This window comes from Hermetia illucens, chromosome 2 (assembly GCF_905115235.1).
Source record: "Hermetia illucens chromosome 2, iHerIll2.2.curated.20191125, whole genome shotgun sequence".
In the NCBI taxonomy this organism is placed as follows: domain Eukaryota; kingdom Metazoa; phylum Arthropoda; class Insecta; order Diptera; family Stratiomyidae; genus Hermetia; species Hermetia illucens.
In genome coordinates, this window is record NC_051850.1 from 21,058,643 (window position 1) to 21,118,444 (window position 59,802).

The 59,802-nt window shown below is 42.1% G+C and overlaps 2 protein-coding genes across 2 annotated transcripts; both read right to left on the reverse strand.

Moving 5' to 3' along the window:
• Positions 1-1,394: 1,394 nt before the first annotated feature.
• Positions 1,395-20,705, reverse strand: LOC119650158 (probable medium-chain specific acyl-CoA dehydrogenase, mitochondrial). Its single transcript, XM_038052705.1, has 4 exons — positions 20,541-20,705; positions 7,645-7,995; positions 6,928-7,579; positions 1,395-1,843 (listed from the first exon to the last, which is right to left on the reverse strand). The coding sequence occupies exons 1-4, from the start codon at positions 20,556-20,558 to the stop codon at positions 1,608-1,610; spliced, it is 1,257 nt and encodes a 418-aa protein (XP_037908633.1). The 5' UTR covers positions 20,559-20,705; the 3' UTR covers positions 1,395-1,607.
• Positions 20,706-31,203: 10,498 nt separating this feature from the next.
• On the reverse strand, positions 31,204-40,656 carry LOC119650159 (probable medium-chain specific acyl-CoA dehydrogenase, mitochondrial). The gene is made up of 4 exons (XM_038052706.1): positions 40,340-40,656; positions 32,400-32,744; positions 31,680-32,331; positions 31,204-31,613 (listed from the first exon to the last, which is right to left on the reverse strand). Exons 1-4 carry the CDS (start codon positions 40,352-40,354, stop codon positions 31,375-31,377), a joined length of 1,251 nt encoding a protein of 416 aa, XP_037908634.1. The 5' UTR covers positions 40,355-40,656; the 3' UTR covers positions 31,204-31,374.
• Positions 40,657-59,802: the final 19,146 nt, after the last annotated feature.

The window sequence follows — 59,802 nt, forward strand, 5'->3', positions numbered from 1 at the left end:
GGTTGCCGCCCCATCTTCCTCACCGCCACCCCTGAGCACCAGCCAATTGAGCAGGTGTAACTACCCAAAAGGTAAATCAATGCAGAAGAGCAGAGGTTTATTTTCAAAGGCGAGGGGTCTTTTCAATTGATTTCTACGGCGGTTCGACACATAGCAATAATGTAATTAATAGTTGGTATAACTCAAAGCTACCGCTACTAGAGGACAGCTGGGTTTTCGAGACCCGATCGAAAAATAACAGCTGAAGACCAACATTGAAAGGGCTGCTACATTTTCTTTAGGAGCTTACCTTCGATAGCTTTATCTTCGTTGAAGTCAGTTACTGGAGTTGGAGCATTACAGCGATAATCGGTATTTTTGCTGACTGACTTGTATTTAACAATGTAGTCAAGCTATTCGATTTTGGCCCGGATGAATGCGAATTTCGATTGGAGTGGAGATCATGATTGTTCCTTTTGTTTCACTAGGAACGATAATTTAATAAAGATATATTGTTTAGTTTTCTTTTGCCTTCGTCTTCTTTTTTCCACTGGAGCAGCAGCGTATAACATGTCTCCTAATAGGTGGACAATTTTGCTTTTCTTGGCTTTACACCTAGTTTGAGTTGAAGTATGACCTCACACGTTCAATTTTTGGTTGGAAATTGAACAACAATTTTCTAGAATTTCCTTAAACGAATTGGTGCGAGATAGTTGGCGGATTGGTGGTTAATGATTCAAATTAACTTGCTTTAGTCCAATCATAAGTTCTCTGATACATTCAGAGTTAACCTTTTGTTTGGATTATGGCAGAGTACGTAGCTAGAAAGACTGATTCATCGTTGTTGCAGGTAGCAGCAGATAGCTTAACACATTCATGGTCGAAATCTTCACTTGAACCTCCAAATCGGGTGGTTGACGGACAACCATCTGGTCATACTATCGTAGTTGTATGGGAAGAGAGGTAGATAGGTAGGTTCTTAATTTTATTTAGGAAGTGAGGGAGTCCTGACTGGGCCATCCAGTTGATAATGAGCCGGACCGATTGGGATGAAACTTTCCCTCACTGTTTTTGGTTCACGAATCTCTCCACTTTGGGCTAATATCCAACCGGCTTGCGGTTTCGCCCATTAATTTCCAAAACAGTGGGAGAAAGGAAAGCAGATCCATGATTCGCTCAATTCAGAAACGAAATTTGGACTTGATTTGGCCGACTGAGGCCTGATTTTACTAGGAAGTTTTACATATTTTATATAAGGAAGCAACTACCACCTTGTAACAGCCTACTAAAAACCATCCTATAAACTTAGAAAAATACTTTATTTCCTTCCGCATAGAGGACACTTAAAAATTAATGATTTTCACTCGAAAACTGACTAATCATGCGCATTCTGAAGTAATATTAACTATTACAAGTCCTTTCAACTAAAAAAAATTGATAATTAAAGTAAATAAAAATCTGTCTTTACAAATTGAGCCTGTCGTATTAACATCAATAAATTATTTGCATTTTATAAAATCCTGATTGTTACTTGAGGCGATATGGATTAAAATAGGCGCAAGTTGAAGACAAGGGTAATGGTACGTATCAAATACATTGTTCAAAATTAAAATCAAATCGAAATTTGTCTAGTTGCCTCCTTGTTTTGCCATGTCAAGGAGTTGTCTTGAAATGATCATGCGTTGAATTTGCGATGTTCCTTCGTAGATTTGGTAAATCTTAGCGTCACGCATTAATTTCTCAACTGGATATTCAGAGTTGAATCCATTTCCACCGAAAATTTGGACAGCATCTGAAGCAATTTTGTTAGCAATATCAGCTGCATAGCATTTTGCAATTGAGGCGTATAAGGAGTTGCGTCGTCCTGAAAGTAAAAAATAAATGATTTTATTAATGGTATGAATTAGATTGCTTGGTAAACATGATTTTATTTCTTATGATTTACATACATTCATATTATAACTAATTTACTAATGAAAACGTGAGAATGGTCTTATCAATTATTGTTAATTCGAAAATGATCGAGAACCCATTGTTTCCCAAGAAATTTCTGCTGTATACGACCTATTCGATTCTGTCGACTAAAGTTACCTTTTGGTTTCTATCTGTACGTCAATGCTCCTGAGCGTTTGAAATTATATGGAGCAAAACAATCGACAGATTACTGTATGATCATCAGATATCACTCACTCGAATAGAGGGATGAGACCCGAGTCTGCAAGAGACTTACCTAAACTACCTTTTGATATGAAGCCTCGCCGCGTTCTTATCTGGTACCAAGGGAATCGGGATGGCCATCTGATCATGTGAACATATGTTCTAGGAGAATTCCTGGAGGATTTGCTCTCGGTGCGGTTATTTACGAATCGTCTTCTTGTGGCACTTTCATGGTGTGGTGGCCCATGCCGTTGGGAGACCTCCTTAAGCACCTTATGCTTAGAGTTGTGCTTTTTTATAAACTATGACCTATCCACTGACACTTTTACCACAGATGTCATCGGCGCGACAAGATACAATCCGAAAGGACTCCGCTTTAGGCTTCAAATTATTCTGAGATTTTACCTTGATGGAGTACGTGAGATTTTGCGCCTAAATATGCCACTCTGATAATTTTTCCCGAATGCTCCTCTTGTATAAAGTATTTCTGGTCCACTCCCAGTCGACGCTATCGAAAGTCTTCTCGAAATCGATGACGAGCCGGTGAAGCGAAGATCTGAACTCGGCACCCTGCTCCAAAATGATCCGGAAGCTGTTGATGTGTTGAGCAACCTCTCTCTATCTCTCAATCTCGCTTTGGAGATGCGTTCCAGGATTATTCTAGCTATTACTTTTGCGACGCAGCCAGGAAACAAATATCCCTCCAATTAGCGTTCTCAAGACGGGTTCCCTTCTTCGGAACCTTAATGCTCATTTCCTTCTTCCACTCATTGGAAAATATCTCAGATTGCCAAGATTTACGGACGCTTAGTTCGTTTGTGATGCGGTATAAAAAAAAATATTTTTTGTTATGGCGTACGCTTCGCTGCACTTCCCGAGCTTTGCCGCGGTACCGCAGCTCAAGTGCGTCACATATGCTTTCATTGGCCACGGCAATAAGAGCCTTCTGTTCCCTTCCCACCTTATTCCGCTTCAAAGTGCTGGCAGTTAGCAAAATCTTATGGCCCCCCTTTGGGTCGTGGCAACAACCTCATTTGCACCGGAAAATGAATACTTGTGGTAGCTGCCCAGTGCTTATCAATATTCTTCGGTGAGTTATTCAAAATGTCTGCCGCTCTGTCAGCAAGCTAGTTTCCCCATTGCTAAGAACAACTAAGGGGCACAATAGTTCTTTAAGGACGCGGTGAGACTTTCCCTTAACAGAATAATAAGGACAACTGCGCTCCTGAAGCGAACCGTATTGAGCTTCAGGGGTCAAACTTTCCCACCTCCGCGAGAAGATGCGGACGCAACCATCGAACGATAGAAGCCGATGTCAGCGCCTTTCTTGTTTCGCACATTCAGAAGACAACTTCTAAAACTACTGCTGACTGCGGTATGGTGGATCTAGTTGCGTATACGTTGCCCTTGTGTTGAAACCCAACTAACTTGATGGCAGGCTCTGTGTTGGGACAATATGCCACCAATGACGAGGCGGTGGGGGCTGCAAAAATTCACAAACCTGCCACCATTATCACAACGGAAGCTTAGTCTGTGTTTCACATGTTCGAATAAAGTGTTTATTATCAGAGCCCACCCTGGCATCGCAAGCGTCGGCAATCGAACCGAAACGTAAGTGGAACGAAAATGATAGATGGACCAAGGTCGTTAACAAAAAGGAGAAGAAGAAGGCGCAAGTGCGAATTCGTCTAGGAACAATTGTTATCCCTCGCAAAGGGCAATCTTTCCTATGGGCAGATACTAGAAAAGGTCAAAGCTGGCCCCGACCCGAAATATCGAGGCAAAAATGTCAGTAAAATCCAGAGGACCCAGGAAGGCGATCTCATGTTCGGGTTGAAAAAATTCAGCTTGGGCGAAATTGATAGCATTCGTAATCAAGTTAAGAACTCACTTGAGGAGAATGTCACAGCAAAGGCCCAAAAACATGAAATCTACATAGAGCGCAGGGATTTCGACGAAGCAGCATTCGGGAGGAGAAATTTGCACTGGATTGAAAGATTAATTTAGGTTGAAGGAACTCGAATAACAATCCGTTGTGAGTTTGAGAAAAGCCTACAGACACTACTCACACGACCACAGCGCGATTACCAATGGAGGCAGCGCAGACCGGAAAACTTCAAATAGAATGGGTTGTCTGGCATCTGAGAGAGTAGATTTCATTAAGAGGTGCTTCACGTGCCTCATGTTTGGACACTTCGCGAAAGCATGCACAAATGACACTGATCCATTGATCCAGAGGTCGTGGTGACAAGGGCCACACTACGAAGGAGTGCCTATTGCCTAAGAATTTGAGATGAAAGTTGCCATCATAAGTCAACTCCTCAGAAACAGTGACGGTGGCGGATAGATCACAGATTCGACCGATGAAGCAGCGATACGGGTGCACGTTTGCTAAACTATACAATGCACCATGAGTCAGTCGGCCAGTGGCTTGGTTTGGGCGAAAATGAACGCTGTGTACGTGTACAGTTGCTACGCCTCACTCAGTCTCACATTGCCTCAGTTTGAAGACATGTAAGACAGCCTTGTTTTAAAGCAAGGGGATGAATTCCAAAAGTTGTTTCTGGTGAATTTAATGCGTGACCCTCCGTGACCCCCCGAATGGCGAAGCAAAGAAAACAACGCAAAGAGTTGAAATCTATGAGACTTTGGCGCAGTTATATGTAGTTCTAGCCAATGACACCTTTCGGAAAGGGGAGAGCTGCCTCAATATCAGACCTAACCTGTATGCCCTGGCACGGTAACGGGGACTGCACCCATAGCGATCATCTGGTAATTACCTTCGAACTATGAAGAGAGCAACACGGCATGAAAACAGCATATCCAAAGCCGAAAAAGCCATCAGGCTAGTCTACAGAAACATTGGTAGAGCAAACCTTCATAAAAGGATGGCTAGACCAAGCTACTAAGGCTGGCGGCTCCACAGAAAAGCTCCCCATGTGACACAGTGCATCGACATGGCATGTGACACGTCCTCGCCAAGGAGATGCACATTTCTCAATAGAAGACCCAACTACTGGTGAAGTAGTGAACCGACCAGTCTTCGATCAGCCTGCGACCGAGTCAGAGAAACTGCTTAGAGGGGTAAGATCGATTAGGTGCAAAAAGGACATGCATATAAGGAAACTCACGAAAACCTCAAGCTGACTATCCATCGGAGCAAGAGGAAATGTTTTAAGGAGCTCTGCTCGGAGACAGATGTATACCCATGGGACACCGCCTATAGAATTGTGATGGGATGATCCAGAGGTCGCTCATCTCAGCAGATCACGTGGTTACAGATCGCTTGCGGAGGTAAAAAAACGGAAGCGATCCTTATCACCAAGTGCCGTAACAAAAATAACGCTCGCATTAGAATTGGTAGTCGCTTCCAAGCCAGCTATCAAATATTTGGGAGTGATGATAGATGCAAAGCTCAATTTTTAGATGCACCTACTTGCGAAAAAGTACGTATTTGTGAAGAAGCATCCACCGCGAGTATGGGTCTAGTAAGTATGATGAGAGTGAGAATGATACCAAGTGTAGAAGGCCGCGGTAAATTTGGAGACTGCTTAAAGCCAGGGTAGTGATTTCATCTTGCTGTTTGCAGTCACAGTTTGGGGAACAGTGTTGCATATTTTGTCTAACGTAGATAAACTGAGTTCGGTCTACAGAAGAACCATCCTAATGGTATGTTCTGCCTTCACGACTGTCTTAGATGATGTGGCGTTTGTCATCTCTGGAAAGTTACCGATGGAAGAGATGTTGAACATATATAACAACAAGACCACCTCTGCTTTATCAGGAAGTAACGATCTATAAAAAGATACCAACAGCGATGGGACCTCTGAAAAAAATGGGGTTGGATACATGGGTTGATACTTACTATCGAGGAGTGGGAAGAAAAAGCGTGGGAAGATCAATTATAATCTCACCCAGTTTCTCACGAGCCATGAACGATACCGACAATGCCTGTATATATTTAAATTGGACGCCTCACCTGGTTATCCAAGCTGCGATGTGGTCGCGGAGGACCCAGTGCATATATTCTTGCAATGCACAAGGTTCATGGAAGAAAGGAGGAACTTGTGAAATCCTTTCATCGGAAAATTTTGCGCAGATGATGGTACCATCTTTGGAGAATTGGGACGTGATCATCTGCATGATCGCAATGATTAGTAATTGATGGGTAAATTACGAAAAGCAGAAGAAGCCAGGAGGGCACGATTACGAACGCCACGCATAGAAGAAAAGAGACTTAGCTAAACCTTAGCCAACTCCGCCTCGTTATTTAATACCTCATGTTAGTTCCATGGGGCAGAGGAGAATTCGGGAGTGATTTTAGTAAGTAAAAATCCCACACACTGATCCGTCCGGGCTGGAGCCTTGAAGATTTACACTTGCCCAAAAAAAATATCTATTACAATCGCAGTGTCACCTTTCAGGTATAAGTATTCTATCTGATATCAGTTCCCAAAATATAAGGGCCGCCTTATGGATCGGATACACATTAAACGACCATAGATTTACGATCATTTTCAACAGGTTTGCCAGGACCCAGTAACACATGGGCGCAAGAGGGAGAGGAGGAAGCAACCATTCTGGGCAGGCTCGATATCGTGGTCGCAGAGTGATCTCATACTCCAGGAATCCATTGTAAACCGTTGACGAAAGCAAAAGGTCATCTGGGTTTAGAGGGATGTTATGGGGAAGCTCGTAGTGATTAACGAAATGACAACCAAAAGATTAAAGACCATGAAAAAGAATTCACCTGGTCTGAATGAATACTAACTAACTATTAAAAATCCCTACCTTGATCGACTTCCCATGCAGCTCTGTAGTACGCCAACCGTGATGTCTCTACACCAATCGCCATATCAGCCAACATAAAAGCAACAGCCTGATGATAAGCAATTGGAACTCCAAAGGCTTTCCTTTCAAGAGAATATTTTGTTGCCTCATCTAAGCACCTCTGTGCCAAACCAACAGCACCAGCTGCTACAGGTGGTCGAGTCTTGTCGAATGTTCCCATAGCAATTTTGAAACCTGCTCCTTCAGCAATCAATACATTTTCTTTTGGCACACGAACATCCTCGAATGTGATTCCTCTTGTATCTGATGCCCTTTGACCCATATTCAGTTCTTTACGACCGGGAGTTACTCCAGGTGTTTCCCGTTCAACAATAAATCCTGTGAAGGCTTTGCTTGCAGGTGCTTTTGGATCTGGATTTGTACGGGCCAGAAGGAAATACCAGTTAGCAACGCCTCCATTGGTGATCCACATTTTTTGGCCGTTGATAATATATTCATCGCCCTTCTTTTCAGCTCGTGTCCTAATACCGTTCACATCTGATCCAGCTCCTGGTTCAGTCACACAATAGGCCGCAACTAGAGGTTCTTCTAATAGACGTCCCAAATACTTTTTCTTTTGTGCTTCATTGCCAGAAAGAATAACTGGGGTTTGCTGAAAGATAAATTGATGGTAAATTTCTTCACGAGATCCAGGATATTCATGCGAAAATAACTTACCCCTAACCCACTAGCTTCGATAGCAGTCATGATTCCTGTACATCCATATGCCAATTCTTCAGCAACAATACACGATGTCAAAACGTCCAATTCCACACCACCGATTTCGGCGGGAATGTGATTGTTCAATAGACCGACTTCCCATGCTTTCTTGATAATTTCCCAAGGATATTCGCCGGTTTTATCGTGGTGAGCAGCTCTGGGTAGAATTTCTTCGCGTGCAAACTTTCTAGCCACATCTTGCATTTCACGTTGTTCATCTGACAAACTGAAGCATGGCGATCCTGGTGCTGAGGCAGCTGCTGATGAAAAGCATCTTAAGGAATTTCGACGGAAGGCACCACGTAATACCTGGAATGAAGTATTGTAATATTTCGTTTAAGAATGTTTAATTGAAAATAATAGTAGAACATATCAAAGGGATCTTACGTTACTCAGAGGAGGATTTGATAAAACTCAATTCATTTTCTTGGTTATGGAGGAGATAGAAAAGACAATCAGGTTTACGAACGTTGCATGAACGGGAACTATTTCACCTTTAGAAGGAAGTGCTACCGGAAGAGATCAGGAGCGCCAGGGAAATCCTTTCCTATCGTTCATATGTGAAGTTCTTCTTATGGAACACATTGAAAAGTGACTTGAGGGGAAAGATTACCTCCCAACACTAGAAGGACTCAATCAAATATTGCACAGGTAGAACTTGCCACATAAAAATTATACCTTCAACATGGATGAAGGGTGTGGTAAACAATTCCCCTTCCTAAATCTCACTATGATTAACAATGAAAACTCTTTGGAATTTAATGACTATGAAAGACCCCACACTCCCGGATAACCATCCTAGGTGGCTTGAACCATCTTGAACCGCTCACAAAATGGCATCCCATTCCATGCTAACTAGAATGCTTTCCCATCCATCTATACCATCAGGAGCTGAATTACTGCTGGTTTAAAAAGAAATGGACAATTTTCAGCGAATCACCTTAAAAATACGTTACGGACAAGTGGTATTGGTGTGTCGATGTTGCCTAGACGGTTTTCTTGTGTGTGTTCCTTCATTTTATCTCAAATATTGATTTTGGTTGCATCTACTTATTCCCTCCTCACTTCCTAGGAGAGCAGACATGGATCTATTGCCGAGAATGTTGCGCGTTTTCTTTAAGCAAGCGTCCCATAGAGGAATTTTGTAGCATCAGTCGCTCAATCATTCCATTAAGATTCGTTACATTAACCCGAAATGAAACTTTGAAGAAGCTCTGCCTTTGGTTTCCGGAGGGATGTACGAAGCAATATCTATGTTCATGATAGATGCTGACGCATGCTCGCAATCACGGGGGCACACAGCAATGCGCTGCATTACATACAAGGCACTAACACCAGCCCTTATGCGCCCTTTAGCTCGCGCAACTCCCGTCGCGATCGAACGTGCGCAAGACTTTTCCGTCTCCATAAAATTTCAAAAAATGTCCTGGGAGTTGAATCTCCTGTGTAAAGTCTCCATGTAACATGGTTATGATATCTGATCGCATGATTGAAATTTTTAGATGATGTAAAACCGGCCAAAATATTTTTGCCAGAACTAGCAGTAATTTTCTGATCTAACATTATATTTCCGATCAAAATGCTGTACAAATCTGTTCAGCTAGCGGTTGCGATAATATGAGGATCCACAGACTTTCGACTTTAGGCCTATGATTGGGGTTTTTACATTGTTTCTTTGTGAAAATTCGTGTTGTTTTCATCATCATTAAATATATTTTCAAGCATAAATAACTTCTTTATCACATAACCATTTCACGATGCTTATTTCTGTTGTGCTCATACCACTCAAAGGTTATCGCATTTATTGCAACAACGAAAGACAGAATTAATTAACCCGCTTAAAGTAACTTTGATTCACCGTTACGTCTCCAACCATGGTATCGCCTTTATAGAATGTGAATGTCGTTTGATTGACACCTCTGAACGCGTGCTCAGAGCGTTATTCACTTTTGAACTTCGTCTAACATACTGAATCCAGATGGTTTCTACTACCAATTTTGTTCGAAACGAATGTCAGTGTCGTTAATTTGGAACTTTTTTTCGTTCAGGTTGAACTTGCTTCTTGTCCGATAAAACGATTTAAACGAGAAATGTGTAACTTACTGTACATACCATAGTCTTCCCACGTACTCGAGGAGGGTAATATGGATGAGGACTGCAAGGAATCCATCTGAAGTGACTTTTGCCACGAAGCCTCACCGAGGGTTATCTGGTACCATGTGAACCGGAATGGCCCTCTGAAAGCATATGTTATTTGCGGTTGGCCCCTTTGCCGGAGTTTCATGGTCGTTGCGGTTATGCCTACATCGCGGGCAGAGTTATTTGGAGTTCAAGAGTGGAGTTGCGCTGTACAACTCGGTTGCCGTACCCCTTAGTTGCGGCAGAGGTGTTAGATAGACCTTGCATCCACTGATATGAATGCTAAGCCTGTACTAAGTATAAACCAGTACCACTGTGCCAGTCATGGCGGAGCTCTGATTGTGGTCTCCAAATCAATCCATGTTCGAAGGGGACTGTGGGGTTATACCTACACGGCAGGTACTCATGTTAAACCCCCAGGATCATCAACTCACTGAGACCTTCACATTAAGTCCGCAGCAGAGTTGAGGAATGGCTCCTGATCATAAGACTTCAACAGAGACGCTTCATTTGCCTTGCGAACAGCATACTTGCGGTAATGCATTAAAAGGCCGCTTCACTGTAGGCAATATGTCTACCAGAAAGGTAAATCCGCGAAAAGAGCACTCCTCGTATCTGAAAAGGAATACGCCTTGAGTGCATTTGTTAACATCGAAGGTGCCTTCAATTATGATTCTTTCGCCGCGATCTGTGATGCAACAAGACAGTATGGAATCGATATATTCACTTGGATTCTTCGCATGCTGAATTGGAGAAAGATCCATATATTGGTCGGACGAAGGGAGAGGTTCTGGCTCCTGAAGGACAAAATCATATTTGGCCAAGCTTTTGCTGACGTCCTAGTTTTAATAATTATCGGCAAGTTTCCGGAAAAAGTATGTGATCGTTTGAATGTAACTCTGCAGATAATCCACAGTTGATGCTTTCGTAGCGGACTCAAGGTGAAGGCTAGGAAGACTGAACAAGGTATGTTCACTAGTAACATTAGGCGGGCCAATTGCACGCTACTCACCTTATTGGAGTGGAAATCTAACTTTCGCAAAAAGCTAATATTTAGGAGTGCATTTCGACTTCAAACAATGCAGATTACTCGGGGGCTGTAAGACTGCGTTATCCAAGACCTGGGGGTTTCACCACAACACACATCCATAAAAAATTCCATTTTGGTAAATGCATGCATCGTCTGGTGACCGAGACTGAACACCGGGAAGCTGTCGGCACAGACTGAAAGGCTCGGTTGCCTAAGTAGTACTGGGCAATTAGTACTGCGCCGACCAACGGCCTTAAAGCTATCTTAAATCTACCCTCATTCATTTGAAAGTGTAACGGAAAGCAATTAACGACGTATACAGGTCGTATACCACCAGTGGGAAGGCGAGCAATTGAACGGTCCTACATCTATCTGGCAGTCTCTGATGCCTGACGATAATATGGCTTGAGAAAAAATATTCTGTCGTAATCACCAAAAGAGAAGAATGATCGATAAATGGCCATCCATTTTTTGGTTTTTGCAGATTTAAGAATCTTCGTCGTGGGTCAGCCATGGAAGACGGATCGGATATAGGGGAGTTCTCCCAAAATCCGATTATGGAACTGATTCCATCTTTCGGCAAAATGATAGCCATATTTCAGGTATTTTACAGACAGCAGATGAACGTTTACGAAAAAAGTGGCACCATTCGAATTTATTTCGTCAGTGGGGCTATGTTATTTGCACTCAATAGCAAAACTATATTGAGCCAGTCGGTGTGGAGTTGCCACCAATTGCTGCTGAAACTTGGCTGACTTAACGAAACATTCCTAATAGGGATTGCAGGGCACTCCAATATCGCTGGCAATGAGAAAACTGATAAGGCTGGCTCGAAAGTTCTTTCGTCAACAAGGGGGGGGGGGGGGGATACAGCTTCCCTACTGTATCTCTGCTGGAGGGACATATGGGACATTTAGCGTATTCTCAACCCGAGGTTCAGCTATCGTGCCGATCGTCGTCGATTTTATTAGCCAGACTAACAGACTATCAAATGGTAGCGATATTTTGCAGTGCGCTGCGGGATTATTGTCGTCCTAAGCCTGCTTGAACTCTAAAAATGTTTGGTAGACATTAACATTATGCTCCCAGCATTTCTCGAAAACCTTCTGCTTCGTAAGTTCGTTATAGATTACGATCCTTAAGGCCACCTTGGCATTAAGTTGCTCGAAGATAGCTCCCATTGCGTAGTCAGAATCAGTGCAACCGTCTTCATGTTGTAATTGGAAAAGGGCAAAAAGACTGTTATTCTGCTGCGATTGGAATTTTTTTAAATGCGCAGTGCGAATTGAAAAATTTGATCCTTCGCAGAGTGGCTGAAACTTTACGGTGCTGTGGGACATTGTGGCGGACTGAGATAGTGACAGCATTGAGATTCGGTCAAAATGTCCATTTGCTTTTTATGCTAAATATGATGCGCTGCACCAAGGAACACTCAAACTTTGTGCAGGTCTATCCGCCGCTTTGCGACATGTAAAACATTTCATTCGCCTTGTCCAGTGATAATATGACGAGAGATGCATTCCCAAATATGCCATATTTCTTCTTTTGCTTCCCTTAGCTATCCTTACACTCCTTCCAGTAGCCAGTATTTGGTTGAAGGCGAAAACCTTTGTGGAAGAACTCAAGGCCTCTAGAGCGGTATTTTCACTGTCCCTTAAGAAGTGGAATATGAACACCTTGGGCCCCCCCCATTCAAATTTAGACAATATTTTGCATAGTGCCTGTTTGAAATCATCGAAAATTTAATGGACATGAACGACTTAACTTTGTAACAGCAGAGTTTGCCAATTTTATAAATAATAAATAACGTTTTATGTCAATCTTGGCCATAACATAGTGTTTATGAGCTCATGAAGTGTGTTCGCCATCCCCATACTTCTAGTCTTTAATGGTTCCACATGTGGTTTTATGTTTGATTGTTTGTTAGCTTTTAAGTGGATTCTTGACTTATTCGAGGGTAGGTGGTGTGGCAGGACCATAGGCGCCTCTGCTTCTTTGATGTGCAAAAATGAGGTGATAGCATTGAGTATCCTTTTAAAATGTTTGATTCATTGACTTTTAATATGCTCCATGTATCCAATAAGATTCCCCGCTGTAAATATGGTTCTGGGCTGGAATTCTGCTGCCAGTCTTTACGTCAATTAATATTATATTATGCCTATTAAAATTTGCCCCTCTGCCTTGAGTTTAAGAGGCGTCCTAATACATGCAAAAGGGGGGCTCTAAAATTTTGTTTCATCGAACATATGTAGTCATGTGGGGTAATAAGTGAAAGGTCTCGATTTTCACATATTTGATGCAAAGGGGGGAGGGCAAACACTTGAAAGGGATCATTTTTTACGGACAAGAAGACAGCTGCCAAAATGCGGTTCATAAGAGGCACCATCCTCTTCGAGTCCACCCAACTACTGGGCTACGCTCACGATATTGACATGGGAAGAACAACCCGAGATGTACAGTCTACCTTCATACAAATCGAGCAGGGGGCTATCATCGCGAGATCTTGGGCTGTACATTAATGAGACGAAGTACATGGTGGCAACGTCAGCGCCAAAACAAAACCGAAGTAACGAACAACATCGAATCGCGCTGGTCAAACAAAAACAATGAAGATAGGAGACTAGAACTTTAAGGCCGTTGAAAATTGCTCCTAGCAATGACGATGAAATCCGCTCACGGTTGTTGGCTGCCAACAAAGCCTATTTCAGCTTGACCGTCTGATTGTAGGTAAAATCTGGCTCAACCTGTTTGCGGTTGATGGGTCACCTAATCCGTATGGAGGAAAGTCTATAAGGGCAATATCTATGGTAGAAAAAGAAGACGAGGCAAATAATAATAATAATAATCGTTGGCACAACAATCCATATTGGATCAGGGCCTTGAAGTGTGTTAGAGCACTTCATTCAAGACCGTAACGGTACACTAGGAGGCAATGTGGTCAGCATTGCGCTCGCCCGAGATTATTACCCTGATTTGACTCAGGTACTCATTCACAGCTGAGTCAACTGGTATCCGACGTCAAATCACGATGCAAATTCCACTGCCACCAGTGAGATTTGAACCGCGACCTTCCGTATGACAGCCTAGTGCTCTAACCACTGAGCTATCCGGACAGCAGGAGGCAAACCTTCCCCGAAATGGATCGATGGCGTAGGTCAGGACGGCACACAGCTTTTAGAGATACCAAATTGGTTGACCTCGGCGCAAAACCGGGGTGTCTGGAGTTCCTTACTAAAGCAGGCTAGACCGGATATCGATTGTTGCGCCGTTGATGATGACTCGCTTTCAATTCCAGTATGCCCATAATTTTTTTATTAAATTGGCTTAGAAACAAAACGATTGCATACAGTTAACTTTATTTAACACAGTTATTTAGAGGTCTAGGCTATGTATGCTTTCAGGAATACTCAATTCTCAACATTGAAGACTTTTAATTTTATTTTCTCAAATCTACAATTTTGCGAATTCACGGCCGTGGTGAATATGTTACGCATTCAGAAGGGCGGGTTTTCTATACAACGGGAGCTACTTTACCCGGATGGCTGACATTGAGGAGTGCAAGCTTTGCAGAAGGTAATGGGCGACCGGGGCATATTCCTGGGAGCTGACGAGAAGTCTAAAACTGAAAATTAAACGCTTCAAGTATGAAACGTTTTCTTCTTTTTCTTCAGCCTTTGTTCCGTTCATAAGCGGGGTCGGCTCGTCGTAATCGGTTTCATCATTTAGCTCTATCGAATGCCTGATCTGGATGCAATATCGAGGCTTTTAAATCCCCATCCAGCGTATCAAGCCACCGTTGTTTCGGCCTGCCTTTTGGTGGTTTACCATCGATTTCGATGTTCGGAACAATCTTGGCAAATGAATTCTCATTAGCGCGAATTACGTGACCATACCATCGAAGACGCTTCTCTCGCAATTTTTCCACAATCGGTGCAACCCCATAACGATAGCGGAAATCCTAATTTCGGGTGTGTTAAAAACGTGTCACGCCACTAGTCCAACGCAATATCTTCGCCTCCATTAGCGCAAGACGCCGTTCATTGTCTTTCATAGTCGGCCAACACTCAGAACCATAGAGGGCGATAGGACGCGTTTTCTGATAAAATTCGAAAATATTGTGAAGTATTATTGCTAACTTCGTTTGAATAGTTGAGCGGTTTGAGATGTGCTTTCTATCGTTTTATAGTACACACGGGAACTGTTGTGGGATTTCATAGTGCATATGTCCACCAAATTTCGGTTTTAATAAAGTTTGTTCTTAACATAAAACCATAAAGATGGCATTTGGATTGTCACAAAGTAGTATTTACATAAGCGTCCGTCGAGAATACAGCTGCATTCTGTATCATCTTCGACCCTGAGACTCATGAACCCAGAAGCTAACGTCTTGGCGGTCTTTTTGAAAAATCGATACAAGAAGATACGGGCAAATCAGGTGATGGTGCAATGGTTGAACAGATTGAGCGTCAGTCTCTCAAAGAGATGGGGGCTTTATTTTTCACAGGGAGGTCAGCAGATGACATGTTAGGCATCGAAATTGACTATTGCCAATGACGTGAGGGGAACCAGCCATCAGTGGGGCTCCTTTCGCATTTCCTAGTGTTAATATATGAGAGGTGGGACTTTTCAAAATGTAGTGGTTAGATGGGTTATTTTTCAATTAGAATGAATTTTTCGATTGTTTCGCAGGTTGATAAGTGATATTGCTCTTGTAGATAAGAAACCCGAACATAGGAAGCTTTGTGAATTAATATCCTTCTTTCTCCACAAGTGCAGTCGGCTGAACAAACGCAAGAAATGTCTCTGCAGCGTTTGGGAGACTTTTCAAGAACCTCAAGCATAATCCTGAATAATAAGGTAGCCGATGATTTGCGTTATGAACTTGGCATGCAGGTCAATTGCTATCGCAGTGAACAAGTGAATCTTCACCGGAAAGGAAGTAGATGCCTCACTGTCAATCAAGCCCCGAAGGTGCTGTCATATATTTTCATGGCCCACACATAGTATGTTGAACCTCGCTAAACAAACAAACAAACAAGAGTAAGACGCAGCCCTATTGAGCCGCTGTTCCAGACCATTCAATAGACTTCATCAAATCGAACCGACTGTGAATGTTGCAGACTTTTTACATACTTTTGGTATGAATGTGCTTGATACCCAGACCTTGATGACGAAATTAATGAAATGGCATGTTTCGGGAAGGAGTAGCCTTGAAACAACTCCGTGATACTGCATTAGCTGCTTGGCATTGGCTCGAATGAGGACAGTGTTAATTGTGTTTAGATGTTATTCACAATGGCGAATGCCTATGAGAGAGCTATGTCCTCCTAGTTGGTGGATGGATGCCAACATTTATACAGGCTTTGGAGCAGGTGAGTTTATAATTCGCCCATGATAGACTTTGGTAAATATATTTATTTTACTTTTATAGGACGTTGGAATATTTCCTGAGGCTTCACGCAGTTCACGCAGGATCATGTCGCATCTAACAAGGCGAGAGAATGTACACGGGTGCTTTACGCCGCGGTGAGTTTATTTAGTTAGTTTAGGGGGAGCCGCAGTCCCAAGCACTCATACCTGTGTAAAGCCCATTGTTCTATACCTGGAGATTGCCTATTCATCGGCCTCTCGCCTACGGCGTTCGGAGGCTTTGGCGAATCTGAGAAAATTCTTCAGAGACAGAAAAGGTGCAGACTCTGCGTTGAAGAGAACCTTGCAAAAGATTGTCGTCTGAGGTCTGAGGAGGCCGGGTAGCTGCATATGAAATACAGGGCCGTCTCTTCCTCCTCTTTTCATTAGCTGCATATGGCCGAGACCACCACTCCGATTTTTTTCTGTATTGTACTTTAAGGAGCAGTGTACCGTTAAAAGCTCTACTAGGGTTTTCAGGTCCCACTTCTTAAGGGACAACAAAAATGCCGCCGGGCCACGGGTTCCTTCACAAAGATTTTCATTTGCCGGCAGAAGTTGAAATTTCTCCATTCGATTTCCCCCTTCGAAGTAGACTTGCCAGTAGATGCCTGGATGCTAAAAGCTGGTTCTAGCGTCACTATTGGGGATCTAGAACCTTTTCAAACCAGTCTGTCAGCTTCCTCATTACCAGCAATATTTGAGTGCCCTGGCGCACACATCAGGAATGTTTCGTTTAGTCGGCCATGTTTCAGCAGCACCTGATGACAACTCCATACCATGATAAGGTTGTCGGAGCGATTCGAATGGTGCGAATCGTCCATTTTCGTGGTTATTCTGCTACCAATAAAATGGCATAAATCTCCGCCTGGGATATGGACATCATTTTTTTGAGAGGTCGAGCCAGTTCCACGATCGGATTTGCCAAGAACACCCCTGCGCCGGGTGAGTTTCTTAATTAGCTTCCCATTTGTATCCTGAAGTGTGTTTACCTAAGCATAAGTGTCTCGCGGCATCCCTACGGCTGTTGCTGTGGCGGACATAATAGAATAGAAACTCACAAACTGGGAATAGTGTTTAATTTTAATTCAGAACTGAAAATTGAAGGAAGCAAACATTCATAATAATCGTAGAATATTGCTAGTTAACCGCGAGAACATTTTGTAAGTTTCTCATTATCTGAAGGATTTAATTTCCTGCTGGCACTGTATTTGCTGTAGCAATAAGGGTGGGAACAGAAAGTGAGGCGCGAAAGGAAATTACAAAACCTCTATATAATAGGGTAACATTCTGAGAACATCATCACACAAAAAATTTCTCATCGAATATAGTCATGTGGAGTGTCAAATTAAAGGTCTCAATTAGTACTTCCCAAGTTTGATATTAGTTTTGACGTGAATTGCAAAGCGCGCGAGTAAGGAGTCAAACTGTACACAATTAAAGTGAGACAGGACTCATTTTTAGAAACTACCCAATCCTAAAATCCGAAAAAAAAATCAAGAAGGTGCGCTTAGATGAGATTTAGGCCTCTAAATATGTTCCATTTCGATATCGGACCAGCATAAAGGGCAATATTTTGCATACACATGCCAAATTTCATGGAAATGTCGCCATTAACGCCAAAGTTATAGTAGTTCAAACTTAGCAATTCCGCGCGAATTTGCTGCTTCCAAAGCCACGTAAATAAGATGCTGACCTTATAATTAGCGAAAATAATTGACATTCGCGTAAAATATTAAAGTCGCATTTATGAAGAATCTACTTATTTGCAACCCTTTTTAAGGTTTTTTGTAAAACACTTATGTCAAGTCTTTAGATGTGTCTCATTCCGACCCCCATTACCCATTACTAATAGTATATTACCAACTTTTAGAAATTGACTGAAAAACTCCCCTTAAGTTCATCCTAGGTGTACTAAATTTTGCACCGACATAGAGGACAGTCTCGTATACAATGCCAAGTTCCATGAAAATCCAACTATTTAGTCAAAGTTATAGCAGTTTAAACTTATCAATTTCGTGCGAATTAATCGCATTCTAAGCCTTACAAATAAGATAAGGAGCAATGCAACGCTCCTCACATCTTCTTCTTTTTCTTCTCATTTTGTCCCGTTCACAAGCGAGGTTGGTTTGTCGTGATCGGTTTTTATTTTATTTTAGCAAATGCCTGATCTGCATGTAATCGCGAGGCTTTTAAGTCCCCATCCGTATCAAATCACCATTGTTTCGGCCGGCCTTTTGGTCGTTTACTTTTGACTTCGATATTCAAACCAATATTTGCAAGTGAATCCTCGTTAGCGCGAATTAAGTGACCATACCATCGAAAACGCCGGACGTGCATTTCAGATGTGATCAAAACGTGTCACGCTAGGAGTCCGATGCAACATCTTCGTCTCCATTACCGCAAGATGTCGTTCATTGTCTTTTATATTCGGCCAGTACTCAGAACTATAGAGAGCGGCAGACAGACGACATGGCGGTAAATTTTAAATTTGAGATGTTCGCTGATACGTCGATCACAAAGTACACCAGTTGTGGAATACCACTTCATCCAGGTTGCGTTAATGCGTGAAGCGATTTCATTACGCAGTTCTCTATTGGCAGATAGCATTGGTCCGAAATATTTAAATCGCTCAGTTCTGGGCTGGTTACTGCGTTAAGCTCCTCACATAGGGAAACACAAAACCTTTTATACCTGAAGCGTCAAGCTTCTGGCTTCCCGCCTTATTTTATAATAATATAGAATAAAAAACATAACATCCCCTTCATCGAATACTCCGTGATTTGAAGTAGTTCCTGTTTAGTTCTGCCTCTGGGATTGTAACAGTGAATTGAATAATGCTTATTTTTTAGTGAATAACTAACAATGAAAAGGACTTTCGCACAGAACTATTATAAACGATGTGGTTCATTTCACTGAACTGCTAATAAAAAATATCATAAGTTCTACACCAAAGTCAGTTACTTCACGGTTGGAAAGTAGCAGTAAAATTATGAAATGAAATATATATGGATAGAGTAATCAAACCCTGTTTCCTTGAATAAAATAAAACTTGGAGAATAAGCGAACTGTAATAAAAAATGGCCTATGTTAATTGCTCATAGAATGGCATTTACCACTATTGATGTTACCAAATGAAGTCACAATCTAGCCACCATCCTAGTTACAATATTATAATCAATAATTTGATAAACGTGATTTCGTTATCATTAAAATAAATCGACTTTGACCACTTATCGCATCGACGTAATATAATGAATTCAAAGTTCTCCCTGTGGGGTTAGATGTGTACATTTGGACGGTCGATATATCACGGAGTTCCGATGCAGTGAAAGTTATTTTCTGGCCTTTTATCGAATAAAACACTTTTTTTATCTGAAATACTTTTTAGAGATTTGATATTTTTTTGATATGAGCCATTCTTAAGTCGAGGAGGAAATTATCTGCTTAAAGTCCCCCCACATTTCGATTTCTGATGCCGCTTCAATGCGATAAGAATTCATTGCATTAAGTGCTTCACATATGCTAAATACTATGCAGTAAATAGTAATTGATTAGTATGTTGTACACCAGAAGTCAATTATACTACCATGCACTTATCATGTTAAATTATTCTCGCTATTCATTGCTCCTTGTTCAGTGTTTACAAATTGTCGCATATTTACTGCTGATAACTCATGCAATAGTTCTAAATTAGCTTCCTAATTTAATCTTAGCGTCCTTGACTAAATATACTGTGGACCACACCTGCCCACTTCAAAGTCTAACCTAATAATGGAATGCATTATTTTTTTTTAATTCAAATTTTGGTGAATTCAATCGAATACTTAAAGAGCTGCGTGTGACGTTGATCCGGTCTTATTTTTAGATCGTAGGGCTCGAAAAATGTCCAAGTTTATATAATAATTCCATTGCATTGGAAGTGAAAGATTGATATAAATGCGTATAAACGTGATCTGTCCAATAGTATCTTTCTGCTTTAGATGCACCATTGTCGATAGATTCAATTCAGATGCAATTACCTCCTACCATAGATTTTCACATTTTATAAGACATATAACAGGTATATGAATGCAAGAATCTAGTTTTTCACCAATTTTTCGATTATACACGCAGAGAATCTGTCTAATCACTAAAATGTTATCAAAAGCACTTTTCAGTTAAAAATAAATAAGATTATGGTTTTGATGGACTTTGCATTAATGGGCCAAAGTCCACGTATTCATGACCTACAATTTGTACGCCCAAATAATTTCACCTTTTAAATTAAACTCACCTGATTTATTAGAGCCATTGCGTTTATAACTGTTGTCTTAAATTTCTAAAATTAATAAAAAAAACTTTCAACTTAGAAATAAAATTCCGGAAATTATATTAAAAACGAGCTAATTCAAGAAGAGCGACAGGCCCACTGCTAGCTGACAGCTCTGTGGCTCTATTGATGTATTCACAGCGCTATCCTCCCCTTTCTATACAGACACGAATGTTTTGAACACACACAGTTACGGTTTTATACCATTCAAAGAGAAAGTTGAAGGCGGGGAATAAGAAGTCGCAGTCGTAGAAGATAGTATGGTATCTTCATCTGGTTTGTGTTTTCGATGATACCGGCGTCAGTGAGTCGAATTTAGGGGAAAAACTCATACCAGCGCGGTTTATTTTGAACAAGAGTGAAACTTCATGAAAAACACTCATTGTATACAGTTACTTTCCCATGGAAGCCATTTCATTTTGAAGAAAAAGTCATTCAAGAATTTTCGAACAGAAACAGTTGACGACGCTTATGTTTATCAGTTTATTTTAAGGTAGCAAACACGTGTTTCCTCCTCTGCCAGAGTCAATCAAAAGAGTGGAGAAAACACTAAGGAAATGTGTTAACCTTGTCAAAAACATAGCCGCATTACGCGTACCTTAGTCCTCTTTGCCTAGGTTTAGAATACAACCCAAGGTCCATAAAAATAGGAACGAAACAGGGGAAACTCCCCTACCTACAATATTGCGAAATGGTTACTACAAGAAGTCGACGCTATCGGTGGCTATCGTACCAAATATGCCGTAAAAAATAGCTTCCAGGTGGTCGAGAAGTTGAAGGATGCTAAAACTAGGCAACAATCCTAGTTTCGTTTGATGTGAAAGCACTTGTAGTGACCGCGGCTTCGCGACGGGAGCGGAATCTCATTCGACTCTTTCTGAATTAATTTGCTCAAATAATGCATTTCATAATGTGCAATTACCCTAATGTTCGCCGCAAATTCCCTATTATTGAATGCATTCGGGCGAATTAATCCTGATAGAGGCGAATGATTTGCCGCATCTGCAGACGCATGTTGCTGCAACATGAACTGAACAGAGTTCAAGGAAATGTAGTGGCGAGAGAAAGTGGTTCTGGGTTGGAAGAGGCAAGAGGTCGAAGGCCGAGTAGTTTTTGACTTTTGGTGGGTGGATTGGAGTGTTGGATTTTGGAGGAGAAGTTTTGAGATTGAAACACAGGAGGCAGCTGGAGCAGCGGCTGTCCGGACTTTGAAAGGGAACTTTTTGGACATCGGCAGATACGGGAGGGGAGGGTATCGTTTCCGGTTTGACTTTGGTCATTGTGGACAATTGTGTATTATAAATGAACTCGTGTGTATCAATTGCCGCAGAAGTGCTAAAATCCAAAGGAAAGGACTAAGCTCGTCGTCTCTCTGGTGTTTCAATTTTGGATATTGTCCTTCATTTCGAATCCATGTAAAGAAATGTGAATATCGTTGTTATTCCGGTGATCGATGGACATTCTTCAATTGTTCCGGTGACATCACAATGTAAACCAAAAGTGTCATTTTCGCTGCCCGATCTTGAAAATTCCCGCGCGCAGCATATGTAGAAGCAACTGGATCCTTAAAGTTTTTCTTTTTTTTATTTGAAAAAAAAAAAGAAAGAACAAATGAAATAGTAAAGTGTAAAATTTTATTTTGTAAATTTACCTTCTAATGTTCTGAATATTTTCTTCTTAGTACAGAATCAGCATCAACTAGCTACACGCCACACCGAGCTCGGAGTGTCTGCAAGTGTAAGTTTTTAAAATTTCTTTTGATTGGAGTTCATTTTTCTTGTAGTTCTTTTTATTATTTTTTTACTTTCTCTGATTTTAATTATTTTTTTTCTTGCCATTATTTTATATTATTATTTACAATTTTTCTGTTATTCTTTTATTTTTTTTTTTATTGGAATAAGTAATATATCATGAATTTTGAATAATTTCCGATTGATTTCGCGAGCCCCGCGCGCGGTTGAGCCGTTTTTTTTTATTTTTCAATTTTAGCTCGCATTCTGGTTGTTATTTGTTAGGCTTGTGTTATCTATTTTGAAATCCGGAGCGGACCCACGCTTCGGTATAGACACGTTGATTTTGTATGAATGACACGTGAGGGATCAAAGAGCTCAAAGGACCCCCTCCCTCCACATTCCCGAGCCTGGCTAGTACAGAGGCGTGCAAGAACGTGTCGACCGAGCACTTTGATGGAGCTTCAATTTCGCCAATTTTTTAGGTTTCTAGGATAGCTCTGTCCTCTAAGTCGTTGTCGGCCACTTAGGATGATCGTCTGATCGTCCTATTTTCCTTATGCTCACTACACACTTTTTCCGAGTATACCCGTCAAACAGGCCCTACATAACTTCGAAACGTGGCTCAACAAACACCGCACCTCAACCAAGGAAAAAAGGGAGAATCGCCCGCTAGCGTCAATATGGATGAGTGAAAACTATTTCACCTTCCGGAATAAATACTACAAAACCACCGCAAGCACAGAAACGGGTAACCCACTTTCTCGCCTACTAAGCGAAATGTTTATGGCAGGTCTAGAGCATCTAACGGAACAGCGTGGGATAATGCCCACTTTTTGGGTTAGATATGTTGATGTACTAGCCATTGTGGACAAATCGCTGTTGAAAGGATTGCTGGACAGCTCCATAAAAATATTATATTCACTATGGAGACTGAACAAATGGTAGAAATACCATTCCTGCACATCAAAACAATTAGAAACAGGGAAGACCTTGAGTTCGATATATTCAGGAAGCCCACAATCACCCAACGAGTCATTCCTAGCAGCTCTTCCCATTCATCATCATCATCATCAACGGCGCAACAACCGGCATCCGGTCTAGGTCTGCCTTGAATAAGGAACTCCAGACACCCCGGTTCAATATCCTTAAAAGCTGTCTGGCGTCATGACCTATGCTATCGCTTCATCTCAGACAGGGTCTTCTTTTTCTACCATAGATATTGTCCTCATAGACTTTCCGGGCAGGGTCATCCTTAACCATACGGATTAGATGACCCGCCCACTGCAACCTATTGAGCCGCATTTTATCCATAACCAGACGGTCGTGGTATCGCTCACAGATTTCGTCGTTATGTAGACTGGGGAATCGTCCATCCTCATGTAGGGGGCCAAAAATTCTTCGGGGGATTCTTCTCTCGAACGCGGGCAAGAGTTCGCAGTTTTTTTTTGCTAAGAACCTAAGTCTCCGAGGAATACATAAGGACTGGCAAGATTATAGTCTTGTACAGTAAGAGCTTTGACCCTATATTGTCCATGGTGAGACGTTTCGAGTGAAACAGTTTTTGTAAGCTGAAATAGGCTCTGTTCGCTGCCAACAATCTTGCGTGGATTTCATCGTCATATCTGTTATCGGTTGTAATTTTCGACCCTAGATAGGAGAAATTTTCAACGGTCTTAAAGTTGTAGTCTCTTATCTTTATTGTTTTCGTTTGGCCAGTGCGATTCGATGTTGTTCGTTTTTTACTTTTTGGACCTGACCTTTGACGATATATTTTGTCTTGCCGTCATTGATGTTCAACCCAAGATCTTGTGCCGCCTGCTCGATCTGGATGAGGGCAGTTTGTACACCTCGGGTCACGGATCACTTTTTCCAGAGCCCGGTTAAAGAGCACGCATGAGAGGGTATCCCCTTGTCATAGACCGTTGTTGATGTCGAATTGTCTTGAGAGTGATCCTATTTCTTTTATCTGGCTGCGCACATTGGCCAGTGTCAGCCTAGTCAGTCTTATCAATTTCGTCGGGATACCGAATTCTCGGCGTGTACAGTTTTACCCTGGCTTTGCTATCATAGGCGGCTTTAAAGTCGATGAAGAGGTGGTGCAACTGATGTCCATATTCCAACAGTTTTTCCATCGCTTGCCGCAGAGAGAAAATCCCTATCTGTTGCTGGTTTGCCTGGAGTGAAGCCTCTTTGGTATGGACCAATGATGTTCTGAGTATATGGGGCTATCCGGTCTAGCAAGATAGCGGAGAATATCTTATAGGGGGAGGGGGGACCTCCAACTCGCCGATGTACTGGTTGTTCAATAGTTTATCAAAGTACTCAACCCATCGCTCCAATATGCCCATTCTGTCGGAAATCAGATTTCCTTTTTTGTCTTGGCAGGATGAACATCGAGGTGTGGAAAGCTTCATCCTGCTGACTTGTTGGTAAAACTTCTGCATCTGGTGCGTTTGCTCCCTGTACTTTTCTAGTTCACAGACCTGTTGTTTCTCCCAGGCTTCCTTTTCCGTCTGTGAATTCGCTTTTTCGCTCGCCGGAGTTCTTGATAAGTCTCCGCGCGGGCCCGCGTTCTTTGAGAATGCAGCATTACTCGGTATGCGGCATTCTTCCGTTCCGTAACTAGCTTACATTCATCGTCAAACCAGCCATTCCGACTCTTTTTGTGGCTGAGGCCAAGTATGTTTGTGGCCGTATTTATGATAACGCTCTTCAGGTGGTTGTGAATATCATTTGTTGATGCTTCGTCTCCAGAATCTCTATTGACTGCGGTTATTGCGGCATCCATTTCCCTTTTACAGATGTTGCGGAGGGCTGTGTTGTGGATGGCGTTATTCCGTTTTCGTTGCCGGGTTCGTCGTTGTAAAATCGATACTCTCCGAGGCTCCTGTTGTGGCTTCGTAACAAGTTGTTTTCCGTGTAGGGTTGTCAGCCCTACCCAACCCCCAACCTGAGGACCAATTGGCAAAATTTGTCCCGTTTTCAGGCGCGGGAGACTCGCATTCATCAACAACGAGTGGTTCCCGAAATATCGGTACTTGCAAAATATAAATCAACGCTAGGGAATAAGAAAAACAAGCCTCGATTATTTTAAATAATTTATTCGCTAGAATTACCGCGGAATTACACTCAAAGTTCTCATAAAGTTGTCAGCTATATGTGTTGTGCCTAAGTCCTTCATAGCGTCCCTAAATATCCTGGGACTATTGTACTGTGGTTCAAACTATGCGGAAGGGCACGGTTCTTTAAACGTGCTCGATATTGCGGTGGGTGCTCAGTGGATGTTCCCAATAACCTACCACCAACCACTCTATGATTTTAAATAAATAGGATCGTTGAGCCTACTCGCTTGCCGTTTAGTGCTAGGCAAAGTCCAGCAGCTCTTGAGATGTAAAAACCGACATGAACCTAAAACGTGTCAAAGCCACAACCAGAAAATCTTTAACGCTTTAGACAGCCACATGAAGCAACCCCAACTCAACAGCTACTTAGGAACCAATCATTTGTCTTTTCACAATTAAAAAAGCTATTAATTGACAAAATTACCGCGAGACAACGACCGCCAGTTTCAACCAAATTAAAAATAAATTTCGATCATGGCTATCCAACCATGAGTAAGGGGACAGCCTTAAGTTTATCGACGGAGAACTTGAGTCTAGACTCCAACTCTTCACTTAGTCTATTGAAAACCAGTTTTTAACGGAGGAGCCGAATCAGGCCCCTTCTATCAGCATTCTAGCAAACTACCTTCGCGTAAACCGCCTCCGGGCAAACAACAACATCGGGTTGTGTTGAAGTTGATGGGAAAGGATCTCTGGAGATCTCTGCGGCTAAGGACAAATCGAAGTAGCAAAGGCACCAATCCATACTATTACCAGAGTAAGCATTGCGGAGAGCTTAGGAGGAAGCTCCTTTACCTGTAAGGAATACAGCATTGCACGGCATCAAACTTTGCGTGAAGCCGTAAGTGTATATATACCGTAAGATATCTGGGTTGAACTTTGCCGGCGGTAGTACGAACAATTAGTTCGAGCAATGTTACTGCTCCTTGAATGATATGTAAGAGGGTGCGCGGATATACCTAAATAGGGTTTCTGAGCTGCATCGTTCAACAACTCCTTCTTCTGGCTTCCAGATGAGACGCGTTTGCGCTACTGCATGGTGGTTTCAAAAGACTTCCAGGCTATCATGGTTAACGATTATTATTATTCCTCTATAACGAACGGACATTCATTAGAGCCACCCAATATTTCAAGAGTAAAATTATGGGGCAATAGCAAAATGCAAAATTAACACCTACCTTATTTATTAGGGAAGTTCTAATATCAACACGAGATCGCGAGCATTAAAATATCTAGGAAAGTCCTAACTGCAGGTCCTCAACTTGAGTAATGAGCCCACTTTACAATCCTTCGGAGTTGCATCATATCCATTGCCGGAACAAAAAACCCAAATGATCATAACTAGTATGAGCGAAGGTTTTGTAGAGAGCTGTCTATTTAGCACACCGGATAAGCGTAAAACATCATGTTGGAACTTGAATTTGGCAAAACCGCGGAAAACAGCAAGGAAATTCTTCAAACGTGCTCTGAAGTCTGATTTAACTGTTGAGTGGAATCGATACAAAGAGGCTCAGGGAGCTCTGAAGAAGAACACAAGGCCGGCCTAACGATTATTATGGAAACACTTTTGCGATGAGACCTATAAAAAAACGTAGCTAGTAGCTGGACAAACTACGTTTACCGAGTGAGAGGCACGCAGAAAACGATGAAAAACGGTGCGAAGTGCCCTTCTTAGGTAACATCCAAAACCACAGTTTAGGAATGACAGTCGGTGCGTAGAGGCTAAGCAGAGAACAGAGGTGGCTGCAAATTATAGTACAACAATAATATTTGTTTAAGAAAATCTACAGTATAAGCATATGTTATTTATATTGCTTGTACCATAGTTCTAAGATAAGATATCTTTGTACTTTGACCTGCGCGTCAAACAATGTAACATCTGTGTAACGCATGATTACAAGATGCACTCTGACCCAGTGTAACATTTGTGTACCACGTGATGGGAATGTACGAATGTACGATATTATGACATCTGCATCGCAGATGGTTGAATAAGAGTTGGAGTTGGAAATCAATTTTATGACTTGTTCTTCATAAGAACAATATTTGGCCTGCGTAGATATAGTATAAATAGGTAAGATCCTACATGTTAGTAGTTAGTTCTGATTCGGAAATAAAGAAGATCGTATGATCTTAGGAACGGAAACTCTGTTTTTTATAACAAAGTGAAAAACATAATTTGCACACTAGCACATGATTTGTTACCAAGTTTAATATCAACAATTCAATACTGCAATGTGTGAGGGAGATGCAAAGTAGATACGAACCAGTCCATAAGTTTATTATCAACCGCACTTAATATATATTTTAAAATTTATGAAAAATAGTTATTCGACATATTTGGACGACAACTTTTGGCTTGGAAAAAAGACTTTCTTCGATAGTGTACTTCCAAGGAGAACATTGGAATAGTGCTGGTTCAGGAGCCGTACACCCAGGGCTCCTGAACCAGCACTATTCCAATGTTCTCCTTGGAAGTACACGGGGGCAGATTCGCGGTCTGTAAGGAGGAGGCATGCAGGTAATTTGGGACTCCTCTTGTGAAAAACCAAGAGCTTGCATAATTCTCAAACGTAATTTTAAATACGTATGTCTTTCAAAGTTCTTAACCGGGGACCTTGTGGCTATCCAAGTCTCATTGGAAGCCGGGAGGAGCACTCGAGAGGCAGATGTAGCATCGGGATACTTCCCAGGAGACGAGAGCCGGGCTGCACCGGAACAAGTCGCAAAGCTGACGAAGTATTGCAAGGAGAGAGCGTTACCACTTCTTCTCGGCTGCGATGCCAACGCCCACCACGAAGTCTGGGGAAGCAGCGACACTAATCGTAGAGGTGAGTACCTTCTCGAATTTATTCTTAGCAATAAGTTAGAAATATACAACGTAGGGAACACTCCAACATTTGTGACCAGCACCAGACAGGAGGTACAACAACACTTGCCCACCTTCAAGGGGGCGGTGACATCAGGAGCGAACTGGAATTAGAAACGGTGATGGAAAACCTCAACACAATCGTCATTGACGCATATAAGGCCAACTGTCCGGCCAAGACAGTCAAGTCATCAAGGGATGTACCATGGTGAAACAAGAACCTAGCCAGAATGGGAACAGAGGTACGAAAACTCTTTAACCGGGCACTGGCGGAGGTATAAAAATGCACTGACTGCGTATAGCAACGCGATCAGGGAAGCGAAACGGAACAGCTTTAGGGAATTCTGTGAAGGGATTGAATAGATCACAGAAGCAACCAGGCTGTACAAGGCTGTAGCCAAAGACGGGGGAATATCCTCTGTCTGCTTGAAAAAGGAAGATGGGACATTCACCGAGAATGAGGAGGACAGGGTACACCTGCTTCTCAGAACTCCTACCCTCCTCGGTGGCAGGCGACAACAATCTGCCTGACACCCCAACAACGAATAAAAGGGGAAGGAAAGAGAGCTGGAAACTAGCAAAAGAGGTATGCTCAGAAGCTAGGCTAAGATGGGCAGTGGGAAATCTTCCAGAGTAGACGGCATTTTCCCAGCACTTATTCAGAGAGGCCTAGGAATTATCTTAGAGTCTCTTCTGAGGGTGGTAAGGGGGAGCATAGCACTGGGTTACATACCAAGGGCATGGAGACGGGCAAAAGTGGTCTTTATTCCGAAAGCGGGTAAAAAGGATCCTTTTCACCCTAAATCTTTCAGACCAATCTGCCTAACATCTTTCGTACTAAAAACGGTGGAGAAGGTCATAGACAACTATATTAGAACTAACGTTCTAAAGCGTAATCCTCTGCATCACTGTCAACACGCTTACCGGGCAGGACGGTCAACCGAAACTGCTCTGTATCAGCTGATAGAGGTACTACGGGACGCCATAGAAACAAAAGAAATTGCACTGTGCGCGTTTTTGGATATAGAAGGAGCATTCGACAACACATCGCACATAGAAATACAGGATGCCCTGAGCCGCAAAGGAGTGGGAAACACCCTGGCACTCTGGATGGGCAAAATGCTAGAAAGCAGACAAATAGAGGTACAAACAGGTACAAATTCTATTATCATGAACACCACTCAAGGCTGTCCAAGGAGGTCAAATATTTGGGAATCACGCTAGACCAAAAATTACTCTGGAAGACACATGTCGGAAAGCCACGATTGCTCTGATGACTTGCAGATCCATAGCAGGAAAAAAAATGGGTTGCAGCCCGAAGATACTACTTTGGATATATACTGCAATAGTAAGGCCAATGATTACCTATGGAGCGGTAATCTGGGCAGAAAGAACCCAACTCAGCACACAAGCCAGGGAATTACATAAGCTCCTAAGGCTGGTTTGCGTGTGTATCAGTGGGGCAATGAGGATATGCCCAACGGCATCCCTGGAGGTCCTTCTGAGATTAACCCCTCTCCATCTGCACATACAGATGCAGGCAAGCAGATCAATATTCAGGATGGCCGGTAGTATGAGTGAGGCGGGGAGCTGCCTAAATCGAAGGAAGATTGATATCCTTTCTAGGCGGCATCCCGAATTACTGATACCGAGGGACAACATGATAACGAGGTTTCACTTTGATAAGAAGTTTGAAACACGTTGGAGTAACAAGGCAAACTGGGAGAGCGTGGCTGGGACATAGGGCTTAAACCAGCAACTGATTACTTGGTACACTGACGGATCCCTCACAGCAGAAGGCACCCGCCGGTGTCATTGGTCCAAGGAAAATGTACTTTGAGCCAATGGGCAGGTACACTAGCATATTCCAGGCGGAAATATACACCATAGACAGATGTGCCTCCTTTAATCTGCAAAGGAACTAAAGGGGGCAGAACATAGCTAGTCTCACCGATAGCCAAGCAGCGATCAAGGCACTTAGGTCCAACCAGGTGAACTCTAAACTGGTATGGGAATGCCTTGAGAGACTGAATACATTCGACTCATCCAACAAGGTCTGGATACTTTGGGTTCTAGGTCATGCTGGGTTGGAAGGCAACGAGGCAGCGGATGAACTAGCCAAGAAGGGAGCAGGGGTGCCTTTACACGGGCCAGAACCCTTCTGTGGAATCGGAAACGGTTTCATGGCTATGAATCTATTATAAGAAACGAAGAGAAACGGTTGAGGGAACTATATTGGGCGGGCCTACCGGGGATGGAGCAGTCCAGGGTGCTTATTGGGGGATACGAACCCATGCGTACAAAGGATTGCTTAAACCTCACCAAAAAGAACCTCCGAATCATAGTGAGAATTCTCACTGGTCATTGCCGGCTGAACTATCACCTAGGGAAGCTAGGGATATCTACGGACACTGCCTGCAGGTTTTGTGAGGAGGAGGACGAAACCTCTATACACTGAAACATCTGGAAGTACTGAACATACTAAAGTTCCTAACGATTACAGAAATGCTTGAGATACTATGATCAATTGGTACAGTATAACCAGTAAAAGGGGCACAATAGTCCTTCAAGGACGTGGTGCGACTTTCCCTTAACAGAATAATAATAATAATAGTGTTCTAATAAAATTCAACATGTGTACGGTGCGATGGTCGAGGTTGTTTGAATGTCAGCCTTTAGATCGTTAAGGTATAGACATTTTCCTAGGTGATATGTGAAGTTAATCACATTTAGGATTCAATAAGATTTGAATCACCTGATTTCGTCCTGCCAGTGCTCCAATTGCTTGTGGGTCATTCAGGTATATTTTTTTAAGTAATTTTGTAGGGAAAACTTGCATACCTGACTCATTGAAGCTGTTTCGTGAAGAGCTCGAACAATTTAGATCTTCTAAAGATGATCAATAATAGCACAAAAATATAAACAGTATATTCTATATAATTGAATATTATAAGTTCAAAAGATGCATCTATAAAAATTACTTAGAAAATAATATCAAGATGCTAATATCAGCCCCAGTATATCTAAATATTTCCACAGAAAAATAAATGCCAACAAATTTAATAAAAAGAAAATCAGTTCAGTTCTCCAGCCTTTGCTTTATCAAGGAGACGTCTTGCAATAATCAGTCTTTGAATTTGGCTTGTTCCTTCATAAATTTGGAAAATTTTAGCGTCACGCATTAACTTCTCAACAGGATATTCCGAGTTGTATCCATTTCCACCGAAAATTTGAACAGCATCCAGAGCAGCTTTCATGGCCATGTCGGCACCAAAACATTTCGCAATTGATGAATAATAGCTGCTGTTAACATCTAGAAGTATAGCGGAAATATATACTTTAGTTTAAGATAGATAGTTATGAATATTTTTTATCTTACTTGTGTCGAATTCCCAAGCAGATTTTTGGTACATTGCACGTGTTGTTTCTACAGTAATAGCCATGTCCGCTAGCATAAACTGCACAGCTTGGTGATCTGCAATAGGAACCCCAAACGTTTTCCGATCCATTGAATATTTTACAGATTCGTCTAAGCAACGTCTAGCCAAGCCACAAGCGCCTGCCCCTAGACCAGGCCTTGACATATCAAACGTTGCCATCGTTAGTTTAAATCCAGCACCCTCACCAATAAGGACATTCTCTTTTGGGATTCTTACATCCTCAAATGTGACCCCTCTTGTATCTGATGCTCTTTGTCCCATATTCCATTCCTTACGACCAGGGGTAATACCTGGTGTGTCTGCGTTGACAAGAAAACCTGTGAATGCTTTGCTGGCAGGGGTTTTTGGGTTAGGATCAGTTCGTGCTAACACATAGTACCAATTGGCCACTGAGCCATTGGAAATCCACATTTTTTGCCCGTTTAGAATGTATTCGTCGCCTTTTTTTACGGCCGTGGTTTTAATACCACTTACATCTGATCCTGCGATCGGTTCCGTACAACAAAATGCCGCGAGTAGAGGTTGTTCTGTTAAACGTCCCAAGAAGTTTTTCTTCTGTTCTGCGTTTCCTCCGAGGACTACTGGCATTTGCTGTAATACATTTAGATGCAAGAAAAATGCAGTTCTAGGATTGAGTTAGAAGAAGGTATAATACTTACCGCCACTGATGATACCACTATAGGTATCATGATACCTGTGCATCCGTAGGCAATCTCTTCGGCGATCAAACAAGACGTGAACACATCCAATCCTAATCCTCCGATTTCAGGTGGCACATGAGTATTCATTAGACCTAATTCCCAGGCTTTTTTCACCACAGGCCAGGGGAACTCGCCTGTTTTATCATAGTGTCCAGCAACTGGGATTATTTCCTCGCGAACGAATTTCCGGGCTACATCTTGGATTTCTTTTTGTTCGGCTGATAGGGAATAGCTTACTCCTCGATTGATTATTGCAGAAAATTGAACTCCCAAGCCTTGTTTACGAATTGCCGCTCCTAATATCTTGAATGAAAAGGAGTTTGGTAAAAGGATCCTTTGAAAATAAAATTGTGATTATGTATTTTTTAGACTAAAAATATGATGATCGACAATGTCTAAATTTTCTTCCCATTTTTCACATTATTTGCAGATCAGGATATATGTTGCATTGGGCAGTAGTCAAAAGATCATCCCATGTGGCCGTAGGCGACCAAAGGGGAGAGCTATCTCAAAAACTGTATTTTCTTTACCTTGTCCAGGGACAACCTAACGGGGAAATGCATGTAATAATATGCAATATTCCTTCGTTTTCTCCAGCCCTAACACTCCTTAGCCTTCCCAATTTACTACTTCCAATTTGCCCATTCCCATCTCGCGCATTCCAATGTCAACTTTCAACATGTAACTTGGGTGACTTGGGTACTTTTATTTATTTTATAAAAAAAAATAAGGGTCCAGTAGCCTTTCCCTTACCTCCACCCCTCCTTCCAATTTGTACTATTCTAAATTTTATTTTAATTTCACAAGTAGTGCAAGCGAATAATGTGATAATGTACATTCACCTCACTTGTTTCTACTTAGATAACGTTGGAAAGTTTTTGTTGCGTTAGTTAGCAATGGAGTCGTCATTTAGAAATTTTCACATCATATCGATAAATTTTCCCTGCATCGAAGCCTTTACCACCTGGCATCGACTGCCGTCTGCGTTTTCGCCGACATTACCATTGGCGTCATCTGTAGGTGTTCGTTTCGACAGTTGTCAGAAGCCGCCTTTCCTTGCATCAGGGCGAATTGTCTGTGGAGCGTAGGTCGCAAAAAAATAAATCGTGAGATTAGCTGAAATGATGGTAATTTTCACCAGTCGGTCATTGAATCGCTCAACTTCTTTAATAACGCTGTAGAAACTCTCAGAGATTGTATTGCTAACTTGGGCGTACTTGGGCTTCTAAAGTAGAGAAATTTATACGCTTTTTTGGCGTATTCAGGTTCTATGTAATAGCTCTTGGCACGACAGTTTCCTTTTTCTTCGAAAGTCCCTTGCACGTTCCTCAGTTTTATCCAGGAGAATATCAATATTTAGTGTGGCGTCAAGGGTTTATGTGGCTCGGACTAGTTTTCTTACGCTGCGTCTTTAACCTTGTTACATGTGGCCTATCCCAACAAAACACAAAAAGAGGCTGGCCCATCAGGATAAAAACTAAAGGATAAAAAATCATCTTAGCAAGAAAAATTGCGAACTCTTGGCCGCGTTCAAGAGAAGAATCCTCCGAAGAATTTTTGTCCCCCTACATGAGGATGAACGATTCCGTAGCCTACACAATGATGGAATCTATGAGCTATACCATGACCGTCCGGTTGTGGATAAAATCCGGCTCAATAGGTTACGGTGGGCGGGTCACTTAATCCGTATGGATGAGGATGATCTCACCCGGAGAGTCTATAAGGGCAATTCAATGGTAGAAAAAGAAGACGAGGCAGACCTTGCCTAAGATGGAGCGATGGCGTAGGTCAGGACGTCAGACAGTTTTTAGGGATGTCGAATTGGTGGACCTCGGCGCAAAACCAGGAAGTCTGGAGTTCCTTATTAAGGCAGGCCTAGACCGGATACCGGTTGTTGTGCCGTTGATGATGATGATGATAAAAATCAAATGACGTTAATAAATTATTCTCACGAAACCAACTGAGATCCTTATATCAATTTAGATGAATTAGGTCAAGGGCCTAGCGAAATACATAGATGTCTGGGTTTCGCGGTGCATTTATATGTATGTCACAGCTATGCAGCTCCTATACGTAAGAGTAAATATATAGATCTATACTTTCGCCTTTATAGTTGGCGACTATCAACAACAGGAAGCCTCTTCATTTCTTTGGCAATCATTTTTCATTGTAAACTCGATTTTATGTAAGCAGGATGGACCCAAATGGAAAGACTATGCTAAAACTAGGAGTGGAACAGGAGTAACCTCTTTAAAGCGGAATAATGCAACGTTTGCTGCAATGGCGAGAGTGATTCTGACACACCTGTCAGTGGTTCTTTCCATAATCAAATCGTTCACGATTCGCTGAAATGCGCTTCAACTACCTCAGCACATCTTTACTATTCTGTGTTAAGTGCTCCTCGAGTGACCCATTCGTCGGTATACCCCAATGACACGTCGCAGAAAACTGTTGACGAAGTAACTAACAGCGGCGGGAACCTTTCATATGGCAGCACAGAAAAAATATTAGCACTGAACAGTTTCAACTTGATCTTGGTGTTGAGATACTTACATTTCAAGATTTTAGGCAAGGAGGTGAAAGTGGATCTAGTACCGGTGCCACTGTCGCCACAAACGACGCTTTCTAAATATACAAGTCAATCAACGCTTTCGATGTTATGTCCATTATTGCATATAGAAGCTGGTTACCAAAAAACCCGGTGCCAATCGATCATCCTCTTCTATAGAAGCAGCGAAGATGAAGGAAATCGTTTCCTATCCACTCCATCCGAACTGACCCGGTCGATGAAGAAGCGAATACTGAGGAATGCCTACTCTTTACTGCAAAGGAACTAGAAGAGGCGATCTTGCCTATGAAGCGAATTGTTGGAACTCTCATGTAAATACAAGCCAAACTTGCTACTCGACGCATTCAATGCATGTTTGACAGCGGGTATTTTTCTCTTCCGCTGGAAGGTTGCGAGACTTGTGCTGATAAGCAAGGGCAAAGGCAAATCCGAGGCGCCATGAGCGCATCGTCCGCTAAGTATGTTGGACACAGCGGGGAAGCTGCTTGAGAGACCCGTCAAACCACGACTGGCTGATGCAATGGGTTCTACTGGAGATTACTTACCAACACAATATGGTTGATGAGCGGGGCGATCCACAATTGATGCCATTGAGGAGTTGGTTCAAACAGTAAAACTGGCTGAGGCACACAGTCGTCGCTGTCGGCGAGCGATGATTCTTGTCATCCTCAACTAAAGAAACGCTCTCATGAATCGGCGAGTAAGCAGATGGATGATTGAGCATGGAATCTAGCTCTGACGAAAAGCGAAGTCGTTGTGCTGACTAAGGAGGGGATTCCCACAGCCTTCCCTATTTAGGTTGGTCTTGTCCAAATCAGCGGCGACATACTTCGGCATCATGCCAGACAGAAGTTGAGTTTCTTCGAGCACCGCAGGCAAGTTTGCGGCTAGAATCTTTGCGAATTGCCGGTTGATGTCCAATGTGGGGGTCCCATATCCAGCAGGCGTCGCTTGCTGATAAGTGCGGTTCAATTCGTCCTTCTTTATGGTTCCGAAGTATAGGTTGACTTCCTCAGTAGGGAAATGTACCGTAAGCCCCTAGCGCAAGTACAAAGACGAGGGGCTCTGCGAGCTATGTCCGTCTATTTTGCCGTCTCGGAACCAGCTGTAATGGCAATAGCGGGAGTTATTCCGATCGCTCTTCATCCGCCGAGCGGAGGTTTATTTACCTCAGAAAAGGCTAGAGATATAAGGAAGCTACCGTTTGTGAAGAGAGGGTCCACACTCTCTGCGCATGGCATTATCTTGGGAAAAAGAATCAAGAGGCAGATGTATCGCGCATCTCATAAACGACATGCGGCCGTGGTTCAATCGAAAGCGCGATGTTGAGGGAGAATGCGTGGAACCGAGTGGCACATTCCACTCAAGGCATTCTTATGGCAGATGGATAGGAGAGTTGCCCGGGTAGCTGAGACACCCTGAATCCACGGGGTTTTGGTCCTTTACTGAAAAGTTTTTGCATGAGATGATGTTTCAAACGGTTCTGGGTAAAAGTTCTAGATGCTCCAGGGGGTGTTTCAGCCGGTAGTCTGTCTGAAACAGGAGTCCGGCACTTTGTGCGTAAATGCATTTCATCTCTCTACCCAAAAAAAAAAAAATCTTGCATATTGCCCGTCAGACCGAGAAGTTTGCCTTCCTTTCCAAATCTAGAGCCATTTGGCCAAGATCCATGACTCGGTGAGAGAGCTAACAGATATCATTAGCGTAGTCACGTTTTTTGAGAAAAGATGTTACTGTCCATTGAAGTCCTTCATGCCCTCTGGACAAAGGAGCATGAACAACGTCACCGATAACAAAAGAAATTCTATCGGCCACAAAATGCAAAATTGGCGGGCTCTAATTATAGCTATTAGTTTCACGTTGTAGAAATTTTTCTCAAAATCGACAAAGAGAAGGCAAAGCCGAGATCTAAACTCTGCGTCCTGTTCGTTGTTGATGTGGTCAGTGGAGAAAGATCCACGGCGGTAACTAGCGTGCTCTCTGCTGATCAAGCCTTGGAAGTTTTCCTTGATGCGTTTTAGTTCTATAGTGACTTTATTATATCTTCGCGACGGTAGGGAGCAAGCAGACATTTCTCCAATTGTCACAGATCAGATCTTTTACTCTCTGGGAAAGAGCTCGAGTTTTTAGTATTTCTATACGGTACGAGTGGGAGTAGCAAATTTGCAGAAACTGTAGAAACAGCGTTGAATAGCTCTGCGGGGAGACCATCAAACCCAGTGGCTTTATCCCATTTGAGTGAATTGATGACTAAAATGATTTCACTTCTGTTTGTGGGAATTGAATGTATCTCCAAGTTACCGTGGTTAATCATTTCATCCACAACAGGAGGAACTTCACCGGATGCCATTCGGTTGAGAACCGTGGTGAAATGTATCTTCCACGTCGAGATACGTTATACGTTTTCTGCCTCCCTGAGTAACGCAATAATGGATTCACTTTTGACACGGCGGGATTCCCGGGATTTCATGCGGTATCAGAGTTCGAGCGGAGCGTCACGCTCGCAACTACTCACTGTGATCAATAGAGCCTTTAGTACAGTGGTAGAAATTCATAAAACCTTCCACTATCGTTACACGTTACCTGTGCGGATAGCTGAGTGGTTAGAGCACAAGGCTGTCGTACGGGAGGTCGCGGTTCAAATCTCGCTGGCGGCAGTGAGATTTGTATCGTGATTTGACGTCAGATACCAGTCGACTCAGCTGTGAATGAGTACCTGAGTCAAATCAGGGTAATAATCTACAGTGTTCTGTAGTGTACCGTTACAGTCTTGAATGAAGTGCTTTAACATACTTCAAGGCCCTGATCCATTATGGATTGTTGTGCCAACGATTATTATTATTATTATTATCGTTACACTCGCTAATATTGTCTTCCCCCATTACATGACTGAGAAGCCCCCAGAGCCCACCTTATCATTCAGATCACGATGATCACAATGTCACCTCTAGGAAGTCTCTTTTAGCCAATCGTACATTAAAAACTACCTGCTTGTTTGAATCGTATGTATCCGTTGGTGTATAACTCTAATATTGAAATGTTCCACATTCTGAAACCGGAATCGCCCGGTGTTCCAGAGTACAATGGCATACTTCTGATAGAAAGAGATGAGCGCGCTCCGGAATGCATCATCTAACCCCAGTAACAGTGGAACTGACGCTCAAGTTGGAACAAACGAGCATTCCAGGGGCCGTCGATACCGTTGTCGAGAAAAGTACGCACATTCCAAAAACCAACTCGTGTCTTGGTACGATTGCCAGAGGTGGTTACCGGTTGGTCCGTCCTCATCCGAAGCATGAGTAACGTTTCTATAGCAATAAAAATTCGAAATCAGCAGATTGTTAGCCCTTAGATTTTGATCGCATTTTACGGCAAGCAGGAAATACTTATATCATCAATGGCGCAACAAGCGACCAGAGGGAATGCTTTCAGTGAATTTTTAATACCCACCTCACAGGGAACTCAGTATTTCAGTAAGGTAAAGATGCAATAAATTAGTAATGAATACTATTAAAGGCCCCATCTACTACCTAAGATAAGTAGACTTTGCACGGCCATTCAGACTATAGTGTCTTATTCCTCATTTTCTCGAATGGATGCGATATATAAACGTCTAAAGATGGTCAAATCTATGGAATTCTAGATTAGGAGTAGAGATGTCCTTTCTTCTAGCTGCGGTAAAATAACGACACCGCATATACTGCTACAAGCGACGCTTTCCTACTGAAAATGAACTATGTAGGGACGAGCCTTTACTTTAATAAATTCAACTTTTCAATAGACGCTCCGCCTTATTTTCACTAATGCGAGAAATCACTTCAACGGTGCAATCTAACAAAACTCTCAAAGAACGTTTTCGTAAAAAAACTGTGTTTAAAATTATCAGCATTTCAAATTTCAACCAAATTCAAATAGGTTGAAAAGCTCGCGCCATGTTGTGTGACGTTACAACCCGAGCCAACAAACTTCAGTAGCCCAGCCACTGGCAAGTACTCATAAAAATAACTGTCAAAATTAATTTACCCCGTGAAATGCCAAGGAGGACGATGAAATATTGTTTCGTGCTTTGCTGCACAAATAACTAAACAAAAACCCCGCAGAAAACTTTTTTGCCTGTTCCGAAAGCAGATTCTCGGAAGAAGTGGATCGCCATCGTCTGACGGAATCTACTTTCTTTGGAGTCAGGTTTAAGTTGTGAGGATGATTTCAATTTGAGTTAACATTTTTTTTTTAATTTTAACTCTGCTCTTAATTGATAATATACGACTGCGTTAAAATTAATAATAGTGACACTATTATTCAAATTCAGATAGAGTCACAAGAGAAGAGATACCACCGAATATTCAAAGTGCTCAAGATACGAATCCCGCTTAGTGCAACTCCAGTTTCTTTTGCGGCCTTTGAGTCTTTCAGAAAAGTATGTTTTATCGCCGTTCAGGTAAAACTGTCAGAATTTTCTAAATAGCTTGTTATTACTTCCAAAACGTAACGCAACTTGAAGGATTGCCCATTCACGCATTATTATTGTTTATTTGGAATAACTAATTTATCTAAGTAAGTAAACACTAAAATAAAACTCATAGTGCGCTAAAATCTGATTATAAATCAAGGTTGAGCCCGTTATTATCGTTATCTTGTTATTTTATTATTATCTACATCTTATTTAAAGATCAAAATTCCCAAAAATATTTTTGAATCATATCGCTTGTAAATTAATCGAAGAAATCTGCTTGTTTAACTAATATTTTTATTGATTTAGCGTATATACAGTACTTCGGCAGCCGTTTTTCCTCTTCTCCAGTAGGAATTCAAATGGATTTACTAAACCAAAACCATTTTAGAATTTATCAAACTAAAAACACAATATCATTGGGTTCTCATTTTATCACAATGTAAATCTTAAATCGAAAATGCTATTTAAAAAAAAGCAAAGATGGTAACAAAAGTTATCAATATTGCGATTATTGGTATTACTAAATAAGCTTCAGAAGAGTACTTTAGGTTGTATTATATTGGGATGCTTTTTACTGATGGGGTGAGGTTGTTAATTCGCCTATTCTGAGATGTAGTGTGAGAATCACATTGGCACACTCCACTAAACCACTTTAAATATGTATTTACATATATTTCATTAATTTACGGTTCTTTAATTCGCATTCCTCTCGAAATACTATTTTAAATTCACCGGCTTATTATCAAATTATTATTAAGAAATTAAACCACAATACCTTCAGTGGATTGAAATAACAATTATTACTTATAGTATTAACACTCCTTATAATTTATGCTTAAACTCCTAAATTATTTCAATGGTTCAAGGTTCACTTACATTTTTGAAAATCATGATGGGAGCTCTTTCTACGCAGAGGTAAACCCGAAAACCATCTACTTTAGGTGAAATTAACTATCAAAATCCAACGCGTGATTGTTCAAAAGTGGTAAGTTGCCGGCGTTTTGTACTATGACTTTTTAGTGATTGCGGCTTGTTTGCGAATTTTTGGACGTTCTCATTTCAACACAGCTTGGGACTCACTCCGACTAAGCTATATCAAGTATATAAATACAAAGATAAAGGCGTGAGTCTTAAAATTTTAGTAACAAACTCTGATACTAGCTAAACTGGCAGTGTAGCCACCATTCTCAGTTTACTAATGTTTTGAATTGCTTGAAGGAATAGTATACTTAATTAATAGCAATTAAGCAAAACAGAGACTCTCAGATCGTTCCACAATTCGCGGACTTTGTGTTATAGGCTTATCACTTATTACTACTTAAATCATCTCTTATCTATTTCTTTTAGTTTTATCACCTGCGGGGGTTCGGTAATGTTGTTGGTTGTATTTTAAAATGAGAGTTCAATCGGCTACACTTGGGTTTGAATGGTGTGTTTACCCACACACCCCCTAAGCCAACGCACTCCACTCTCTTTCTCCAATATTGATGATACAGAGGCAGTGAGTTTTCAAAACATCAATGTCTTATAACACACGCTACTCACACAGTTTTCGTTGTAGATTAGTGACTTAATACCCAAGGCGAATATATTTTTAATTTTATTTTTTTCAGAGTACCACTGGTCTACGCTAGCTCCTAGTGGCGACATCTCTTAGAATGATAAAACATAGTTTTAGAAGCTTGAGTGTTGTATAGTTTGTAGGGAATACAGCCCAGAAAAGCTTTGAATTTTGTCAATAAAACGTCTGTGCTTCTGGCATACTAAATCTAGTCTAGAAAGATACTATTCACTGGTTGAGTTCACACAGAACACGCATGTAGACTACATGAACTTGGAAATGCGCTAGAGATACCGTCTTAGGTTTGAACACTCTACATAGAACACTATGTACATCTGTTGGATAAGGGCGATTAAAGAATGAAATTTGAGATGTCTCCTTTATGATCACCGACCTTGTTTTGCTAGTGTGAAAGCAAAAAAAAATTCAACGTAGTTTATAAGGACATGAATAAAAGAATACTAAGCCCATATATTAAGAAATGAAACAGTTCTGATTTATCATATCACACAAAAAAAAACAATAAAAAAATATTTAAAAAAAAGGCGTTTCTTTATCTTTTTTCAAACATATAAATTTTTTTTTTAGATTGACAAGCTGCTGCCAGAGAAAAAACTTTAGTTTTAATTTTTAAAACTATTTATTAATAAGGACCAACTTTTCTGGTTACACTGAAACGACGCAAGAAAACTCCATAATAACAAAAAATTTGGTTTAAGGTCGATGTATCTTAATTTGTCCGGATAGCTGAGTGGTTATAGCACAAGGCTATCGTACGGAAGGTCGCGGTTCAATTCTCACTGGTGGCAGTGGAATTTATATTGTGATTTGCCGTCGGATACCAGTCGAATGAAGTGCTCTAACACATTTCAAGGCCCTGATCCAATATGGATTGTTGCGTCAAAGATTATTATTTCCGAGTTATCACAATCTCTGCAGATGCCGAATTTTACCTAATACTAGCACTAAGTGCCAAGCATTTAGGCTCGGACGATCCTACCTACTTAAAAACTAAAGGGGCGCTGGTGGTGGTGGCCGGTGGTAGGTCAGTGGGAAAATCCGTCGAGTACTCCCCGCAACATCGAGCACGTTTGCAGAATGGTGTACTTCTGCATGGTTTGAACCAGACTGTGTGAGAGTCCCAGGACATCAAGGGAAGCCGTGAGGGATTTAGATACAATACCTGTAGCTGACAATATTATGGGAACTACAACCACCCGCTCGACACGCCAAATTTCTTTGATTTCCCGAGCCAATGGCTCATAATTCAACTTCTTCTCCACGTATTTCCGTTCAATGTTGCTATTATGGGGGATAGCAACATCAATAATATACGCGGAGCGACCCGTCTTGTCAACTAACAGTACGTCAGGCTTGTGGTGTAGAGTGTGGCGATCAGTCAGAACTTGCCGGTCTCAATACATGCTGTAAGCAGAACTAGCAAGTACTACTTGCGGCTCATATCGTTAAACCGGACATGTTCCCGTGATCAGCCCATGCTTATATGCAAGGTTTTGATGAATAACCTTACATACAGCATTATGCCTGGTGATGTATTGCACCGGTGCCATAACAGTACAGCCAGAAATGAGATGGTCCAACGTCTCTAACGCCGAACCACACTTTCTGCACTGGTCGTTCTCCACCCGTTCTTTCATGATGAGCTTTTTATAAGCTCGGGTGGCGACCACGCTTTCCTGAATGGCACACATGAACCCCTCCGTCTCAGCAAAGAGCTCCCCAGCACACAGCCATCTGTTCGACAAATACAAATCGACAAATGGTTGCCAAAGACAATTCACGTATTTACCGTGCATTCCCTTCGACTTCCGTTCATCGATCCGCTCTTGGTCCGACCCCACTCAGAGGATTGAAAGATCAATCCTTGATGTTAAGTGGAGTCAGTCCACAGTCTGCCTTACAGACAACCGCATGCAAGGGACTCGCCCGCTCTTTGCTGTGAAAATAAGCGCACAGCACATGATGTTGTGCCGCCACGTCAACCACGCCCTTACCTCCAATGTCGCGAGGCAGGTTCATCCGCTCCACGGCACACTTTGGATGATGCATTCGGAATTTGGACATAGTTGTCCGTATCCGCCGTTGGACGTTTTCCAGATCGGTCTTCGTCCACGGCAATATTCCGAATGCATAAGCCAGTGAAGGGATAGCGAATATATTCAAAGCGCTTATTTTATTCTTCCCCGAGAGATGCGATTTCAGTACCAGCTTTACAAGTCGCAGGAATTCGGACAGCAGAGCATCATTCAGATCATCAACTCGAGCATGGGTTCCTTGCAGAATTCCTAGGTAATTGGAGAAGTCTATCTCGGTCATAGCCTCGATGTGGAGGTCACCAATGCTATGTTCGGCATGCGGCTCGTGATGACCTTTGCGGATGGCTTAGATTCGACACTTGTCTAATGTCTATTACTCGCAACAGACTTCTAAGATGGTTGTCAGTACCAGCATACAGCTTGATGTCATCTAGGTACGTCAAGTGTGTCAGTTCGCACTTAGCACGTAGGCCATACTTTATTGCAAAACCATGCCCTCTAGCATCATTCAGTAGCCATTAAAGGGGGTTCAGTGCTATACAAAACATACAAAGGGGGCTCAACGAATCCCCCTGGAAGATGCCCCTCCGTATACGGATGGGCTCTGGGGTATTAGCACCCTCAGATGTACGGACTGATATGCTACCCTTCCATGACTGTCGCCAAAAACTTTATTAGTTTCGGATCAATGCGATACAGATGTAGGATATCGATTAGCCAGGTATGCGGAACGCTATCAAAAGCCTTGGCATAATCGATATAGCAACTGAAGAGGTTTCTTTGGCCTCTAGTTGCTTGTCCTACAACTACCGAGTCGATAATGAGTTGCTCTTTGCAACCCCTTGACCCCACTCGGCAGCCCTTCTGCTCCTCGGGCAGAATGTTGTTGGTCTTGAGGTGCGCATTGATCGTTCCACTAATAATGGACGTAATGAATTTGTAGAGGGTTGGTAAGCAAGTGATCGGTCTTGTGTCTGCGGGGTCCTGCACCGTGTTCTTCTAAGGGATAAGGTAGGTAATCCCCGCAGTGAACGACTGTGTACGCTGGTAAATTTCTTATACCAGAAATTCTGCACCCGATCCAGACCTGGGCCCCTCCAGTTCTTCGAGCTGTTTATGGCTCGTCGAACTTCCTCTTCGGTAACATCCGCAAAATTCATGCCAGGTGTATTGGCATGGTGGGTGCCTTCGGCGGTGATCAGCATGCTCAGCATGCTGGGCGGGTAACCCCCAAAGTTCAGCCCAATACTCTTTCGCTTCCGTCACCGAGAACTGTATTGTCTGGACGCTCTGTTGGGATTAATTGAGAGATCTGAAAAAGCTCCGCTGGTTCCTTGCGTATGTTGCATTCTGGACACGTCTGGAATAACTTTTGCCATACCGTCGTAACCGACTGCATATGACAGAAAGTTTCTGTTTTAGTGTGTCCAGAATTTCAACTACGGGTGTCTCACTGGGGATGGCATAGTTCCGGTAAACCCTCTGCACTTTATTTCTCACCCGTCGGCTAGCATTGCCAGTGCTGATCTGAATCAGTCTAGCAATGTCCTGCCTTAGTGAGTCCCGCCGACGTTCCAGACGAATTTTCTATGGTGGATGTCTTTGGTCACTCAAACCAATAACGCGAAAGCGAATCTTCTGACCGTGCAATCTGATAGCCGCAACTGCACCACAATACACAAGTGATTGTAGTTGCAACAGCGACATATCGGCACACAGTCGAGATGCAATCTCATCATTGATTTGAGATAGAATTCCCGGAGTTGCTGGAGATGCATAGAGTCTGGGAATACCTGGTCTATGCAAAGGATCCATATCCGAGAATTCTATACACGCTCTTTGGAATTCGTCCCGAACCTCAGCGGAAACCTCAGCTGGACGGTGGAGAAGAGTGCTTCGGCGAGTACTGAACCTGTTGCCTGCAGTGCGGCGTGATGTTGTTGATGCCGCCGCCTCTGCCCCCATCGACTCTCGGTCACCAGTTTCCCCGATGACTTCAAGTCGAACACGTTCCCTGATGGTGGCCGGGATTGTGTCGCTGCGAGTAATAAAGCGGTACTGGTCTGCGACTCGCTGCACAGTCACGTGCGCGAATTGCGGGAAACGCTCGACGAATCTCTGGTGCAACAAGGGGTGGTAAGATGCTGTACCCGCCCCGCCGTTATTTCGTAGTCTGAAGCTATCTATCCCTCCTCCTTTCACAACCGAGCTTGGGACCGGCTTCGGCGGAGTTATTATTATTATTATCTTAATTTTTAGAGATCCAGTTCAATTTGTTATAGATCAAAAAAATAGATTAACATATTATAAAAGAAAATAATATTGTAAATAACTTTAACGGTGAGCTCGTTCAATTTTAACATAGTTTCTATTAAGAAAAAACAAGTCGGGAAACCGGAAACTGGACGCTTCAGGTATGAAAGGTTTTGTGTATTTCTTTTATAAAAACATTTAAGTGGGCATTTCTCTCATTAGTACGTAGCACGTAATATATGCATACATTATGTGAAAATATCCACATTCGCGTGATACTGGCATTCAAAGTCTCGAATTTGCACAAAAGCGACAACTTTGACCTATTATAACTTTGTTAGTACTAGTGGGACTTCTACCAAACTTGACAGGATGATGATCTATATTATAGCCTACTTTGCTGCAAAATTTTGTGGGGATGAACTTAAGAGGTGTTTTGCAGTCAATTATTAAAAAATATAATATTATACTATTATTAACCTTATTTGAACGGGAGGTATGGAGGGTATTTCGGAGTCTAGGCACCAAATAGTGGCAACCTCTTAATTTTTTTCAGATTTTTCGGTTGAGTTGTTTCCGTTGAAGAGATGATCAATTGTAACCCCCTGCACTCCCACCTTTCCAACAAATGTCATAATTAAGACCAGCTTGGGATAGTACTAATCGCGGCCTTTTATTTGATACCCCACATGACGATATTTAGAGAAAAAAATTTACGTCCCCCTTGTGTATATATTGGGACCTCCCCCCCTTAAATGCAATGTAAAAGGATGTAACTAACAACATTGTATGCGTGAGCGTTCACCGTTTCCTTCACAAAATTCGATGTCAATCGCTATAACCGTCTCAGAGAAAAATGCGTGTGATGTATTTACATAAAACCTTAAAAAGCCAAAAAACCAAAATCAAAATGTCCCCATTGACACCGCCGTTCGTATAAGTTCACTTTATATGATGATGGCTTCATACATGTTTTAGGGTGCAATAAATTTACCTGAACTGCCAAACTTTGATCTTCTATAACTTTGCGTTCAGTCTCAGAATAATGTTCTATATTATCGCTTATGCTGATACCAAGTTTCCCACTTCCGGGATGAACTTAAGGCGGATTTTCCAGTAAATTTCAAAAACATGGTATTGTACTATTGTTCAATTTATTTGTGCAGATTTCGGAATGGGATGTATTTTGGGGGTGGTCAAAGGGTAGTATAGGTCCCTGCGCGAAACATGGATTGGTACCCACGATAGAGCATAAAACCTGGGAAGCGGTCGCCGAATCAACACCAACAGCTTTGCTACCAAACCCTATTTCCACCTCCACGTGCTAATCGCTCGTTTTTTCTTAATGAAAAACTACAGACGGAAAAGGATGAAGGTTAACGTTCTGCGCCTAAAAACGGGACAAATTTTACCTATTGGTCCTTCAGGTCGGCGGTTGCGTATGGCTGACAACTCTACACGGAAAACCGAAATTACCAAGCTACGGAAGGACCCTAGGACACCATGGATTTTACAGCGAAGAATCCGGCAATGAAAACGGAATAACGATTTACGCATTTTCTCATGGAACGTGCCCTCCTTGTACAGAGAAGGCGCTGTCAAGCAGCTAGCCGATTACCTGTCCCAATATAGGCCTGATGTAACAGCGTTGTGGGAGATGCGTTGGACAGTGACCGACTTCCTGGAGAAGAGTCGCTACACCATATATTATAACGACCATCCAGTAAACCATATGCTCGGAATACGTTTCTTAACCAGCCAAAAAATGAAACCCTGCTGTTATCGGCTTTGAAAACATAAGCGAACGGCTATGCACTTTGCACTTGCCAGGCAAATTTAGAAACACAAACAAAAATGGGCCTCTCCAGACGGGACCACTTTCAACCAAATTGACCACCTGCTGGTCGAACGCCGCCTCTCAGCCTTGATGAATGCCAGAACATATAGGCGGGCCAATATAGACTCGGATCACTATCTCGTTGGCATGGTGCTCTGAGCTCGAATAACAACATCACCCAGAATCCCCTCTGACAATCAGGTGAGAGTTAACACTGAAGCCACCTACAACACAGCCCTCAGCATCACCTATAAGAGAGAAATGGATGCCGCAATAACCGCAGTCAACAGAGATCCTGGAGATGAAGCATTAATAAATGATCTTCACAATCACCTGAAGAACGTTATCATAAATATGGCAACAAACATACTTGGCCCCTGCCGCAAAAAGAGTCGGAGCGGCTGGTTTGACAATGAATGTAAGCTAGCAACGGAACGGAAGGATGCTGCATACCGAGTAATGTTGCATTCTCGAAGAACAGGGGCACGCGCGGAAACGAGCTCGCACGAGCTCCTTCGAGTGGAGAAGCGACTTCACAGACGGAGAAAGAAAGCCTGGCAGAACCAACAGGTCTGTGAACTTGAAAAGTACAGGAAGCAACCGCACGAGGCGCGGAAGTTTTACCAGAAAATTAGCAGGATGAACCCTTATACACCTCGATGCTCATCATGCCGAAACACAGAGAGAAATCTGATTTCCGACAGAATGAGTATATTGGAGTGATGGGTTGAGTACTTTGAACATATAAATACTGCCGCCACCAAGCATGCAAGAAATAGTCCGTGCAATCCATCGGCTTGAAAATTATAAGTAGACATGAGCCAATGGAATTACAGCCGAACTGGTTAAATATGGAGGCGACCAACTACACCAAGCGGTTCACAACTCACTAGTCAAGGTGTGGGGCAGCGACTCAATGCCTGACGACTGGCAACGGGGCGTGGCATGTCCCATACATAAAAATGGAGATATCACGCAGTGCAGCAATTAGAGAGGTATCATATTACTAAGTACCATCTATAAGATATTCTTCGCTATATCTTGCTAGATCGAGTAGCCGCATATGCCCAGAATATCATTGGCCCATACCAAACAGGCTTCACTCCAGGCAAATCAGCAACAGATCAGATCTCTCTAGGGCAAGTGTTGCACCACCTTTTCATCGACTTAGAACTGTACACGGTCATGCGAGAATTCCGTTTACCGACGAAATTGATAAGACTGACTAGGCTGACCTTGCCCAATGTGTGAGGTCAGATAAAAGCAGCAGGATCACTCTCGAGACCATTTAACATCAACAACGGCAAGAGGATGTTCTATCATGCATCCTTTTTAACCTTGCCCTGGAAAAGGTGATCCGCGATGCTGATGTTAATGCGAAAGGTACCGTCTTCTTTAAGTCCATTCAACTACGGACCTATGCCGACGATATCGATATTATGAACTTTAAACATCCCCATCAAGAACAACTTGAGATGTGTAATTTACCTTCGTCCAGATGTTGGACTGCATGTTCATAAAGGCAAGACGAAGTACATAGTAGCAACATGAGCGTGAAGAACGAAAGAACCATGAATGGCACTGGTCAAAAGAGAATCGTTAAGAGAGGAGACAACTTGAGACCATTTCTCCTATCTACGGTCAAATTAACTACCGCTGCCAAAGGAGCCTAATTCAACTTACAGAAACGGTTTCGCTCAAAACATGTCACCATAGGTTCAAAGTTCATACCGTACAAGACAACGATCTTGCTAGTTCTTAAATATTCCTCGGAGACCCGGGTTCTAAGCAGGGAGCGCGAGAAGAATCCTCTGGTGAATTGCTCGACCCTACATAAGGATGGACGATCCCGTGGCCTCTAACGATAACATTTTTTAGGTTGCGGTGGGCGGATCATCTAATTCGTATGGATGAGGATGATCCACTTAGGAAAGTTTATAAGGGCAATATCTATGGTAGAAAAGGAAGACGCAAAATGGGGATGTTTAAAGTTCCTTACTAAGGTAGTCCTAGACCGGACAATGGTCATTGCGCCGTTGATGATGATGGTTGTAGTTTTTTTTGGTTTTACTGAGAGTCCTTGTATGTATAGCCGTATGTATGTATGTATATTTCATATTCACCGTTCGGAAGTCTCAGTGAACAGCAGTTCCAATCATGTCATCCAGGTATGCGAAAATATTGGCATATTATGCCATTCTTATAGGAATGAGTTGACCAGCATACTCCCTAGCAGTAACTATAATACACCTCCTTGGGGGCAGGTTCTCGTTACTTCTGTTGTCAGCTAGCTATCGACTTCTCCTAATGCATTAGCAGAGATTAGATCGCCTTAATCATAGCTGGCAGCTTGACACCGTGGTTTCTGGCGGCATCACGAAATTTTTAGAAAGGCGCACAGTCAAATACCGCTTCAATATCCATGAATACCTTCATCGCATACTCACCTTTTTGAGATATGTCCTCAATATTGGAAACCAATGAGTCGAGAGCAGACTCAGCATATTTTACCCTGATCAGGATGTTGATTATCATTTGGCAGGTACGACATTCTCGTGTCTTCTCACGAATGTGGCGCTCAACTAGTCTCCCTAGATTTTTCAGCAAGATAAATGCTGGTTAGTTTGTCTGAAGTTTTTTTGGATTTGAGTAGTCATCCTTCTCAGGCTTTACATTAAGTCTTCCCTAACCCACTGTTAAGAGGCGGACACGTAGCAGCCCATGTTTTTTGGTGGTAACCATCATTCTTACAATCATCTACAGGATTACAATACCCTATAAGGGGCAATGTGGTCAGCATTGAGCTCGCCCAAGGCCGTAATGAAAAAATCCCGCCCCGGGCCCGGAGTAAAAATTGTACAGGTCTGGGGAGAAAATTATACAAACTAAGCTATTATCCTTGCATAATTCCCAGCTGTGACCCTATTTTCATTCAAATTTCTGTGGGGTTCCGAGAAGACTCAGGTCCCGGAGGGAATCCCCTTTTCCATCCCCTTCTTGTCAGGCCTGCGCTCGCCAGCGATTATTACCCTGATTTGACTCAGGTACTCAGTCATAGCTTAGTGGACTGGTATCCTATGTGAAGTTATGGTGCAAATCCCACTGCCACCAGTGAGATACTTTGCGTACGACAGCCTAGTCCTCTTATCACTGAGCTTTACTAGTTTTAATTTTTATTGCTTTCACAAGCGCAATTCAAAAATCTTGTGGTTGATTTCCTGCGTTTTAGTAATTTTCAAGACCTGCTTTTTGCTCAGGTAGCAGGGCACTGCTAGAAATGTGCGTTTAAGGATAGCTGCCCTTTATGGTTATGAAATTATTTGAACTTTGACCAATCTGTTTTTCCTTTCATTGCATCTTCATACTACAGCTTGCTCACTCACAAGCGTCAAACTAACTGAAGTGTAAATTGTTAGGTGAACTACTTCACTTATCCTTGACCTGACGAACGTAGTAGATTAAGTGGCTTCTGTAGTTCTCAGTCTGGATCAGGCTGATTTCCACCTTAAGTTCAATTTCTCTAAAAATTGCATTTGGTAGGGGCAACAGTGTCCAATCCTTCATTTACGTCTTTTCATGTAAAGCAACAATTTATCGTTGACTTTTATTTTTAGATTTGAAAGAGTGAATGGATTTATTCCTCTTCGAATTGAAATTATTTCCTTCGGACATTAATCTTTTTCACAACTCCAGTTCGCGTTGATGACAAAAAACAAATTTATTCTTAGGCGGGATCGCGTATCTACGTACATATATGTGAGGAAATGTTTTTTTTTTCACTCATTTAAAAGTATGATTTTCAAAAATTCTACTTTACATGTCAAAGAGATACATCGAAATCAATAAGTATTTTTCTTAGCAAGCTAGGAGAGGTGTTACCTAAGCAAGTTCAGTGCCTCCGGAAGTTGTGAGTATTTCATTGTATGGCTGCCATCTGCAACTATATTTTCTAAATATGTAAATATTAATGGTTTTCTCTTCCTTAAATGTTTAGAATGAACTTCTAATCGTCAATATCTGTAGCTTACGATATGTTTTTTTAAGATCCTATATTATCTGTTTAGAATAATTTTGGATTTTTAGGATCCCTTATTATCTGTTGGAAGCATTTCTCTAAATAATCTTATTTCTGAGCTTTAATGTTACATATATGTAAATAAAGCGGTTTATTGTCCAAACATGACGTCATGTGTATTTTCCGAAATAACATTATATAGCTTTTCGGAAAATATAGTAAATTGTTTATAAGATCAACCGGATGGTATAGAAAGTGGCAACCTCCACTGAGGTCACGAAAGCAGTGTTACGCTATAATTAGCCAGCTACTGCTTCTTTTACGTCAGAAGTATCTTTTTATTTATTAATACTTGTGTAGTTGATGATGGAAGTGGCGAATTTATACGATATTCTGTTTGAAATACATTGAAAATTATAAAACAGAGCGAAATTCATTCAATTTTTCACAGCATAGTTCTGAGACTTTGTGACTATATTGATGCTTCATGGAGTTATGCGGCTTTTATTTGAGTATGTGTGTACATGTTTCAATACTATTTTTGAAGTTTCTTATATATTCCTCTATATTCATTGCAGTGCAGCCAAATTCCTAGCATCCCCAAATTAGATGAACATTTGTAGAAATATGAATCAACCATTGAAGTTTGTCAACTTTCAGGTAAGGTAATTGTCACTTGCTTCCGATGATTGTTTAGAGCATTTTTCTCAAATAAGGCCAGGATGTGCTTTTTTGAAGGGCGGCCCCCAAATGCCAAACAATTGTTGATGTCACTTGAAACCAACTGCAATGGTTTCTTCGTTGATCATTTTATGCTTCCAGTAAGTGGATTATTAAACAAATATGCATAGCATATTTAAAGCTTGCACCTAACCTGAGTCTCTGAGTAGCAACTTTAAATCTCTACGTGGTGTGGGGATAGTTATAAAAGAGTTTTTCGAGTAAATCACGAACTCGCACCACGGACCACGGCAACTCTTCGGACGCTGCCTCACCTCTGCCTTGGGGGCAGGGTGACCGAAAGTGGCAACAGTTGGAAAAATGCTCCTTTATCGGCTGACCAAAAGCCGTGAGAGCAAGTTACTCTCCATTTGGTCCGGTCCAACATCATGCGGATATGGGCTTAGGATCCCCCACAATTACCTAGGTTTAGTCTAGCTTAGGCCCAAACTATTGGCGGTTTTACTTCAATATAATTTGCCACCTTATCGTGTTTTGCGATTAAATAAAGGTGCGTTTTCCCACCTGTTGCCACTTTCGGTCATGTTGTTCCCAGGGCAGAGGTGAGACAGCGTCTGAAGAGTTGTCACTACCCAGGATGAAACTGTTGTCCCTTTTTTGTTTTTTGAATACTTGGGTGCTATGCCCCAAACGAGGGATCCGTGGATCAAAAGCCGTGGGAGTAAGTTGCTCTCTATTTGGTCTGGTCCAACAACATGTAGATGTGGACTTAGGATCCCCCATACCCTAATCGAAGTTGTGCAGATCTCCTCAATACTGTTTACTCCGATTCAGTGTTAAAGAAGAAAAGTTTGCTCGACTTTTCCAGATCATCGGAAATTCCCTCATTTTAGGAGGTCACTTTAACACAAAAACGGACTCTGGAGATCTAGATTAACAACTTCAAAGGGCAGAGCATTATTTGAAGCGGGAACGGCACAGAAGTTCAATTTCCATTCCAGCGGCGAGATTACATACTGGCGGATTGATGTAACAAACGCACCCGAGGTTATTGATTTCTTCGTAACTAAGGGGATTTCAAACGAATACATCCATGTTGCCAATAATGAAAATATCTATAATCTCCGATCACTTGCCTGTTACAATGCTGGTTAGCGAAAAGGTGAAGAGAAAAGACTATCCTCCCAGGCCGACTAATAGACAAAGTGGGCAGTATTCAAAAAGCACATTCATGTAAATGTTTGCATAAATGACCAAATCAACACTGCTTATCATCTCAAGGAGGAGATCAATCTGCTAACAATGAAGATACTACAGGCGGCTTGAAAAAGCACTCCTGCTTATAATGGACTGAATAAAACATATACCGACTGCCCTGCAGAATCTAGCGAAACGTAGAGCTCGCAAATCATGGCAAAGACACCGCACAACCGAAAGGGAAAAAAGCCTAAACTTTCTGACAAACAAGTTAAAGGCTTTAGTTAACAAAAATAGAAACGAGTCCTCCAGCAGATATGTCTCAAATCTTACAGCACAAAAAGAAGTGGAAAGCCGCGAAAAAGACCCAAACAACAAATTCCACCTATTAATTAAGGAAAAAGGCAGTGGGTTCATGCTGCACAGAATAAGGCAGATCTGTTGGTGAAGCTTCTTTTAGCCTCTAGATACACAAGCGTCTACATTCTTAATCCCAGTCAGAAAAGTAGACCCTTACAAAATACGCCGTATAAAACTAAATGAGCTGAGGACAGAAATCACAACAAATGCGCCTCCTAATAAAGCTCCTGACTATGAACTTATTATAGGGAGAATATTAAAATAATTGCCTAAAAAGGGTCTAATCAAATTATTATAAATACTCGTAATTCATGCTGCTTTCAGATTAAAATACGTCCCACGATGATGGAAAGTAACCGAAGTTATAATAGTCCTCAAACCAGGGAAGGAGTGAAATAGAGTCGAATCGTATTGACCCATATCGCCACTCCCTACTATAGCCAAGCTATTTGAATGCCTTTTCCTTAAGAGATTGAAGGAAATAATTGTGGATCAAAATCTAATACCACCTCACCAATTCCGTTTCTGCAAAAACCACTCCACAATCCACCAGATGCATAGGATCATGAATCAGATCGAAAAAGAAATGGAAAAAAGCAGGTGTACTCAACCATTTTTCTCGATATGACCCAGGCGTTTGACTAGGTGTGGCATGAAGATCTGTTGTCCCAGATGAATTTTTCGATATATTAAAATGTATCAGAGCACCTATTCAGAGTGAAATGTGAAGGAAGCTACCTTGCACTGAAAAAAAATCCAGCTGGTATACCAGTGCAGTGTCTTGAGTCCAATATTGTCTCTCTTGTATACCCATGATATACCTTGCTGTGAAGAAGTCAAAAAAAATTTGTGGACGACACTGCTATCCTTTTTTTGGGGGTAGGGTAGATGAATGCACGCACGCACAGAGTATTGGACTCCCGGTTTGTTTGTCAGTTCAAGGAACCCCCTCCAGCGGTCGAGCTCTATCTTCTTAGCAACAAGAAGGACCCGAACGTAATGGGCAACACGGCGTCACCTGTCAGCACTCCTCAGCATTTGAAATAATGAAAAACTTGTTTTTCCTATTAGCTAGTGTTGATTTTTAATTTGCAAATACCGATATTTCGGGGACCACTTGTTCCCTCCATCAGTGCTAACAAGTCTGGTCATCAGTGGGTTTATTACGTATATTTATCCTAATCTAAATCTATAATACTATTCTAATTATGGTGTTTAAAGACTTATATCTAAATCTTGAAAAAAAGAAATATTTAATTTCATTTTAAGGACTTATTTGTCTATTCTGAAAGGAGATGAGGTTTTCAATTAATTTTTTATAAGTTTTTTAAATAACGGTACATAGCAATTGCCTAGATCTAAATTCAATCTAGTGTCATTAGCAAACAGCCGGTTGTCTAGTGTGCCTAGAATGTCTTTCCATCTTACCGAATTCAAGGCGTTTCTGACGTCAAGCGTTATGAGGAGTTCGGCAGCTATGTGCCTCCGCTCGTCGAACGGCATCTACGACTTGTATGATAGCATAAACTGTGGATCTCCCTGCTCTAACCAACTGCAGGGGAGATAACTCTCCGGCAGCGCGTATCGCTTCAACGAGTCATCTTCTGATAAGCTTTTCGAACACTTTTCCAGCAGTGTCAAGCATACATAGTGGGCGGTATGAAGACAGCAACTCGGGGTAGCATTTCCCTTTGTAGATCAGCGCAAGCCTCGCCACTTTCCAACGAGTAGGGAAAGTGCCCTCTTTCAGGCAAGCGTTGAATGCGCCGGGCAGTAGGTCTAGCCGGTGTTGGAGTACTAGTTTGTATACCTCTGCTGGAATACCGTCGGTTCCTGGCGCCTTTTTGTTTTTCATAGAGAGACTTGTTTCAACCCTTTTATAGAGAAAAGTGGACATTCCTCCGTGGCGACGTCATCATCACTTACGGTGTGCGCAGGGAATGGTGCCCTTACAATGCGGTCCATCTGCTCTGCCTTAAGTGAACAGGGTTTCCACAGAGCCCCCATTTTTTGGATTACCAGTTTGTAACCAAGCCCACAGGGTTCCCCATTCACCTCGTCGATCGGATCCTGCCAGCAGCGAGCTTTGCTTTTGTTTATTGCGCGCGGTGTCTGCTTTCAGCTGATTTCTACTCCGTCCGTGGCCTCTTCCGGAATGGGGAGATTAAAAACATCTTTGTACATGATGTTCAACAGTAGTGGACCCAAAACGGAGCCCTGTGGCACACTGTGAGGACAACATGCTCCTGAGGTCAATTTTCGGTGTTATACCACAGCATCTGTTCTTGTAAGTAGCTGTCCACAATGGCAGTGAGGTAAGTGGAAACACCAATCTTCGCAAGAGCCTTCTTTATGCGGTCCAAATTGGCTGAATTGAATGCATTTTTCACACCTCTCGTCTGTGGCTACTGCCAGTATTGCTGCCACATTCAGAATTTTCTGAAAGCTATCAGGGCCCCTTCCTCGCTGGATGATTCTCAATGAGATGACGGCCCTCTGAATCGTCCCATCACAACTTTAGGCGCTCCCCCAGGAGTTTACATCCGCTGCAGAGCAGAACATCTTTAAACATTCCGTTTTGTTCCGCTGGATGGCAAACTTGAGATTTTTGCGGGTTTCCTTGTATGCGTGCTAATTTCGCATCTAATCGATTCCGCCCACCGCTCTCTTCGTCGTTCTTCTGACTCGGTGGCAGGCTGATCGAAGGTTGGTCAGTTCACTATTTCACCCTTAGTTTAATTTTTTGGTAGGAAATGTGCATTTTCTAGGAATTGAGGAGTTATAGATGTATTGTGTCACATGGAGGGCTTTTTCCGTGAGTCCGCCAGCCTTAGTAGATTGGTCCAGCCATACTTCCATCAAGGTCTGCTCAATTAGTTTTTTTATGACCAGCCTGATTTCCCTCTCGGCTTTCGGTATGTTATTTGCCAACCGTATGGCTGCCTCCTTAATTCAAAGATGTGAGTGTGGTCCTCGCTAACATGCCAGGTCATACAATACGTCCATGCAGGGGTAACAAAGGTCAAGTCTACGATTGAAATACTTACATTACGTTCGTTGGCCAGAATAATGCTTAACTGGGCAAAATAGACTTCGGCCTTTTGTCCGATTATCTCTGCTTCCCCTTCCAGGGTCTCCTTGTGTCGTGAACAAGGTTGTCCAACATGTCTTCAAACTCAGGCAATGTTAAGTTGGGTGAGACGTAACACGTACACGCCGCTTATTTGTGCCTTCATAAAGCAACTGCCCGACTGACTCATGGTGCATTGTATAGGTTGCCTATTGGAAGCCCATATCGCCGCTCGACTAGTCGACTCTGTGACTCATGCGCCCCGTGACGGTTCTTGTCTTACGATGGCAACTTTCATCTCAGATTCGTGGGTGGTCTGCTCAAGTAAATTCTGAGCGACCCTGCGATGATTGACGTTTATTTGAATGGACCTCATTTTTTCTTTGCAGTCAACGCCTTCCTGAATTCCAGGCATTTGCCACTTCCAGCAATATGCACAATAGGCGCTTGAGATCCCTATTGCATTCCTTGGCAATATGGTTTTTCTCCGCGCACTTTCTGCATCGATGGATGACGTCAGTGCATACTTTCTCGAAATGGTACTTGAAGCACCCCCTTAATTCGATTCGAACTTTTCCCGCCGCTAATAGCTTTTGCACTGCTTCATTTCCTCAGACTCACAATGAATTCTTCACCCAGTTCCTCCAACTTAAATTGCTCTTTCACCGCAGTGCAAATTTTTCTTCTGGATGTTTCCGTCAGTCTGTCTGTTACCCCTTATATCTCAGAAACGGTTACTTCTTCTGATACAAAATTTGGTAGAAAGGTGGGACCCGTGAATTCCCCCGAATGCGGTGAGTAACATAGTTTCGCGGTGAGTTTCAAGGAGGAGGGAGAGTTCCCATACATGCAAAGGGGGGCGTACAATTTCTTTTCACCGAATCCAGTCATGTAAAAGGCCTCGAATAGTACTTTTCAAAGCTGGTGTTAATGTCGACATCGGTCAGGAGGAATACGGGCATCCGAAAAGGGTCAGTTGCTCCAAGGACCCCTTCTCAGAAACTATTCAATCTAAAAATCTGAAAAGAATATAGTGTACATGGTATCTAGGCCTCAAAATACCCTCCAGGCCGATCTTGGTGTAAATAGAGTTAATAATAATATGTTACCATATTTATTATGAGTATATTTTTTTAGAAATTGCCTGGAAACACCCATTAGTTTAATGGAAATCCCATTGTTACTAACAGAGCTGTAATAGGTCAAAGTTGTGGACCAGGAAAGAGGGAGTAAGTTGCTTCCCATTTGGTCCGGTCCAGCATTAAGTTGATGCGGACTTAGGACCCCCTCATTCTCAAAACGAACTTTTATGCAAATTTATTGCATTCTAAGACTAAGATATTCTAAGAATATCAGTATCATACTAAAATGAATAATCTGACAATACTGTTACCCCCACTTAGGTTTCAGATCGCCACAGGTACTTGTTCGTGACCAGGGTAACGATGAAGTTCAGTAAGTACGAGAAACGTGTGGCTATTGTTGCTTTATACGAGTGTGGCAAGACGGCCCAAATTATTCATCACACGCTTCATCCGATATCCATAAATGAACGCACCATGCGTTCAAAGGGGGCACCACCTTCCTTCAGTGATGGTGGGGTGGTCAGTTTCCTATGGTGAGACGGAGATTTATTTTTGTGAAACCGATGTCAAGACCAACTCAGCGGTGTGTGAACAGATGTTAGAGACCGTGTTTGACCCTTTGAATGAAAGCTTGTTCAAGGGTAATGACTGGTGTTTTGAGCAGGTTTCTACGCCAGCCAACAAGGCCAAACAAATTCAAAATTGGTTAATCGATGAACGTGCCAGATTTCATAGTGGCGGCTGACTGGCCTTCCCGAAGCCTAGACTTAAATCCAATGGATTATTGTCTGTGGAATAGCTTGAAGGGGTCACCTGGCGTCGTTGGCACTCCAATTTGGCAACTTTCAAGGCCAGTCTAGTGAAATGCTGCTGGAATCAGTTCGTGCAGCGATCGATGAGTGACATAATTTCAGCATTGTATCTACTTTAGTTGTGGTGTAATAAATGTTTAAAGTACTGGCAGAACTTGTGGCTATAGTGTGCATATTTAGATTCTATTTTGGCCTTACCTGGACTCTTGATAGAATTGCATCTTTATTGTCATTAGTGTCTAGCTGTAGCCTCGTCAGAAATCTGAAATTTCGGGACGCAAGGGAAATGGAATTTGCTGTAATTTTTCGGATAGCTGATTATAGTTTGTCTTTGGAAAACCCGTCAGAAAGCTCACACGCAAGCATAATCAAGGCTATAATTGGGGCCTTAGCACGATTACTAGCCTTTGCTAATTAAATTCTGTGTTATATTGTCCTGTGAGTAATCCGCCGTAGACGGACAATAGGCGTTATTTCTGAAGAATTCCGGGTTCTCATGTGTGCCTGATTATCTTCGTTGATGCCTGTTTCAATGAAATTATTAGTGCCATGTCTGAGATATGAGGATACACATTCATAGCATCCGTGAGAAAATCGGAGTCCAAGAAACGAATAAATTATGAGTCTCAGAGAAAAAATGTACCCCACTATATGTCGGAATAAGGCCAGTGTGGTTTGTATGGATTTCTGTTTCTTCCTTTGTGGAATATACGGTATTCATTCGCATTATCATTTTTTCCTACTTTGATTTTTAGTGAGTCTGTACTTCAGTTTCAACATTATCATTACACTTAATCCGAACGATAAACCCACAGCCTACTGCAACAAACCAGAGAGAGTGTAGATTAAACCAGCGCAAACTCTACAACTTAGCAAGGACTGTTAAGGGAATGCAGTCAGCTACAAATTATAATAAGGCTGTTCACAAATCTTTCAGGCGACTCCATGATTCCTGCGGAAACTTTTCTTCTCGTCTAGAAAGTAACCTATCTTTGACACCACGGTACTAGGTTTGGTAGCTCAACTACAACTACTAATTTCTTGTTGCTAGCAACTCTGCCTCGGTCAAGTTGCTATTAGTCGCTCGTTCCACCTGTAGTGGTTAGCCATGTTAAAACAGCACATTTCGCTGTTCCCTTTAATGGCGATAGCCTAATAAAGGCAGATAAGGTAAACACTTCGAGCTAGTCCAAGGGTGAGAAAAGGTTAAGACGATAGTATTCAGTGGAGTGAAAATTTTTACATATTCCATAGGAAGAAAAGGCAATAAGGAAAGCCGAATGTACGGTTCAAAGGGCTCTAGCGCAAAGACTAATGAAAGGATAGAATATTACGAACCTCAATTCAACATTTCAATGCTAATTCCACATTTGAGAACAGATAAAAGTAACCGTTCTGAGAAGGAGAGACA

Coding starts and splice junctions, on each gene's coding strand:
- LOC119650159 (XM_038052706.1), bottom strand. Junction 32,332..32,399: donor TAGTGGTATCATCAGTGGCG/GTAAGTATTATA, acceptor AATGTATTACAG/CAAATGCCAGTAGTCCTCGG. Junction 31,614..31,679: donor TGCTTGGGAATTCGACACAA/GTAAGATAAAAA, acceptor CTATACTTCTAG/ATGTTAACAGCAGCTATTAT.
- LOC119650158 (XM_038052705.1), bottom strand. Junction 7,580..7,644: donor TCGAAGCTAGTGGGTTAGGG/GTAAGTTATTTT, acceptor TTTATCTTTCAG/CAAACCCCAGTTATTCTTTC. Junction 1,844..6,927: donor TGCATGGGAAGTCGATCAAG/GTAGGGATTTTT, acceptor TTTTACTTTCAG/GACGACGCAACTCCTTATAC.